This window comes from Helobdella robusta (assembly GCF_000326865.2).
Source record: "Helobdella robusta unplaced genomic scaffold HELROscaffold_19, whole genome shotgun sequence".
NCBI classification, from domain to species: Eukaryota; Metazoa; Annelida; class Clitellata; order Rhynchobdellida; family Glossiphoniidae; genus Helobdella; species Helobdella robusta.
In genome coordinates, this window is record NW_008704034.1 from 1,239,242 (window position 1) to 1,311,330 (window position 72,089).

Below are 72,089 nucleotides of genomic sequence, written 5' to 3' on the forward strand. Positions count from 1 at the left end.
GATAAACTTGTAACGAAAACACCTAAAACTTTTATATTTTTACGATTTCGTGGCATCTTTTTAATTCCGTGTAACGCTTCGATTTGATTTTAACATTTCGTCGACAACAACAAAAAACGCAAACAGCTTCTAGGGACTAAATTTATTAACGTCATGTCAAATAAACTTTATAAATTTTCACCCACAATACACATGCACAATAATATTTATTTATATAACAAAATAAAATAACATATAACATTGTTCCAGTGCAAACAAACCACAGGAAGACAAGATGAAATTAACGACTAGCGAACCAAAGACGTTATACAGTAACACCTCAACATAATAACATCATTAACACACACACACACACACACAAACACACACACACACACACACACACACACACACATACACACACACATATATATATATATATATATATATATATATATATATATATATAATAGAACACGAGTTCATGGATATAGATCAATGCTTTAGGACATTAACTCAATATATATATATATATATATATATATATCTATATATATATATATATATATATATAACATATATAACTCTACAATATGTATATATATAATTTATAAATATATATATGTATATACATGTATGTGTGTATGAGTTTTTGTGTGTTAAAAATATTAGTAAATGTGATGAATTGTTATACATTTGTGGAGAGTAGAAAGAAATCATTGTATGTATATGTTGCTGTTGATGATAATGATGATTATAATAATACATAATAATGTCGGAATAAAAAAATTGACTCATTTAGTGAGTAGTTGAGAATAAAACCAGCAGGCAAACAGACGCATTTCATCAAGGGCTGAAGCAGTAAGATATGATTGAAAGTGAAATTGAATTGAAATTGTTAATAAATACTTTGTGGATAAAATTTTTTTTCGTCCTTCATAAAATCAATTTGAAATATTGAAATTTTAAAGGAGGATATAGAAATAATATTTAAAATTGTAAAATAAATTACTCGCCATAACATAAAGGAATGTGTGGACATTATTATAGATAGAACGAAATGGGAGAAAAAAAAGATTTAAATTAAACATTAATTTAAATTAAATTAATAGGATGAAATTGAAGGTTAACTATAAGTTAAATTGAACTATTTCTGAACTTGAGTTCAAAGTTGAAGGTTTAGAATTAATAAATTTTTATTTTACTAATAAAATTAATTTAAATTTATTTGAAAATAAATTCGGAGATTTGTTAACAAGTAGCAGTTTCGTTTCTGGCGCGAGGCACGTTATTGTTACTATTGTTGTTAGCATTGTTATTATTAATGTTATTGTTGTTGTTATTAATATTATTATTATTATTAGCAGAAACACCTTTATTACTACCATTATTATTATTATTATTATTATTATTATTGTTGTTGTTGTTGTTATTGTTGATGATAGGATTGATGTTATTGTTGTTACTGTTACCCCCGTTGATGTTATTCGTCAGAATGCTAGCAGGCTGCTGTTGAATTTTATGCTTAGATTTGGAGCTAGATGAAGACGTGGCTATGGCAAATTTGTTGCTGGTGTTGAAATTGTTGTTAATGATGTTGTTACTACTGTTGTTGTTGTTGATGTTGTTGTTATTGTGGTTGATTCGCGATAGCATGATCTTGTCTTCGTAGTCAATCTCACACAAGATTTGACTGTCCCACAGATAGTACCTGTCTCCAATACAGAACCTGGTTTTACATAATTAATTAATTAATTAATCAATTAATAGAGTAATTAATTAATTAACTAATAAATTAAATGACTGATTGAATGATATGTGCTAACTACGGGATAGATGTATTGTATAGTGACTAAATATAATTCAACGATAATAATTAATTGATCACAATTTACGTAAAATAATACTATATATATAATTTGTAAATAAATGTTTAAAATTTTATAGAATTTTTTTTCATTTTCGTGCAGCAAATGAACGTTAATTGACTATAAACATGATGAAATAAAAAATGTCAACACACACACATACAGGTACATACAGTTACACAAACCCACACGGAGAGAGAGAGAGAGGAAGGGAGAGAGAGAGAGAGGAAGGGAGAGAGAGAATGAGAAAGAGAGAGAGACAGGCAAACAAACACACACATTGAAACAGGCAGACAAATGCATACATACCTATGGTTACATTGTTGACAGGCAAAGCATTCGAGATGGTATACATGATCGCGAGCCTTCATAACCATTTCAAAGGCTGGAATGACTTTCATGCAGACGCTGCAGTTCCCTGTGGCCCCAAACAACCTGCGATCAAGAAACATTTTTCAATATTAATTATGCTAATTACTGCAATGAATATTAATTATAAAAATGTTAGTAATGAATATTAATTACGTCAATTATTATAATGTTATGTTACGAATAAATAGGGATCAGCCATCAATAATGTAATGTTACATTTGTAAGCGGCGCTAATGAAATATGGTGTACTGAACCAACAATTTGAAGAAGTTAAATATGAAATGTGCTTTCAAAAAGTGACTAACCGCTTAGGCAAAAAAAACATGACATTACATTAATTACACACAATTTTTATTTTCAAATGAATGCCATTATATCAACTACGTACAATTACTATTGCAAATGGATGGGCAAACATTGGCGTCATTAAACGAGCTAAAAAGTATTCCACTCCTACAAAAAAAAACGAAACGAAACGAAACAGGACAAAAACGAAATTGCCATTTAAATTCTTTTTTTCTTACCCTGATTGTTTTTTTCCATTAAGACATTTCTTTTCATCTCAGTGAAGAAGGAATGAAATTAAAAATGACCAATAAAACGTTGTCATCAGTCCTTTCATCATCATCAACATCATCATCATCATTATCATCATACACCATCTACGTCATTATCATCATCATAACTCCAATCATGATCATCATCGTCATCATCTTCTTCTTCATTATCACCATCACCCCAATCATCACCACCATCTACGTCATCATCTTCATAACCCCAATCATCACCATCATCATCATCTTCTTCATCATCATCCTCACTATACATGGCACCTGCACACATCATCAACTCCATTTTAATTAATTCAAATAACCAATTTTAAAATTACTTAATCTCTCAGTCAGACCAGAGAAAGAAAGAGAAAGAGAGAGAGAGAGAGAGAGAGAGAGAGAGAGAGAGAGAGAGAAGTAATTTAATTAAAAAATTAAAAAAAGAGGAAAGAAAAAAGAATAAAAAAAATTAATTAAGAGACAAGGAGGTTACATAGCATGTGAATTACCTGATGCATGCACTCTTACATGCATGTACATGTACAAATACACGCACACAAACATGCACGCACACATACTAACCTCTAAACATACATATACACGCAAACAAATTAAAACACACAAACTAAAACGTACACAAACTTACACACACACATACATACGCGCGCACTTACACATCTGTGTGGGCACTACCAGATGATGAGTGCTAGAAGGAAAAGGTTTTAGCAGAGCATATGAATGAGATGATGATCATGAGAGAATCAATAAAAAAATTTTTCGTGATAAAATGAAAATGAATAAAAGAAAACGAAAGAGGAAAATGAAGTGAGCAGAGATGCCTGATGGGAAAAAGTTACTTACTAGTATTGATCGGGCAACTAAAACTCCAATCAAAGAGAAAAAATAACTGATGCATGGTGCCTATCAAATTTACACATCAATCAAACCGTTGTTGATATTATTCTTTTATTATTATTACTATTATTAAAATCATCATTAAATTAACAGCAATTATTATTATTATTATTGCTATTATTATTATCTACACCGGAGTGTCAAAGTCAGTAAGAGTCGGAGACTTTAGCCAGAGTCCCAAAATTTTTGAGATGCCAGAGTGGAATATTTTTTTATTTAGACACCACCCATAATTTCGAGATAAATTATCACCTACATTAACTTTACGAGTTTTTCATATTACATCACTTAACTAGGGCAGATGATTATACTACATCACATAACCACATGATGACATCGCATCACATCACCGCCGAAATATGCATGACAAAACATTGTATCAACACAAATACCAACCGTAGAACCACATACCATCATCTACAGAAAATGTTCATTTCATTCAAATGGGACAATATTTTAATCCACCAATGCAAATATAATCAAATGCATTTTTCCATCTGAAAAATTTATCCAAACGGAATTAATTACTTATGCCTGCATTCAAAATATGTACATCTGAACAAAAATCTATATATTTCACACATTCATACACATACTTTCTCACACACTCTCCCACACAAATTCTCACACAGGCACCCACACACAAACAAATTCCCAAACACACGCACACATACACACACACACCACACACACACGAATATAAACGCAAGCCTGATAACATTTCACACATTAACACATACAACGTAAACAAAGCAGAAAATAAAATCCAATCAGACAGACAGACAGACAGATCGTAAATATATTCACACACACACACTCACAAACACACAGCACAGCACACACACACCACACAAACACACGTATAATGCATGTATACAAAATGCAATTCCATTTAGAGATGAAGGAAATAGAATCAATAGAGACTACAACATTTGTCCATGTTTGATGGGGTTATTACAAAAAATTCTTCCATTTCATCTTGCGAGAAGAAATGATGATGCAATCATGAAATTGCACACACACACACACACAACACACACACGCACTCACAAGTATATGTATACATATATAAAAATAATATACGTATTAATAAATGCACATACAAAAATTAATATCTTAATAAGGTATTGATGACCATTTTGGTGGTAAGAAAGGATAATAATAATAATAATAATAATATAATAATAATTATAAATAATAATTAAGATTGACAACTAAATGATATAATGATTAAAAATAATAATCACACTGAATAAATAAAATGAATAATGCAACAAGAAAATATCAGCCCTCTCTTTTCTCTCTCTCTCTCGATAAATAGAGGATGAAGTAAAAAATGTTCCAATCAATATAATCATTTTCCATATTCCTCCATCAAACTTTCCCAGAAAATGCCATGATCGAAACCTACTTACATCAAAAGAGAAAAAAAGTTTCTTTTCTATTAAATAAAAAAAGCTTTCCTCTAAAAACAGCATCTTAAAATTTATTATCAAAGGCAAATTATTTCCCTAAAATAATTGCAGAGGAACATATAAGAGGGGAAGTAAGAAAGAGAGAACATTGGGAAGTGAGCGGATATAGTGAAAGAGAGAGAGAGAGGGAGACAATCAAACTGTTGATTACAACTGTCATACTTTTGTAAGAATAATGCTTTGCCTTTCAAAATAGGCAATATCTGTATTCATACATAATACACAAACATACACTCATACAGGCATATACAAACGCATACACTCCCAGATACACATAAAATCACATACACATGCAAGCATACGCATACATACAAACAAACATCTTAAGTGTATCCATACATATATACACATGAGATTAGTGTGAACAACAATGGTTTAAGAAACTTTTTTTCAAAGATTTTTATTTACCTGAAAGTTGTTGTAAAATGGTTAAACTGTGAAAATTGTGAAGAAACTTATGAATGATCTTTTCTTCCTTGAAACCCATAGCACCAGAAAATTTTATTGATATGATGAATATTTTTTTTTTTACAAAATTCCTAACTAAAAATATAAAAACTACTGATTCTCTTCCGCTTGTGTGAATGAACATGGTGATCAAAGAAAAATAAATCAGTCGCACAGCGTAAAACTGATGGCATTTGATATGAAAAACCAATCAATAAGTGTTTGAGATCACTTGATGTCATGATAATCAATTCATATAACCAACCTTGCTGACGTTAACAACATCATCCATGACAGGCTAGTAACAGTCACATCAGTTTTAAATATCAATAAAACGTTAATAAACATAATTTCCATAATGTACCAGAAACTCAACAACAGCAAAAGAAATAAAAACAAAAACAAAACGGCCATAGCAACTACATCAACATAAACGATAACATTAATAGTAGCAGTTACAACAATGGCAACAACAGCAGCAGCAACAACAGCAGCCGCAACAACGACAGCGAAATGGAACAGAAGGATGAAAAATTGCTCTTAATTGTTCAACTCATTTTCTCAAAGCAGTCATATATCACAATTTGAGATAGCCAGGAAATGCAAATGCCAACTTGGAAAAGTCCTGGAATAAAAGTAAAGAATTAATTGCGTTTACAAGTGACAAATGGATTTTAAATTTATAGCAAACCTTTTTTTGTTTTTTGTTCCTGTTCTCTACTATTGAAAAAAAAAAACCTCAATCTAAAATTTTATTAAAAGCAATTAATCATGTATTTTTTTTTGTAATTTCACCACCCAAAAAAGCAGGAACAAAAATGAAAGACAAATATTATTATGGAAAAAAGTTTCATCTCAACTCAATAACCATCCACACTACAAGTATAATAAGCTTGTAAAGATTCATTACAATTCTTTATGAAGTCGTAACATTAATTGAAAGATCAAAAAGGAAGGGAGGAAGGAATAAAAGAGTTGAAGAATGAAGCAAAAAAAGCTGAAGAACGAAAGAAATATAATCAATCAGAGTGCTGACAACTTGTACATGTGGATGAACAAAGCACACACACCCTAATATTAGAGATGGGATGAAAATAATTAAAATTATGAAAATTATCTATATATAATAATATAAATAATTAAGACTTTAATGGAGCAATATGAAAAAACTTAGTTTTTAAGTGCTTAAAAGTTAATTTAAGAACAAATTTTGGTGACTTTTGCCATTCACATGATTAAATCTGAAAGATGGACACTGAAGTGTTTTTAGTGTGTGTGTGTGCGCGCGTGTGAGTGAGTGACTGTGGGTGTGTGTTGTAATGTCTGGAGATGATGCCAAAGATAAAAAAATGTTGTAATTGCATTAAATGGCTTAAGTATTTTTTCATGTCCTATCCATTATACACAATCACACAGGCACACACACACCACAAACACAATTCACAAGCGTGCAGACATTTTCTCTGAAGGACACTAAAAAAGGGAGAAATACAAAAAAATGAAAAAGAAATAGGAGAGATGAAACAGAATGAGGGAGAGAGAGAAAGAGAGAAAGAGAGAGAAGAATGTGAAAGAAATAGAGAGGGGAATATAATTTTCATAGACAAAAAAAATCTAATTTTTTAAAAATAAAAATAAACCCACGTGTTGTCCTCAAATAAAATAGAACAAAAATAATACTAAAACAATGAAAACCCACACAATGATAAACAAAGCAGAAAATTGTTACCAAAAATGAAACAGATTGAACAAATTCACCAAAGAAAAAAATTTATCAAAATATGTATGCTTCATCTATTTTAAATGCAAATGCAATCATCCCAAGACAGCTGAATAAACCTAGAACAAATTGGAACTATGGAAAATGGATGCAAAACAACAACAACAATAACAACTAAATAGAAAACCAGAACAAAAAAAAACAAACTGCAGAAAAACAAAAACCGAAATGAAATGCAAAAATTAATTGGTCTGTCAATGTAAAAGGAATAAATGCCTATAAAAATGGCATAGTAACAAAGCATTCATCAAATCAAAATAATTCCCAAAAGCAATTAAGTCCTCTATTTTTTTCGTAGCTAGAGACATCACCAAATAATTCCATTACACACGACTGCAGAAGTGATGGCATATTGCGCATATAATACTTTCCTTTATATACCCTCAACTTTCAAATCATCCTGAAATTATCACCTAACTATCTATCTCGCCATTAATTATAAATTGTTTCACAAATAATAATTTATCCAAACAATATTTTTTAAAATTAATAAAACCCAGATAGTCACCTCAAATAATCCCTCCTACAAAGCAAGAGATTGGCTTTTGTGTAGAGTGTGGATCCGACTTCGCCGAGCCGGCACTCACAGCAGGAACATTTGAGGCAGTCCTCGTGCCAAAACTGTTCCATCGTCTGCAGCATGTACCGGTCCGTTATCGGCTTCTGGCACCCGGCACATTCCTGGGGTGCTACAGAAGCACTCGATGTATATTCTGACTCAATGTTGCTGCTGCTGTTGTTGTTGTTGACGATGTTAGGAGAATTGTTGTAGTTGTTGTTGTTGTGAGACGTTGGATTGATGACTCTGTTAGGAGATGATAGGTTGTTGTTGCTGTTGTTTGCAATCAGACGAGTGGATCCACACTGGTTCAGTAGTGATATGTTGCTGTTGCAGTTGCTGAAGATGTTGCTGGATGAAAATGTGTTGCTAGTCAAACTGTTGCTGATGAATTGCATGAAACCTGTGCTGACGTGTAAAAAGAAAAATCATCATGAAAAATATATAAAAATCAAGTTTTTATAAATATAACAGCATTTCATAAGAACAAACATTTGCGCAAATATTTTAAAGGAGCTCTCTAAATGTATGATGCGTTTACATCAAATAATACACACATAAGCACACACACACAGATATATATATATATATATATATATATATATATATATATATATAACATAGGAAAGAACATGCGACAGAGAGAATGTATATATCTTAATGCAAACATGCAATCTACTCAATCAGATTAATTTAGATATAGGCAAATTTCGATGTTTGATCATGTAACAATTTTTTTTTAAATGAAAAAGAAATTATGATGGAGAGTATTTACGATGAAAAAATTAGTCTGAGCACATGAGGAAGTAGGACGGAAATGTCAAAACCATTGCTTCAAAACTAGGTCCAAATCTATTTATCTTTATTTAAAGGCAGTCTTACAATTTTTAACAGTTCATGCTGAAAATTGAAATTTTTTGTTTACAATATAAAAAAATGTTATAAAATCTTGTTTGAAATGAGTTATGTTAAATATATGGAATAGAGCAAATAAAATTAAAGAAATTGGAACTATGACAAATGAATAACATGTTCATTGTTGCATTTTACGTGTATTAAAGTAAAGTTACTGGAAAAAAAGGCACATACGAACAAGATAAATAACTGTACATTTCAAAATGAAATCAGCTGGAAAAAATTATTGCTGAAATAAAACAAACATAAAATAACTGCAACAAAAAAATTAAACGACATTGACATACTCGACACAATTTGAATGATAAATGCAGCAGTCTGCATAAATAACATCAGTCAGATATTTTGGTCACAAAACAACAATCAGCAGAAAACAGAAAAAAAGAACACAAAGTATTAAATGGAAAAACAAAAAATAGAAAAAAGTCAGAAAAAACGAAACAAAATGATAAGAAAACGGAATAATGCAGGCCAAAAACAACCTGATTGATTCTCTGAAAAGGGAAACCACAAAAGAATAATTTCAATTTCCTTCATTCAACACAATTCTCCATAACATATACGTATGTATGTATGTACGTACGCATGTATGTATGCATGTTTGTTTGTTTGTATGTATGTATGTATGTTTGAATGTATGTATGTTTGTTTGTATGTATGGGTGTGTATGCTTGCATGTTCACGTACATATACTCATACTTACGTATGAATATGTGTACTGTACAAGCGTGTATGCACTTACCGTACACATGTGTGTATGTCTGCCTGCCTGCCTGAAATGAGTTTTGTTTGCATATTGTATGCATCGGAGGAGGGAGCGAGGAGAGATGCATGAAGATATATGCTAGATTGAAGTATGTGTTTAATGGGAAGGCGACAGAATGAGTAGAAAGAGAGAATATGCACACAAGCCTGCTTCGTTAAATTTATATACATTTCCTTCGCCATTATTTTAATTGCTTTTCTCTCCTCTGCTGTGCCCAGCGCCTTCTTATTTCTACATTATTCATGCAACTTACATTAATTTGTCAACTTTCTAAATGAAGAAGAAGAAATGAATGTACGTATAGTATAATAGATACGTACGTTTTAGATTTGTTACCGTCACCAGTGGGCATCACCGCATATTTAAATCTTTAATTTACTTTTAAATTGAGATGACTTCAGTGTTTACGAGAGAAATCTTTCAAAGTGTGAACACAATTCAGAGAATGTGATAGATAGGGCAGATGAAAACACAATTGCCTAAAAATATACATTACCGACATGAAGTGTGATGCATACACCCTTATTCATTGTATATAAATATATAAATATATAAATATATATATATATATATATATATATATATATATATATATATGTAAAACTATGCTTGTAAATTGAAATAAGTAATGCAAATCAGTCAATGACTGGCTTGAATTTCCAATGTTGCAAAAGTCATGGAACGAGTGAGCTCAAGTGGGAGAAGAAGATGAACAAGAAAGTGAAAAGATTGAATTGAGAAATTAATCAATTAATCAGACAACGCAAAATGTAAAAAAAAAGAAATTTGGATATGTGCAAAGGAAGTTTTTTTGGTGTGATGTAGTTGACCATATGAATTGTTTTGTTTTAACAAACATAAAGACATCACACTCATCAACCTGTTAAGATAATTAAGATCTGGAAGCAGTGATTGGTGGTGGTGATTCAGGTGAAAAATTACGAATTAAATTACGAAATGAGTTAGTCTGAGAATAGTAGCCATGTAAATATGTAAACAACCACGTCACCTGGGAGAGATATTGATGAAATAAGAGTGTGTGCCGACAGACATGTACACAATTTTTTTTGTCATTATGTAAAAGTCTAACATGCCAATCAATAGAACAAATAAATTTCAATTTTAAACACAAAATAAAAAAAAGTCTAATGCAAGTAAATATAACCAGATGAATGAAAACATGAAAATGTATGCGCAAACAAATGCACGTGTATGCATGAACACACAGAGTCACATTTAGTAGCAGACTCACAAACACACGTGCACACACACACACACGCACATAGCACCACAAATTAATTAACTAATCTTAAATAGGCTACTGACGAGTCTCGTGAGAGACGAAACGTACGTCTGGCCTATGGCGGGTAATGGTTTACCAATAATACCTCTTGCGACTGAATGGGTTCTTAAACCTTGTAACAACGAGATGTTGTTCTTACCTATTGGTCGCGACACTTCAATTTGAGTTTCTTGGTTACAATAATTGAGTTGTGTTATCTTAAGCCTTATTCGACAGGCTACTGACGAGTCTCGTGAGAGACGAAACGTACGTCTGGCCAATGGCGGGTAATGGTTTACCAATAATATATATATATATATATATATATATATATATATATATATATATATATATATACATATAGAGAGAGAGAGAGAGAAAAGAGAACAAATGTCAGATTTACTTATTAAGACGTTCTAATTATAAACCTATATTTTTTTGGATAAGAGTGAAATAAACAAAAAATGCACACACGTTAACTTTATAAACACACCCACATCACTCACACACACACTGACACACACATAGAGAGAGAAAGAGAGAGAGAGAGAGAGAGAGAGAGAGAGAGAGAGAGAGAAAGAGAGAAAGAAAGAAATATGCACACTTTAATGCTAGATATATATTTAGACATCTTAGTTGGCTGGCACAAACACTTTTATGATATCAATGCACCAGTAGACTAAATGGCACAAGTAACAACATTCTATGGAATTAATTCTACAAGAATACAATTGTTGGATGACAAGAAGATACATGGATATCACGGATTATATCTAATCTCGCCACCCACAAAGATACACAGATGCGCGTGAAAACGAATGAAATGTGAAAAAAAAAAACAAAATGGACAATCATTAATGATAGGGAATGTTATAAATCTGGCTGAAGAAATGTGCAATTACGCCAGCAAACCCCATGGGTATGCATTGAATGTAAACTTCAATATTATCCGCATACACGTATATTAGCCTAGCCACTGCAGATATATATATATATATATATATATATATATATATATATATAGAGAGAGAGAGAGAGAGAGAGAGAGAGAGAGAGAGAGAAAGAGAGAGAGAGAGATAACTTTATACAGTAAAGCGTATTGTAAAACTATGCTTGTAAATTGAAATAAGTAATGCAAATCAGTCAATGACTGGCTTGAATTTCCAATGTTGCAAAAGTCATGGAACGAGTGAGCTCAAGTGGGAGAAGAAGATGAACAAGAAAGTGAAAAGATTGAATTGAGAAATTAATCAATTAATCAGACAACGCAAAATGTAAAAAAAAAGAAATTTGGATATGTGCAATGGAAGTTTTTTTGGTGTGATGTAGTTGACCATATGAATTGTTTTGTTTTAACAAACATAAAGACATCACACTCATCAACCTGTTAAGATAATTAAGATCTGGAAGCAGTGATTGGTGGTGGTGATTCAGGTGAAAAATTACGAATTAAATTACGAAATGAGTTAGTCTGAGAATAGTAGCCATGTAAATATGTAAACAACCACGTCACCTGGGAGAGATATTGATGAAATAAGAGTGTGTGCCGACAGACATGTACACAATTTTTTTTGTCATTATGTAAAAGTCTAACATGCCAATCAATAGAACAAATAAATTTCAAATTTAAACACAAAATAAAAAAAAGTCTAATGCAAGTAAATATAACCAGATGAATGAAAACATGAAAATGTGTGCACAAACAAATGCACGTGTATGCATGAACACACAGAGTCACATTTAGTAGCAGACTCACAAACACACGTGCACACACACACACACGCACATAGCACCACAAATTAATTAACTAATCTTAAACAAAACCCTTACTCATTGTGCATTTTCTTTTTGGCAAATTGAATTCACGGGAAATGAAAGTTTTTAATTTGAAAAAGCAATTTCATTTGTATGTATTAGACGCTGCCTTTGCAACCAGCCAGCCAACGAACGAACAAACGAACGAATGGATGGATAAATGAATGAATGAATGAATGAATGAATGAATGGGATGAATGGAGCAAGCGAAGGAACGAGGAAGAAGGCTCCTTTCAACAATAAAGAATGATTAAATGGCCAGGCAAATAAAAATCACTTTCATTCAAACGTTTATTTGCGCGTTTATGTAATGCTGCCATTGGATAGAAATAAGAAAAATTATGCTCAATAAAATATAATAAAATCTGATAAGGTAAGAAAAACAAATTAAAATGGAAAACATTTATGAGGCAATCTTTGAAAAACAATATAGAAAAAAGATGCAATAGAAAGGGAAATAACGACAACAGCGTTATCGCAACAACAAAAAATCAGCGACAACATCAACAACAACAAAGCTAGTTGAAGAAATAAATGGAAAATGGCAAAATACGAAAGGAAAAAAATTATTGTAATTAAAAATTATAAACGAATAATAAATAAATAAACGACATTCTCAGAGTTATATAAATATGATGGGGGCGCATTCAATTAAAAATAATTGCGCAATAATGAATACTGCATGGTTTGATTGGCAGATGAACGAATGGAAAAATAAAAATAATAAAAAAATCTCAGAGGGCAAACAAGAATAACAATGATGATGACGATGATGATGAAAACGATGATGATGGTGATGATGAGGACGACGATGATGATGAGGAGGACGATGATGAAGGTTGTGATGAAAAAGGTTGTGATGGCAATAACGAAGGTGATAATAAAAATAATGATGGTGACGATGGCGAAGATGATGACAAAGATTATAAAGGAAGTGATGATGACGAAGAAGTAATCAATGATAATGAAAAAAGGTGACAATCATGAAGGCGATGGTGATGAAGAGGATGACACACGTTTGCATATTTGCATTAGAAGGAACAAAGCGTAATGCAACGAACTAATTGTATGGCGCTATTTCAAAATGTGACCAGAAAAATTGTTCAGGTTAGTTCGTTTCACTAAAAACACCAATACTCATATTTGACATTTGAAAAACTCCAAAAATTCTATTTGAGGTATCATAAATTTAAAAATTGAAACGAAGATAAAACCTATCGAAAATGATCATCATTATTCTTTATGCGATGACATAAAAACCAGCACTGAACTCACTTCATTTGAAAGACATCAAATATTAAAATCAGCGCAACGTTACACAACCTAACGATTAATAGAATATTATAAATACGATTAATAGATAATAATTAATAACACTTGATGACCATTTAATAAGAGTAGTAAGTAAGCGAACGTAATGTAATGAAATAACGCAGCACTTCGCACAGGCCAGACACTATCATCTATCTATCTATCTATCTATCTATCTATCTATCTATCTATCTATCTATCTATCTATCTATCTATCTATCTATCTATCTATCTATCTATCTATCTATCTATCTATCTATCTATCTATCTATCTATCTATCTATCACGACTGAACAAAGCAGCAACAACAGTTCAGGACTAATGACATTTAGAAAGCGCTCAAACATTGATTAAAAGCCAGCAACAGTTGAATACAGAGAAGCCATGAAAACGACATAATTATAATGAAAAAAAAATAACAAAAAGAAATAACAAAAAGCAAACAAAAAGCAAGAATAATAATAAAAAGAAGAACGCTAACAACGACGTTAATGGCATCAGCGAAGAGGACGACAACTACGAAGTTGGCATGCCTCCGTAGATGAAAATAAAAATAAAGAGGACGATGATGTCGACGATGATAGTAATGATGATGTCTCCATAAATGCAATGACTGGCAAGATAATTAGAATTGCAATTGCCTGATAATCTTCAAAGCATTTCTCAAGCATTAATGCAATTGCTCTGTGTGTGCGTGTGTGTATGTATGTGTGTGCGTGTGCATGTGTGTGCGTGAGTTCGTGTATCAATGTATGGCTTCAAGTGTGTTTACGTTACTTTGATGCAATTATCACTGCATCGCCCTGTCTTTTATTCATATTTTCAAGTTCAATCAAAAATTTTCAATTAATTCCAAATAAATTTAATGTCGTTAGCTTTGAATGACCATAAGTCAGGAATAAAATAATATTTTTATTGTTATTATATGCATGTATATGCATAAGTTTAATAATTTAATTACAGTCCTTAATAATTGAATTACATTCTTAAACATAAATATGTTTTGTAATGATGTTAAAAGTGATTTATTCCTTTTATATGGCGGCTTGACTTGCATGAAAATTATTAGAGAGAATCCTTCCATTAAAAATTCTATTTACAGCAGCATGCAAAAGAAATATGTAATCCTGCATTTCAGTGCATTTGAATCAACGTATAGGTATGTATGTATGTGTGCGTGAGTGCGTGTGTATGTATGTCTATATGTGTACATTACCTACGTATACCTATATGTTTACATGTATGTATGTATGTTTGCATGTATGTATGTAATGATGAGGACGACGATGTATGTAATGAAAAAATGTATGTATATATGTATGTATGTATGCAGCAAAAACAATACAACATACAACGTAATACACTGTATGCACGTAAGTAACGTAATATAATACAGTGAACTGAACACGCAAGATCCGTTTCAATATCTATTGCATCACTTGTGACAATTCAATAAAAACGTACCTACATGGCTACATACAAACATACATACACGCATACAAACATACATGCATGCATACATACATGCATGACTGTGACAGACTGTTGATAAGAAACGGATGGTGTGACATCAATATGAGAGAATCTAATTATAAGTGCTAGTGCATATCAAACATAACAACAATAAACATAAAAAAAACAAGTCAATACAACACATACAAACAAATACAAACAAGCATCCACAAGCAGACATATAAAAACATACAACAACATACACCAACAAAACAAAAAATGCACAAACCAACAATGAAAGACTCATTCAAACGAACCAAAAAAAAGTATAAAATAAACTGAAACAATCTATTACTCCGAAAAAACAAAACACAAACACACAGAGAGACAAACGAGCAAACACGCAGATTCAAGGAAACACAATGCATCCATCAGCTAGCAGACATAATGATGCATGCAAAACATTTATAAAGCATTCCCATTAAGTTAGTTAGTTAGTTGGAGTGATGTTGACGATCATTTTGAAACATATCATAAATAGCAGAGGAAGATCCGTTTTTTCCTCAGTCTGCACGTTCCACTAAATATTATATTCTCCAACCAAAACCATTTGTAGTAGTTAGCAGCAAATTAGCATGAACTAACTACATTATTGCCGTGAATAAACATTTGCCAGTGCATAAACAAATAAAAAATAAAATAAAAAATAAAAAAAAACTGTCAACCCGCTCATGCAGATAAAGAAATAAATAAATATAAATAACTGAATATAAATAACTGAATATAAACAAATAAATGAATGAATAAGATGATTAACAAATAAATAAATGCAACATACGTATGGTATGCTGCGTATGGTATGCGGTGGTATACCCAAATGAAGGAACGTTAGATGATTCCCTGGCTTACATAAAATGAAAATAATTGCTTTTTAATTTGACAACTGACTGATACAAATGTACAAATATGGTAACATACAAACATATAAATAACACAACAACACAACGGCAACAATAACATCAACGAGGACAACAACAACAAAAGCACTAACAACAACAACAAAAACTACAACACCAAGCCAGGCTTGCCTCCAACAAATGCAATTGTGCAGTAATTGAGCAAATATAATATTGTGATTCATGGCAATGTTTATTTATATGGTGATGCACATCCCATATAAGTGCCATGTGCTGGGCACATATATAAGGATTTATTACATTTCCATGACACTATTATTCCCTAATTTTGCACAATACTTTCACTTCCCAGGTTTAAATTAAACATATATTATTATAGAAAAAATTTATTTGGCAGAATTAAATTTTTCAAATATATAACCTTAAATATCCAATGTGTTTAATTGGCAATATTACATACTTTACCCAAGTTTACTCATAAAACCAGAGCCAGGTAGTGATAATACAAGTGAAGCATCACAAAAACCAATGCACAGTTATATACATATACACACACACACACAGACAAACACACACACCTACAAACACACTAAACAGGCCCGGGCACAATTGCATTCATGCACACATTTGAAAAATTTAATAGCATAGTAATGAAATATTTATTAAACAATTATTTATTTATTTACCTAATAAATATTGTTTGCCTCAAGAGGAAAGCAAAAACAATGACAGAAAATTAAAAGAAAAACAAATTGCCTAGAAAAGAAATAAGCAAGGAATAACAACAACTGACACATGAATATTTTGTGGGTAAAAAATAAATTGACACCCATTAATCAAAATATAAAATGAAATACACACACGCGCGCGCACACATACACACGCGCGCACACACACAAATCATGTTGATGATAATGGAAATATATTATGATAAAAAGAAAAGAAAATTTGGTTGTAGAGTGCATTATCTGCTGACAATGGGAAGCAGTAGGACAGGATAAGTGAATTTGTGAAAATTATTTATTTACACAAAATAATAACAACAACAACAACAACAACAACCATAATTACAACAATTTCTACAGCAGTTGAATAGCAGCAGCAATAATAAAAAATAATAATAAAGAAACCAATAAAATTGCATTAAGTAACAAACCCAGACTCCAGACATGTTATAATATAACAATGGGATATAATAAAATAAGACAATTTCAATGATCGAATTATTATTATATATAGAATTCAATTTCTATTTTTTAGTTTTCATATATTTTCTTATTTTACATCAAATAAAATTAATAGAATGAGAATTTATTTTACGACTAATTAACACATCTAAATACATTCTTCTTGTGTTTTTTAATACTAGACACCACGTAGCAGTTACTTAATAATATTAGCCTTTATTTATTTATTGATAATTCATTTCTCACTTTCTCTCTCCCTTTCTCCCCGTTTTCTAAAAAAGATAAAGTTCTCTTTAAAATAAACAAACAGAAATGAATAAGATGAATTAGTGTTAATAAGAAAATTAAATAAATAAATATATCCTAGATTCTTGACTAGATCCAACTCACCAACACATTTTTTTCTAAATTATAAAAGAAATTGCAAATCGATAATTTAATGAATCATTATAAAATGTAAAATAAAAATCATATTATTTTATATTTTATTGTAATAACTTTGCCTACTATCTATCTCACAATCCTATTACAAAAAATTATATCATATTAATCATTAATGATTAATCCAATGCTATTACAAAAAATTGAAATTTTGATCTTTTATCTATTTTAAAAATTAATAAATTTAAAAAATAATTAATGAATTAATTAATATTAAATCAAGCCAAAGTATAAATTATGAAAGAGTTTTTAAAAAATTTTATTTTAATTCAACATTTGTTTTAAGTAGTAAGATACTTTCATTGATTTTTTATCTTTATTTATAAAAGTTGATTAATAGAGAAAAAATTTTTTTCATCGCAGTGCCAAAAAAAATCAAATGATGGAAATCAGGTAATGATGGGCAGAAGAATGAAGATTGAACATTTTGAAATATTGTCATAAAATAGCTTACAAAAAAAATATATGTAATTAATATTAACCTTTTTGAGAATTTCTCAAAACTGAAAGAAAATTGAACTAGGAGATGGTGATGAGGAAGAAACGCCGGAAAACCTTCGCTCGCAACTAGCGAATCTCGCAATGGAATGCAGTAAAAATAAACAATTTTGAAACCAGAACCTTATTCAGTGATGTTACAAAATTTCTTTGTCTAAAGATGTCGGTTCAGTGATGTTACGTTATCTTATCTCTTTTAGAGATTACCGATCCTGGCGGTCTGACGAGAAGTACATATATATATATATATATATATATATATATATATATATATATATATATATATATATATATATATATATATAGAATTTCATATTAGTATTGCTATACTGCATTTTCTTCATTATAAAATTTAGTGAAAGCAAGAATAGCAATAACGTCGCCCTTCCAGTATAATTGAGGTAATGAGATCCAAGATAATCGATTCAAGTGATTTACAAGACATAAAATATAGAATATAATAACACAGACACTTCCATGTCAACACTGAATAAATAATAAAATAATTAGAATGACGTATAAGTCTAATCTAAGTATATGAATGTATACAAATAATATTAACAACATTTGTAGAACTTCACATACACGTTTAACGCAAGGCTTATGTACAAGTACACGTTTTAGAGGTGATTCTTTAAAATTTTTATGTTTAGTATAGTATTCAGAACTGCCTTAGCTTGAACGATAAATAATAAAATAAATATGACTTGTAAATTGGATTCAGCAATTGCAATATTTAAAAAATTTGTTGATAGCTCGTGTGACATCTTGGTGCGATCATGGAATTCGATGGATTTTGAAATCGTTGATCAACAATTTTTGAACATTTTCTTTATTAAAACCAGTGTTTTTTGCAAGTATTTTATGCTAAATGGTACCGATGAATTATTTATTCTGCTAAGGTCTTTTTATACAGAGACCATGTCCCACTTAGCTACTTATAGTTGAATCTGATCCTAATCACTGTGAACTTATTGAAAACAGGAATTTAATTTTTGATGATTTTTTTTTATAAATTTGTTATACAGGTCTGTTAATAACACTTAAATAGCTTAGCAATTGCTACTTACCTATATGGAATAGTAACTTCTAAAAATGTTCTTTTACCTTTTCGTACAATGGCAGACACGCAAAGGACATACAATTTATGTTGGGTCGGTCTATTTGACTTTTTTGGATATTTGGCTCATTACATATTACTGAACAATTAATTAAATAGCCAATTAACCAATCAATCAACCAATCAAATCAACCAAACACACAACCAATAAATTCGAATGTTCAACCAACCACACAACCGACCAAATATTTATTAAACAATCAATCATTAAAGCAACCAACCAACCAACAAGCTAATAATTAGTAAATGTAGTAAATGTTGTTACATGAATATGTAGCAATATCTTGAACTCTTTAAAAAGGAAAATGGTGATAATAATTCATATAAGACAGCGCCGATGACTATTATTAGCAAACGTTTCGAGTAAAAAAAACATATAAACAACACAAACTTAATATAAGGTGTTTTAATTTTTAATGACTAAAAAAATATCATTTTTAATGTAGAAAAGTTTATATAAAATTGTAAATTACAAAAATGTTTTAAGAGGCATTTCAAAAATAAAAATTTTATACTATTTTGTTAAACGCACAAGTTTCTTTATTTAATATTGATAGATAGCAAGCGTTAAAAAATTTGGTTGAAAATGTCTGCAGTTCGGCCTGGTAGACGGAAAGCAAAATTAATTGACTTGGATGATTCAGATGATAATGATAAGAAAGAAAATAAAGCCGATGTCATAAAGAAATTAAATGCGAAGAAAGAACTGAAAAGAGATGAATATGTGTTTGATAAAGAAGACTACCTTCTTAAAAGATCTGTTAAGAAGGTTTTGATTGGAAAACATGCATACACGTTGAATAAACTGTCCGATGACGAGGATGAAAAAGAGGAAGAAAAAGAGTTTGTCGGCCATAAAAAATTGAAGCATCTTCAAAAATCGAAGCCTCTTCAAAAATCATCATCTTTATTATTGCAAGAAAAAAAAGAGGAAGAAAAAGAGTTAATCGGCCATAAAAAATTGAAGCATCTTCAAAAATCAAAGCCTCTTCAAAGATCGAAGCCTCTTCAAAGATCATCATCCTTATTATTGCAAGAAAAAAAAGAGGAAGAAAAAGAGTTTGTCGGCCATAAAAAATTGAAGCATCTTCAAAAATCGAAGCCTCTTCAAAGATCAAAGTCTCTTCAAAGATCATCATCCTTATTATTGCAAGAAAAATATGAGGAACACAACACCGAACAATTTAAAAGGTTGTTTTTTGATTATAAAAGGCAAAAGAAAAAACCACGCCGTCGTATCAAAAAAAAGAAAAAGAAACAAGCAAACTTGGAAGATGAGCTTAATACTGACAGAATTTTACAGCAAAAAATTTTGCAAGAAAATTTAGTGCGGGATTCTGACAGCGCATCTGAGCCTACGCCAGTTCCTATAGATCTATTAGCAATGAAACATTCGAGACCATTGAAAGACATCAGAAAAGAAATAAAAAAACTTACAGACGAACCCGAAGAAGTAGTAAAAGAAGAAATTCCAAAACCCGTTAAGAAAGAAAAAGTAAAAAAACCACCAAAAGAAAAAAAAACTGAAAAGAAACCATTCCTAAAATTTTTTCAACCTAAGCCTAAAACAGACAAAGAGCTGCCGGCACCGGATCTCGACGAAGATAATAACATAAGGATTACACAAGCTTTCTTCGAGTTAATAAACAAGCTGTACGATAGCGATGTACATGTGGGGAGTTTCGAAACAATGTCAATACATTCAGAAAGTTTACGCAACATAGGCAAAAGAGCAGGTAGATCAAAATGGAGTTTGACAGGAAAGAGAAATATGAAACTGATGGAAGAAGTTGTTCTGCATGCTGACGATCTCATCCATCCTATAGGAGAGTCAACTGATTTGTTTTTACCGAAATTGAAAAAGGAGTCATCTGATTTGTTTTCACCAAAATTGAAAAAGGAGTCATCTGATTTGTTTTCACCAAAATCGAAATTGAAAAAGGGATCATCTGAATTATTTTCACCAAAATCAAGCCTGAAAAAGGAACCTTCTGATTTATTTTTTCTTCCCCTCAAATTACTTAAAAAGGAATCTTCTGATTTATTTATTCCCGCAAAAAAACATAAAAAATCAAAAAGACATTCACGTCGCTCAAAGTCTTCAGTGACTCAGGCCACGTTGAAGCCTGGTTCATCTACATCAATAGTTAGGACAAAAAAATCAAAAGAAGAAATAAAAACTGAAAAGATGTTTCCTTTCATCGAGAGGAAGTTAGGTTCAGTTAAGTCCGCCAAGTTTATGAAATATTTGATCCATAGAATACCTAAACCTCACCCGTCGGGATTTTCTTTCTCTGGTTTTTGTGTGCACTGCAATGTAAGGATTTTTCTCAACTCGTTTCAATTTTGCACAAAAACGAATAGATATAAAAACTTATCAAAAAAACTTATGTAAAAACTTTTGCATCCCAAAAAAATTGTAAAATGTAAACTGTGCGTTATTTTTAATCTCATTGTTGATATTTTCATTTTTTCGTAGAATTTACACCCTCCTTTAAAATTGCCATGTCTTGAAATGAGAAGATCGCTGCCCAGTTTTCGAAAAAGATCCAAAAAGTATGTCTACACAACAGTGTCTATTCTCTTACTAACAATCGTCATTAATTTTTTACAATTGAAATAAAATAATTTTATAAGCGCTTTAGTTTATAAAAAAAGTTTGGTAAAAATTTACATTTGGTTTGAAGAATTTATTTATTTCAATATACAACATAACATTTACAGAGCCTGCTGCAAGAGGAAGTGTTTCGGTTACTTGAAAATTCCTCATCCCTCTGGAATGACCTTCGCAGATTTCCAATTTAAATATTAATTTGTTAAAAAATTAGTAGATTTATTTCTATTTAATTCAGTCGTTTATTTTAATTTCAATGTTTATAACCACTCATTATGAGTAGATGCGTGTTTCTTAGTTATTTTTTTATGTAGATTCAGTTAAATTATCATAATTAGTTGTTAAAGTAGTTGAAAATCTCACGTTATAAAGTTCGATGCTGTTTGCGTATTACAAGCATCTTATCTCAATGATTCAAATACTTTAATTTTATTTATAACATAGTTTATATTGTTTAGCTTTTAGAAAATTACAAATTTCGAATTTGATAATTAACTGATAAAATAATTATGAATATTTTATAATGTTATAATATTTTTTTTTAATTTTTTTCCATATTGGCCATTTTATCATCAATAAAATTTAAAATATTTAATGAGTAGTGAAAGAGCTATCAACAAATTATTCTTATTATTTCTTAACCAGAGGAAATCACCAAATTTATCCAATCTTAAGGAGAAAATTCAAAATTTCTCCATTTTATTCCATAAATTCGATTTTGATTATAAATTACGTGAGGCTTTGAAGTGAATCTTTTGTAGAATTAAAAATCACAGCACATTATAAAAGTTTATTTCAACATAACCCAACACATAGTAAAAAGTTGTTTAGATCGAAAATTAAAAACATCTCAACCAGTGATAAACAAAGTAATTTCTCAATTTATAACATACCTTGTTTGTTACAAAGTTATTTAAAAAGCACTATCAACCTGTTTGGTTGGCTTATTTTCAGTGGGCTCACGATAGTGTAATGGTTAAGATACCTGGTACTAATTTTGCAGTGGCTGGTTTCAAAACGCAGAAAGATAACATAATCATTGTTTGTGTGTATGTTTGTGTGTGTGTGTGTGTGTATGTGTGTATGTGTGTGCGTGTGTGTGTAATACGTTGATTCACGCATGTTTACAAACGGTGCGTGTTTGTTGTCGCTACTTCTAAAAAACAGAGTAATAAAAAATATTTTTTAATAAAAAAACATTTTCTTTGTTAAAAATCATCTCAAGATAATAACACTGTAGAAAAGTAATGACGCTCTAATTGAAAAAGATTTAGAAACAAAAATATAAACAATAACTCTGCTTTCCACCTGAAAAATAAACTAAATTATTTCTATGTGCAAAATCAACGTTAAAAACATTGTTGAGATGCATTCTTCAAAAATAATGAAAGATAATGAAATGTCTAGGAGAATGTGCGGGTTAGTATTTTGAACATGTTGCAGTAATTAATGAACGATATATGTATCTGCACTTCCAAATTCAAAACACATTAAAAAAAACTTTATAAATTTACTTTTAGGTTTTAATGCGTCTTATAGAAAATTGGTTAGTTTTTTTAACTTAACTAATGAATATATTTAAAATACTCAAAGTTGACAATTTTTTATTTATTTCATACAATAAAATTCATGAAATCATGAATCAAACTGAAATAACAAACTTGCAATAACACTTTCAATTTATCAGGCAACTTGTCGTAACTTAAACTTTGGAGTTAGAAGAAACCTAAGCCTTAATCCAAGGTTTATAATATTACGACGTAAAATCAAAAAAGTTTTGTTATTTATTACTAAATTATTTGAAGTTGCAGGAAGGTCTACGATTATTCAGGCAAAACTGCGTGCCGTAGAAGAGCCGGGTTAGTGAGGGGAAACAATTTGTTGGATAAGCTGAAAGATTTATATGATGCTGCTTACAGTGATGAATCAAGCGAAGACGGCTCAGATGTTTCGTGCGCCAGTTTGCTCAGCCTGGAAACAAAGTTTGATAAAACTATCATGCAGATTTTATCTTCTATGCATTCCTGTTTCCATTTCCATTGGAAGAATGGACCAAAATTTCATGGTTACAAACCAAATTTGTGTTGTTCAGTCAACTACTTAACTTCCAGAAAAACTTTAGCGGCTAAAACTGACAGAGATGAAAACCAGGAAGAGAATAGCTTTAGTTTCAACGATAGATTTTATCCAGAGTTTGAAAATAATTTTGAAAATTATAAAAATTTTGCCAACCACTGTCACAAAATTACCAAACGTGATCAAAATTTTAATGTGACTCAAAATAATAAATTTTTTATTGAGGATTCGAAACCCTACCTTGATAACCATTGCAGCTATTACGATATAGTGAAGCCAAATTATTCTGAAAAAAAAAAATATTTTCAAAAATACGGCTTGAAAAATCCCGCTCAGTGGATGAACACGAAGCAGCAGGGCCAGAAATGTCTACGTTTCAATCAATCATCCAAGCAACGACACCTAGGAACTCAGCAATCAAAACCAATTTTAAAAAAACAGTTCCCAGTGCACGGACGCTGTCAGGCAGAACTCAGTGGTGAAGAGTGTTCAGGAAATGGAACTAGTGAGTATGGGAATAACTTAAATAACATCAAAAGTCATTTGAAACAGCTGTTATTAAGTGAAATTTACAAAATGAGACGGACTGATGACAATAATGATTCAAATTTAGAAAAGTTAAAAAAAATTGTTTCTAATAAAAGCGTTCAATTTGATATTTCCCAAACAAATACGGATAACTTACAATCGAAAATGTACGGAAATGTTAGAATGCCAGCGGATTTGAAAAATGATCCATCTTCAAATCAACCAGAAAACAGGATGTGTGATGTAAGAATGAACAAATCATTGGAACCTCAGTTCCGTAATGAGAACATGATTTCAAGAAGTAATTGTTCGTGCAGTCAATCGAACGCTAGCATGCCTTCAACTTTTAATTCAGATAATGAAGATACCACACAACAAAAACGAGAACTATCAAAATCTAGTGACATATATAAAAACTCGTCAAACAGTCAAAAAGATTGTGAACAAAAAGAAAACTTAAGGTCTCAAGGATCGACGCCTAGATTTGTCGTTAAAAATCAGAGCTACAACAAATGTAAAAATTATGCTACGGATTACCCAGAAGCATGTAACGAGCAACAAAACCCGCAAAATGATCAAAGATTCAGATATCGTGATAATCCTGATTTCACCGAATCGTTGAAAATTAGAAAACTTCTACCTGGCCTTAACGACAAAAGTTACATCGAAAGTTTGAAGGCATGCAGCATTAAATTCCAAAAATTAAATAAGAACCAAGTCCAAAAGATACCCGCAAATAATGAGGCAAACGATTATAAACCCCACGAAACAAATTTGTCATCCAAAAATGAAAAAAATTACAAAAATGAATACGAAAAATCATTTTATCAAAAAACAAGAATTAAAAAATTAAACAAATGTGCTACAAAAACAATTCGGAAAGACTGTATAAGTCGTCCTGATGTGATCATAAATGAAGAGCAAGCGTCGCCCATCGCATCGCAACCAAAAAGCATGTTTACCAAAACAAAGAATGACGCCGATTGTAGTAACTCCCTCATTGAAGCTGAAATTTTGTCCTCGTCAAAAATAATTGATAAGAAAAGAAATGATACTAATGAAATTAATTTAGTACGAGACTGTACTCAACGTCATGAAGGGAATGAACCAATTTTTAAGGATACAAAAAAGTTGAGACAATCCCAAAACCAGAAGAGACACGGAATTAAGCAAGATCAAGATGGGACAAAATATTTAGGTTGTGCATTTGTAAAAGAGCATTTGGAAATAACCGATGTAAATGAAAAAAAACATTATCCAACGCTTTCATCTTTCAATTATTGCCAAAAAATGGCAATTCGGAATGATGGAAAAAAGGATGATATTTCTACTGAAAAACTTGAAAAACATAAAAAATTATGTAGATCTAAAACTGTGAATTTTTACAAAAGCTCTAATGTCAACAGCAAAAATAGAAATCAAACGGAAAACGTGGTTAAACACCCCGATCGTGAAAGACATTCATATTTGAATGAAGAACAAGCAAATGGTATGAAACTAAAAAATATAATTTTAAATAGAAACAGAAATGACTTATACTTTAAAAATAATATGCAAGACAACAGGTCAAATTCTGAAATTAAAAAGCAATTATCAGAAACTTCTGAGAACGATAGCGCATCAACTGGTAACAGTCAATATTCAGAACTCAATGAGAGTTATGACGAGGGGTCATCGGTTTTTAGCGATCAAAATGAAGAAGGTTCTGACAAGATAGCCCCAACACCGTCGAATAAAATTGAAACTGACATGAATGTTGATATTTTGACTTCTAATGAGTCCCTGCTAATTGAACAAGAACCATTTTTAGCAAACAAAAAAAATGTTGAACCTGGAAGTTATCATACAGATCTAAGTACATCAAACGATGAAACGTATAAGTCGGGTAGCATTGAAAATGTTAAAAACAACGGCTTCAAGAAAGGTGGCCCTCTAAAAAATCTTAATGAAACTGTTGTTGATAAAAAATTTGGGCAGAACGGTGATCTGAATGAAAAAGAAAACAAATTGGATGGGAAAAAAATGCCCGGACAAATTTATGAGCCAGCCAAAGATGACAAAATGATTCAAGTGTATTCAGCCAAAAATGAAACAAAAAAGAGTAAAAATGTTAAGCAAAAAAAAAGTTCTGGTGAAGTCGAATTGCTGGAAAATTCAATGCTGGTTTCAAACGTTAGTCAGATCAAAAGTCATCAAGAAGATAGAAAAAAATTATCAAGTGCTGAAATGACAAAATCTGCAACAAATAATAGTGGCGAAATGACTCAAGGACCTTTAGACAAAAAAGAAAATGAAGTTGATAGGTATGTTAAGCGCAAAAATAGTTCAGACGAAGTTATGACAATATCGCAAAAAATTACACAAAAATATTCTCAAACATCAAATAGAACAAGAAGCATCATAAGTGATGACGGTCAAAGTCTTGAAATCTATGGCTATCCCACAAAGAAATTTGTCGACAGTGAGAAACCTGAAAGCAAAAAGTTACTTGCTGATAAAAATAATTTGCCAAAAAATCCTAACAAAATCGGCAGCGTTAAAAACAATAATCAAATCGATAATACAAATAAAATGAAAAACAATCCAAAAGCTGAAAATAGTTCATTGCAAAGTGCTACATCAGACAATGGAGACAAGTTGAGTCAACTGTCATCAAATAAAACAGAAAATAGAATGAATAAAAAAATCTTGGCTGGTAAAAAAATAAATAACAAAGGAAACATAAATGCAAATAAAACAAAATGTTTAAAAAATGATAGTCGGAATAAAACAAAAAACCAAACCGGGTCAGAAAATTACATGGACCGGGAAGAATCGTTATCAGATAGAAACAAAAAAACTTGGGCACCTAAAAACGAGAATAATTTAGGTAACGATGTTGAATGTAGGAGAAGTTCAGCTGGCAGCGAGTCAATTGTTTGCAGGAACAAATTGCACAAAATATGCAATTTGATTAAAACAAAAAGTTACGATGAAAAAACTTTGACAAGTTGTCTTAAAAAGATTAGCGTTGATTATGAAGAAGATTCAAATGGAAGAAACAAAAAGAGAGACAGTTGTGATAAATTTTCTGTCAGAAGTAAGGCAAGTTCAAAAAAATATAAGAAGGATAAAGTTCATGAAGTTAATGACCCAATTCAGTGTCCATTATCAATTTGCCAAAGAGAGCACAAAGCTCCTGATAATAGCCTTATTGAGAAAAAAAATCAATTTGAAAAATACGATTATTCAATTAGATGCACAAAAATCAATTTTCCGAGTTCAAATAGAAATGATTCCGATCAAACGAGTTTAGCAAGTTTCTCCGAAAGTACAAACTCTAAAACTTGTAGTTACAGAAGTAGAAAAAAATTGGCTACCGAGAAAGCAGAAAAATATAAATCGAGGGATAGGTGTGAAGGTACCGATGGCAATTCGGGTGCCAAAAGGAACAACGACGACGGAATTTGCGTAATTCAGTTGAGTCGTTATGACCCTCCCAACTGTATCAAAAACTCGCCAGCCATCGGTGGTAACAACGGAGGTTGTCCTTGTTATTGCTGTACAAATAAAACATTGAATGACAGTCATAAAAATAATAAAGAATGTTCATCAGGCGTTAAAAATGACAATTTGATTCGCCAATTCGATAAGAGAAGCATGCCAAGCTGCAGTAATAATTTGCATGGTAAAAATTTAGTGATAAATGAGAAAAAAAGAGAAAACAAAGCTGCAGATTCAGTTGCAAGATGTGATGAAGCTCATTCAATTGATTCATGTATTGGTCAGTGTCATATAAAATCGAAACGCACGTGCCAGAGTAGCAACTCGAAAGAGTATTCACATAAAAATAACTTGAATCAATGTCAAACTGTTGCAGTTATTAACGAAAAAAGAACACAAAGTGATGCAAAATCAAATGTTAAAAAATGTAAATTTAACGACATAACTATAGACGGGAACACTGAAAATCCCAAAAACTTTAGAAATTCAAAAAAAAATAATTTGCACGAAACAAAAATTTGTAAAGATGAAGAAGACAACGACAACGATGGTGAGTGTGATGCCAAAAAAGTTAAGAGAAGTAGCAATGATGTCAACAAGTTTAAAAACTACAAAGACAATAAGGATTGTGACGATGACGACGATGATGATACTAAAGATGATAACGATGATGTTAGAGAAGATAAGAAGCCTGATGATGGCTGTGACGATTCAGATGAAAATGATGATGACGACTCGTATCGCAAAAATGAGCGTGACAACGACTGTGAAGTTTGCGACAAAAATGTTCAAAAAACATCGAATGAAAGGTTGAAAATTGATAATATCTGCAAAAATAATGAAAAAAGCGAAAAGGTTAAAAGCGAGCAATTGAAGGACAGTGGGTTAAAAATTAGAACAGATGTCAAAAAGAGAGACGATGATCAACGCAACCAAAAAGATGAAGACAACGTAAATGAAGCATCTGCTAAAAAGATGTGTTGCAATAAAACTAAAACTAAGAAATACAGTGCACACGCTTCAACAACTAAAACATTGAATAATATTTGCAGTGAACACGAAAAAATATGCTTCCAAATGACAAAATCTTTAAATAAGGAAAGACAAAGAGAGTCAAATTGCCAGAAGCAGTTAGAAAAAACCGATAGCTGTCAACAACATGATAGAAAAAAGAGTTGTTCTAGTGAGAGTGATAATGAGAGTGTTTCTAGAAATAGTAAAAACACGTCAAAAATTACCCGCAAATTAAAATTATGCAAAAAATGTGATTGCATTATATGTGCAATTGAAAAATGTCTCGATGAATGGCACTCGAAAGTTAAGATGATTGATAATATTATTGATTCTAGAGTAAAAAGTTCATGCCTAATCTCATGCGAAAATAATGATGAAAACAGCAAAGAGATGCGCGACGAAACTACGCGTCGTGACAATGAAAAAATGACTTTGACTGATTCCCATATGGAGGAATGGCGTAATTGTAAAAAAATAGTATCCAGTCGAAACTCACTTTTAGCAAAACAGTCTCAATCAGTTTGTTCGGACTGTTTTTTCAGAGATACCCTCTGCAAAAAAACATCAGCTGAAAAGAGTAATTTTTCCTGTTTAAATATAGAACATCTAGAAAATCTTGAAAATTCACTGAAGAGCCTCGTTTGTAAGCAGGTACTTTCAACGCAATGTTTGTCTTCATGTGACATCGCATTGATCAAGTCTGTAGCCAAGAAACTGCATTCATCTCTTTTTGACCATCATAAACTGCGTCAAAAAATGCCAAACAAAAATTGCACAAGCACACTTGGTAAACAAAGGCCCGATGAGAATGTACAAAAGGAAAACAGTCAGTTACCACAATATTGCCAGGAAAATTTTAAAGATTTGAAAGAAAAAAATCGTGACCTCATAAATTTAACAAAATCTCAAAGACACTGTTTCAAAAGTTTGATAAACTCTGACGATAAAAAATCTCAAATTCGAAAACGTTATTTTGATCGGACCTCGAAAAAAGAATGTAAATATAGCTGTAGAAATAAAACGTTTGATACTGATTGTTCAATAAAAGACTGCTGCCCAAAGCTAAGTAATTCGCGTCAAAAATCTAAAAATGATCGGTGTTCAACTTCAAAAAGTATTTTCAAAGCAATAAATGTGGAAGATTATTCAGGGCATAACTTATTACCTAAGTTTAGAGAAAAACCATTTTGTCTTAAAAAGCAATATTCACATGACCAGAAAAGTATAAATAATAAAAACAGTTTTGAGCGTTGTAATAATCATTCCGAAAATAAATTTCATCTTTTGAAAAATCTTGAAAAAATTACCAATAGTGATTCAACGATAAGCCATGATCACGAAAATTATTCACATTCAGACTCTAGTTGTGACATGAAAAAAGGATTTATTAGTCGCAAACGATCATCAGCAAATAGTGGAGTTTTTATGGATAACAATGAATTCACAGTTTTTAATTTTTTGAAAAAATTCAAAAACCGTAAAAAGTTGAAATGCTACATAAACACATCTGATTTCAAATTAAAAGAAACTCCTGTTAAACCAGCGACGTCAACGTTCAAGTGTGAAAATTATGTCTCTGAATGTAATTGTCCTCCATATGATGCTGCACCTCAAACAGATCAATTGACGAATTCTAGGTGCAAGTCAATGGTAAATTGCAGATCAGAACAACTGAAATCCTTATGTCAATCACCAGAAGAACAAAATAAATTTCGCCTACAATGCTCAAAAGATGTGTTCGTTGAATGTCCCAGACTTTATACAAACAACACTGATACTTGTAGTTTTAACAATCTATCTTTCAATTCAATGTGTCCCGGATGTCATAACGAGTGTTGTCCATTTTTGAGTAATATGAGAGAGTTTCAACCTCAGATTTATTTCACTCCACGTATCATTTACGACAATTTCTGCGCAAACAACCAGAATATTCAAAATAAATATTGGCCAAATCATTTAGCGGAAGAAAATGTAGTTGGGCTCGATGGAGGAGATGAAAATGTACAAAGTACATCACATAATGAGGATTCAGCTAGAAGTCATCCGGTTGTTCACGGTAGAAACTGCGAGTGTTGCATCTGCGATGACGACAAAACCATGACCGTCTGTCCAAGAGCAACACATCAACACACCTTCTAACTACAATCAACTGAAACTGATGAACTGTTTTTTAATTTATTTTGTCCAATCACAAATAATATTTGACAGCTGATATTTAACAGATAGACAAATTCATAAATTTGAAACAGAAATTAATTTTTCAATCTACGTCATCAAGAGCAAATAAAAATTGTAATATGTTTCTCTTCACCTCTCGAAACGAATACAAACATCCCACTAAAAAGGAATTGTAAAAATTGAATATAATTTGTCGTATTATATTAAAAAATTTATCTCAGTCTAACAAACATCGTGATAGTTAAGTGTTGTGTTTTTTAAAAATACCAAAAATGTAAAATATTTAGATCTGTAGACATATTTTCAACATCCGCATTATATAAAATAAAGGTTATAATCGATTATTTCAATTTTTAATACATGATATGAAGCAAACGACACTTTTTTGATGAATTTTACAAGGTAGATACTGGAATTTTATTTGGTGATTTCCTTTTCAATATAATTCAGTTGGGAAATGGAAAAGGTGAGTTTGAAAACTAAACGTGACTCCGAAGACAATCAGCAGAAGAAAAGATCCAGCCAAAAAAATGAGCAAGTAGATGACTCAGAAAAAGATCCCATTGTTATACTGAGGCGTTTAAGACAGAAGATAGACGCAATCCGCGTTCTCGATCCTTACTATCAAACTAAACTAACTCAAAATGAACTCGATCGTTTCATGCAAAGTCGTGATGCCTTGCAGAAGGAGATCACGGAGAGGGAGAAATACAGAAACACCGGAGACAAGTCGCAGCACGACAAATTGATGACTCGTGAAAAACAGAGAAGAAAAAAAGAATGTTCGAGGAAGTTTGCTAAAAACAATGGCGATGATGATGATTACGAACATCCATCCGGTATGTCGTTTGCTCAGTTTAGGACGCTGCTAACCAACTGCTCCACAAATCCCATGGAAGCCATAACACAATGAACAGCCCGAAGATAATGACAACTGATTTTTAACATTTTATTACGAATGAAATGATTTTTTGACAAAATTTGTGAAATTATCTCTTTGTCTGATTTGTTTTTGATCATTGTGTTGTGACGTAAAATGAAATAAAAAGAAAAACAGAAAAGTTTTATGAAAATAAACAAAAAAAATGGTTAAAAATTATAGGAAAAAACTAAATAAAATGAGAACATTTAATAGAAATAAATAATTAAATAAAATCAACAAAAATGGCGAAAAAAACTTCGACGTTGCCGAAAAGAACTTCGAGGTTGTCGAAAAGAACTTCGAGGTTGTCGAAAAGAACTTCGACGATGCCCAAGTATGATAAAGTATCCTTGAATACGATTAGTGCCGAAGATCTAACGCACAATACTAACAACAGTCAAAAAAAAGATGCGAAAGGTGGCGGAAAAGATGCTAAAGGGGGTGGAAAAGATGCTAAAGGCGCTAAAGGAGGTGAAAAAGATGCTGCAAAAGGAGGAAAAGCTGCTCCTTCAAAGGGCGCTGGTAAAGATGCGAAAGATGCAAAAGACGCAAAAGGAGGTAAATCTGCCCCGGCAAAAAGTGGAGGTAAAGATGCAAAAGATGCGAAAGGTGGAAAAGGTGCCGCTCCTGGTAAGGAATCAAAAACCAGCGGAGGGAAAAATGCGAAAGAAGGGACACAAGATTCTCCCGGCAAAGAATCGAAAGCAGGAGGTTCTCCTGAAAAAAGACCTAGAGAGGACAGAGATAAAAAATCACCTAGCGATAAAGAAAGAAAAAAAGAGAAAAAAGGAGGCGAAAAAAAAGTTAAAGGTGATTATTGTTATAAGCCTGAAGATTCGGATGTGGAAGGAGAATACGACGACAACGCTCCAACCTTGTCCGCTTATCAAAAAATTGTCGAAAGAGCATTCAACAAAAAGCCTTTAGCGGTACTAAAAAGACTTCGGTGCTCTTGTGATTTGGGATTTGAACCAATGTTGATGCCACAAATTCCAAATGAAAACAAAGATGACGATGAGGAGGATCCAAGTGCTGAATTTGAAAAAAGAATTGGCGGCGGCGGCGGTGGCGGTGGCGGTGGCGGTGGCGGCGGCGGTGGCGGCGGTGAGAAAAGGAGGCGAGAGAAATAAGCAAACGTAGCAGCATCATGAATGATCCGGCATTCAAAGTAGTCCATTTTTTTACAAATAAAAGTTTTGAAGCTAAAAGGATTAAAATTATTTTTATTAAATTTAAAAAGACAAACGCTGCGTATAGTTTGAATTTAGTGCCTACATTGTAACAGTCTCTCAAGAACATGAATAATGAACACATTAATTCTAACAATATAAATCAATTCAAATTGAATATGACATTAAAAATATTTTTTCAAATTTATTTTTAAAAGTGAAGTTTTTTAAAATGATTATTTTGTGGCTATAAAGTTATGTTGTATATAAATATTAACTCAACTCATAAATAAATAAGCAGTTTGATTTTAATTTTGTGATTGCAATAATGAAATAAACGCCCAAAGACATATCTCCCATAAATTTGTTTTAATTTGATTTCATAAAAAAACTAAACATCAACCACCTTTCTGGTTAGCTTACAACAGATCTAATATCTAATTTAATCGTTTCTCCTTAATTTTTAGATGCGGTAAAAAATTTCATCTGTAAAAAAAGTTTTGGACTCATTTTTGCGAGACGATTTCTCTTAATGAAAATTTATTTAAGAAACACTTTTAAACAAACCAAACGTCACAAGATTCAATATATAAATAACAAAAACATTCAATGGGTTGATAGAAAAATTATTAACAATGTTAAATTATCAGTAAACCTCATTCGCAATAGAAAACAATTGCACATTTCGTTAGGAAAATTGAAGTAATTGGAAACATTTTTGATGGCCGATAAACAAAAAAAGGCAAAAAGTGGACCACCAGACGCGAAAGCCAAAAAAGAGCAACCACCAGCAGCAGAAAAGAAGGAAAGAAAACCTCCAGAAGAAGAAAAAAAAGTAAAACCAGGAAAAGAAAGCAAAAAAAAAGATAAGGAAAGTGGTGGTGAAGATAAAGAAAAAACTACCAAAAAAGGCCACCCATCCGGTCTGTCATTCTGGCAGTTTAGAACATTTTTTTCATGTTTTCCTAGCGATGTGCCAAATAATTCGACAGAAGATCCAAACAACGACTTAGATGATTTGAGTGAATCGTCTGACTCAGATGGCCCGGGTGAGGCAGGGGATTGTGAATATTTTGGAAGAGATCGAAAACATCACCATAGAAACATGCATCCTGATTCAGATAGCATGGATGACTGCAAGAACAGACACAAAAAACATCGCCGAAATCATGTTGCAGCTAATAATTGCACAATATGCAACACATACGACGAAAGAGGTCCGATACATGGCAAGTTTTTGGCGTTAGGTTGTGGTAACCCGGCCAACCATGGACATCGTAAACACAAAAGAATAAAACCAAATTATTATGAGGACGGTTATGGACATAGTAGTTCTTCAAGCTCAGAATACTCAGATAATAATGACATGAGTGATAGCGACTCTTACGGTGAAAATTTAAGCTACGGCCTCGGTTGCCGTCCCAAAGCAAGCAAAAATCCACATTGCAAAGTTTGTATTCCTAAACATAACTATAAACAGTGCAACGTTCCTTCTGGCAGAGGTTCCAGATATAGTTCTCCATCTAGCTCTAGAGAACATTCTGGACATGGTTCAAGACGCAAATTGGGACATGGTTCAGGTTATCATTCTGGAAACAGCGACGGTTATACACCTTATAAACACAAGACTAGAAAAAAATGTGACGTCAAGTGCTGTCCAAAAGTCAAAATACAAGCAAAGCCCGGTGGCAGTTGTTTAGATAAATTTTCATCTGGCTGTAGGCAATACGTGAAATTTGTAAAAAACCGTTGCGATATTGGAGCTGAAAAAAAACCAAAAGATGACTGTTGTACAAAAAAACAGCATATTTCTCGAACGCTAAAAAAATATGAACTTCGCCACGGATGTAAGAAAAAAAATCGTTTCAAGAAACATTCCCACAAACACAGAAGGAATGGCTATGATTATGACGCCGATGATTACCACGTAGGCGATAGATACATGCCGCATTATTACGAAGACAACATATACAACTACCCCGGTTATCATCATTTAGGAGCACAAAGTGGGGGTTTTCATAAAAGAGGAGGTTCATACATGGGCCAATACGATAGCCCTCAAGGTCCTATGTACGGTCGCAATCCTCACATGGGTCGACTAGATGAAAATTATTATGATTTTCCCTACGATGGCTACAGACACCACCACAAGTTCGACTCTCCTAATATCTACTATTAACTTATCCTGTTAATTAGTCTCCAGTTTCTTAATGTTAAAAGAATAGTAATATCAATAATTTTTGTCCATAGAATCAGAAATTGCATTTTATAGAACTGACGTAATGCTGTAAATGTTTGCTATTTAAAAAAACAAAAACAAAAATTCTTATTTTACAAATTCTCTGAAATTTATCACCAATAAAAACTACAATGGATAAACACGTTTTGAGAAATATTTTTGAAAATATAATGAAAGAGCGATGTAGTCACAACGAATGGAAAAATAATTGCTTGAAAACAAAAGAATTGTTTACAGGACTTTCGAGTAACAATACAAATTTTTTTGGAGAATTTATTGAAAATTATATGAATAATAAAAATAAGGATGCCGAAAATATCAGCAAACAAAATTTCAATCTATATAAACCAACCGGCTTCGTTTGGAAAAAAAATGACCCGAATAATAGCTTTAGTGCATTCAATTTATTCAAACAAAGAGAAGATTATTGGCATGGCAAACAAAGAGTTGTTGAAAAAAGGTTGAAAAAACTTGAAAAAATTATAAAATCTAGTCCAAGCATAAGTCTAAAACAGTCTGACAAAAATTCAAAACGCCATAAAATTAAAAAAGCTGAAAGTGATAGCCCAAATTTAGAACTCAAAAACCTGTACGCAAAAAAATCCGGAAAGAAAAAACGTAAAAGAAGGACAAGTTCACGACAGAAGGTTGACCTCAACAAATCAAGGAACGAAAGATCCCAAAGTAGGGAAAACAAATCGGACAGATTCGAATCAAGTACTCAAACATCTCCTAAAGGTATGTCAAAAAAATGGCACAGCACGTTGAAAGTGCGCGAGTGGTGTGTCTCATCAAAATTCGATGCCAGCAAGTTATCCGCTTCATCCTACATGAAGGCTGTTGATCAGATATTTAACGACAAAAATGAACAGAGAAAGATGTTCGTCCCCTACCAGCATCCGCCAAGACCGCCCGTCGAAAAGTTTGATGACAGTGTCAATTTCGCGAGAAGGTTGAACGCTGGAAAAGGATAAGTTTTTTAAGTTAACTAGGAAAATGTACTATGTACCGTCTTTACTAATTTTTAATGAATCCAAGGTTTCCATTAAATATTGACCAGATATGTAACAAATATATTTATACTTAGTACTTTAAATATCATGAAAATGGGAATTTATTTGCTATCACACATTTTTGAATGGAATACACATCATCATTTACTTGCTTCGTTCGGTTGCTTACACGTATTTCTTTGAATGTTAAACAAACTAAATTAAAACTTTGTATTGTCTTCTATGGGTTTGATAAATATTAAGACCTTTCGATAAAAAATAAAAAAGTTTCTTGCATTTTCACTCACGACACACACACTTAAACATACAAACACACGCACACACAAACTTGTTGAACACACAAAAAAAACAAAATGCGAATAGAGAACTTATTTAAAATAACAAAATAAATAATGGAATTTCTAATTTTTCTATGTTACTTTTGCATTATAAATTCATTAATGGATTAACATTAAACCTACAATAAAAATACGCTAAAGTTATATTTTATGCAATCTCCATCGCTTACGTCAGAAAAATTTAAAAAAAAAACAACAAAAAAACAAAACAAATAGTGGTAAATTGAAAAACCACAAACATGGCTAAGTTAACAAGGGCTACATCCCTGATAACATTTACAACGACCCATTACAAAAAATTGTCAATAGAAAATTTGACTGAAGAAAGTTCAGGTTAAAAATAACTTCCCTAAATAGTGATCATGATTACCTATTTGTTGTTCTTACCGCCTTATATTTATATTGAAAACCTTTCTTTCAGAAAAGACATGGAAGATAAAAAAGGTAAAATGATTAGCTTGGTAAATTAATTATAAAATAGATATGATATAATTATTATCATAATTATTTTGGTAATACTAATAAACTAATAAAATAACAAAACTTTGGTAAAATAAAAAAAATAGATATGATATAATTATTATCATAATTATTTTGGTAAACATTTAAACTATATTATTGTATGATAACAATTATACAATAAATAAATGTGTGTATAACAAATTTTGTTTTGTTCTAAATCACATCCTTTCTTAGGTACGCAATAAAAAACCGACAAAGAACGTGAAAAATAGGTAGTGAGTTGTTAGATTTTTAAAATGAAGAATAAAAAATCAGAATGAATTTTAAATTCAATCTGCTGGCGTATGTTGAGGGCAGAACTGTTCATTACGCAAAAAATCTAACATAAAAACATTTGAAATCTCTTATATCTACTCTACATTTACAGTACATAATAGTAAAATTAAATACACATCACATGCATCTAATATTTTTCATAAAATTACTCACTTCAGTTTTGGCATTATTGACGATCTGCAAACAATACTATACAACCTGAACAAACACAACAACTCGGATAAAAAGTGCGGAGAAGATTGTCCCATTATCATTTTTCCGAGTTTTTCAAGCGTCCCCAAGGGTACCTGTGACTTGTGTGGCGGATGCTGTGGCTGCCCGGATATTTATACACCTTTGCAAAAGTTGATTGATTATTTGTTCAAATGCATACAGCTTTGAAGGATCGAACAACAGCCTTATTATTTAACTACTAATGAGTAATTTCGAAGAAGTATTTGTGTGGAAATTTTCTTTTTAAAAATGTAACACTTTTTTTTATATTTTTGAATAACTTTTGATTTCCTAAGAGCGTTGGGTGTCATTTGGTTTGATGTAAAAACAGCCTAAAAAATAAGTTGGTCGTCATTTTGTTGAGAATGTTTTCAATATAGGTCCAAAAAATAACTGACATATCGATCGTAAATATAACATCTATCCAGTGTGTGATAAATGCTTAAAAAATGTCGAGTCCACACTATTGCAATAGAATTTAAATTTTTCATTTCTCCATAAACAAAAAAAAAGACACGTCATAAGTAACACATGTGAATAAACAACAAAATAATCAAACCTAAATACCAAACTTAACCTAATAAAAAACAATGCTAACAAAAAGTACATCGTTGATAACATTTCAAAAACACCATTACAAGAAACTCTCGTTGGATTCATCGGATGATGAAAATATGACAGGTACTGATCGCCTCACTCATTACGTTGAAATTGTAATGTTTAGTATTGCATTGAACTGTATTTTATTGTATTTTATTGTAGTGTATAGTATCGCCTTGTATTGTATTGTAAAGTAATATATTGCAGTGCATATTTTTTGAATTGTATGATAAATGATGATGCTTATCATTAGATTTTACTTATTTTTCAATCAGGCCATGAGTTGAAGGTTGTTTTAAAATTTTAATTACGATTAAGCTGAAATCATCATCACCATCATTGTCGTCATTATCATCTTAATGGTTACCTCATTGATTGATTGATTGACTGACTGACTGACTGACTGACTGGCTGACTGGCTGACTGACTGACTGACTGACTGACTGACTGACTGACTGACTGACTGACTGACTGACTGACTGACTGACTGACTGACTGACTGACTGACTGACTGACTGACTGACTGACTGACTGACTGACATCATCGATCGATCGATTGATTGATTGATTGATGGATTGATTGATCGTTGTTGTTATTACTATTCTGCCATCATCTCGTCATTTCATTACAATTGTATATATGTATGAGTTAAGTTATCACCGCCATGTGATTTTCATCGTCCTAGTCACCAACGTCATTTCAAAGTGGTTGTGTTTATAAGTAGTCATTATTATTGAAAGTCAAAAAGTCATTATTATTAATACCCTTGCCGTAATTGCTGTTTCACTTTAATTGAGTTCATGAATGAGTAATAAATTTATTATTTAGGAAAGTTATAATAAGAATGAAAGAAAAAAATTTAAAACGAGGTTACTTTACTATTTATCAATTGATTATTCGATCAGATCAATCAATCATTCGATAAATCAATCAATCAATCAATCGATAAATCAACCAACCAATCAATCATTCAATCAATCAATCAACCAACCAATTTATCCATCCATTCATTCATCCATCAACAAACCAACCAACCAATTTATCCATCCATCCATCTATCCAACCATCCATCCATCCATCCATCAATCAATCAATCAATCGATCGATCGATCAACCAATCAACCACTATAGTCTATGATTTGGTACTTGCGCGTGCGTATATATCACGAAATTTTTTAAACCATCTTTGTGTGGTACGTTCAGATGCACCGACGTCGCCCCATGCTTCCACAATATTACGAGTTGCCTATACCGCATTATGCCCGAGTTTAAACTCATGAAGCAAAATAATCCGAAAATTACGCTTAGACAACATTCTCAAATATCGCTCAAAATCAAAGACACTGAATAGTTGGACCAATTAATTAATAAAGGCTAGATAGAAGAATAAATAACCTTCAAAATGATATATAATGAACAATATATTCAATAAATTGTATTTAAAAATTTAGTGATGAAAAATTTATTAACATAAAACCGACATTATATTTGCACCAACCTAATAATACACAGAGATGACAAATGACATTTTGCTAAACATTTAGAGCAATTGACGCTAAGAACATATAAATAACACTGACTATGTCTGTAAATAATAATTTAAAAAAAAAAACAAATAATTTTAATGTTCATCACCATTACATTTCAGACATGAGCTGTCCTCCTATCAAAAAAACAACAACAGAAAAAAGAAAAAAGGGAGAAAGAAAAAGGACAAAAATGTTGAGGGAAAAAATGATGCAAATAAAAGCAAGTGTCCAATAATTATATTTCCCTGCATCACTTGTGGCTGTGATGGTTGCGATAGAAGTGGCCCTGGTGGTTCTGATGGTTGTTGTGGCTTTGATAGTTGTGGTAGAGGTTGTGGTTGTGTCTGCTGTAATATTGGTAGCCGTTGTGGTTTTAAAAGTTGTGCTCCTCGTGTTTGTGATAGAGGTGGCTTGGGTTGTTGTGGCAACGGTAGTTTCATTAGCAGAGGCAATAAAAGTGGTTTTGATTGTTGTAGAAAGAGAGGGGCAGGAAGTGGTTGTAGAAGGTGCATTTGCTGTGACTGTTAGACGGGAAGGATGATCACAGCAAATAAAAATTTTAAAATTTTTATCAGTTCTCGATGGCGTTTATTATTAATGCGTTGCGTTCATTCACTCTTCCTTCAAGTCTTCATCTTTAATTTCTGTTTCAACTGACATGACGCTATGAAAGAAAATTAAACAATAAATGTTAACATGCTTCTAATAAACTCAACCAAAAGGAACTCAAATTTTAAAGCAAAGAGTTTAGTAATAACAAAACGTCAATGCAAATATGAAATGATTTTAGAAAAATAAAAAAGCAAATTTTTTTTTCAAATTAATAAAAAAACTCAAATGTTATTCCTATTGCAAGTTCAATATTTGAATATAAACATTTCATATGTGCTTTTTAATTTTAATTATAAAAAATTATTACAAATTTGTTTATTTTTCCTAAAAAATAGTGCAATGAAGAGTAAATTAAAATGTTAAAGCCATGAATTCTAAACCAAACCTCTGTAAACAAAAACAAATTTTATAAATAAAACAAAATAAAATACTCATCAACACATAAGTGTAAATAGCAGACGTTAAGCCACTTTGAGATTTCATGTTTGTTCTTAATGAATAATAAAGAAAAAAAGTAGTAATTTGAAAAAACGAATTTGTAGCATCTTTTTAGTGCAGCAAATGATGTTACCAAAAAGCAGATCTCTAATAATTTTCACAAAAAATCATTACAAAGCGTTGTCTATCGATCATTCTTCTGACGATGAGCTTAGAGGTTTGGCGTGTGCTGTTTCATGTAGGGTCGTATTGATGGTGGGGCAGAAAGGGCCACTGCATCTGGGCCCCCCAACAAAAAATAAACCACTAATATTAGGATAATCCACTATTATCAGAATAGTAAAACTTAAACTGCCTAAACTTTTTAAAGCACTGGCTCTATTAATGATATTGTTTCATCCTCAAACGTAATGTGCAACAAAATTAAGTTAAAATATTTATAGGTCTGCTGTGAGTATCTAAAGGGCTCCTCTTGTTTGTTTCCCCCAGGGTCCGCACCCACTAATCTTATCCAGGATCTATATTTTATATTTTGATGTTTCTATTTCAGTTTAATTTACTTATTTTATTTAAACAATTTATGCAATTAATGTATAAATACTCATTACTATATAATCTGTTTATTATACAAACAATTTTAACCGTAAAAATGTTCGTTAAAAGACAGATCAAGTAAACACAACTTGAACAATAACAAGAAAAAAAAGAAAAAAGCGAAAAAGAATAAAGTAAAGAAAAAAAGCGGAAAAGCAAACGAACAAACTGTAACTGCATTGCTGATGCCGAACCCTTGCTGTGATCCAGCGAGTTGCTGCAAGACGAACTGTCCCATGCAGGAGATCCTCGAGAATGTTATCGAGTTGTTGTATGAAAAGTTGGTCAGTTAACATTAGGCCTGCTTGCCAACTCGGTCCATTTCTATCCTTTATATCTGCAGCTCACATTTTTTGTTAACCGAACAATCTATGTAAAAATGTTTTTAAAAAAAATTTGATTTTTTAATAAATTAACGTCAATAGCATTCATTATTAATTAATAAATACATTTGTAACTGTACTAACTTTCTTGAATTACAGATAGGAACCCAATTTTATTATTTAATATTCCAGTAGCACGTGTTGAATACGCTGTTTTATTATGTTTATGTTCGGCCCTAAATTATCATAACGTCATGAAACCAAAGTAAACTCATCAGGTAAACAGTAAATAAAATGAACAAAAAAATTGTAAAATTTTGTTAAAAATCGCAAAACAAACCTACCAAAAAAACATTTTGAAACGGTAGATGAATGACATCATCAACATGGCGGAAAGGGGAGCGAATAAACAGGTTCCCTTTGAAGAATGGCAAATTTCCGGTAGCAACTCGAAGGATGATGTCGTTCCCAAAGAAAACGAGAAACAAAAAAAACATACTAAATCAAATAAGATTAAGGCGCACAGTCATAAAAGTTTACAAAAGCATTCCAAAAATTTGGAAAAAACACCAAACAAAAAGTTGAACACATTTAATGTAAAATGTCAGGCTGATAATCAAACTAGTTATTGGCAAGAGGAGCTGAATCAACTGAACGATTTGGAATCTTCTGTCAATGAAAAAAATCTAACGGAACTTCGATCTAAGACGCGTAAGAATGAAAAATCTCGAACAAGAATTGATGAGATAGAAGCAAGTGATTGTCAAGTAACAAGAGAAGGAAGCAAAAAACGAAAATTGAATAACGCCGGCAAGCGCCCAAAAGTGGAATTCAATCTACCAGCGAGTGAAATAGAAAATATACCAAGTGACGATAAATTTGGTAGACAAAGTTTAACTAACGATATTATAATGATAAGCGATCCCCTCTTTGGCGATAAAAAGCATGTAGAAAAAGAAAAGCAAAAGCTTTATAAAGCTTTCAAGAGACTAAATTTTGAAAAGTTGAAAAAAAAATTGCGGAAAGATAATCAGATGATCAAAAACAAACTAGAAACAATAAGAAGTAAGTCAGTTTTGTGCGAAACTGTTGGCTTCAATGAAAATAATGGACAGGCTATTGAAAATGAAAAGAACACTTTCAACAAAAATGAAACAAAGATCAAGTCCGATCTGGCTGATTTGCAAAAAACAAACAACGCTAATTTGATCCCTGATTCCTTATCTGTCGTAAGTTGTTAAGTAAAAAATTATAATTTCAACGATTTAATAAATGTACTGGGTAAATAAATAAGCAAATTAACACTACAGAATCGTCAAACTGCGCATAGATATGAACGTGGATGTGCGAATTAACTTTTTTAAATCAATCACATTACAGTGATTTTATGACTGACTAAATAACTATGTTAACACAAGTGTTATAATCATCCTACACATTTTTGTTATTTGCTAGATCATCAACAATATAAGAATGTAAAATTTAAAATTAAATTTAAAGTTTGCCAGCAACCTGATTGCGAACATCCAAACATTTCAAACATTCAATTGAAATTTATTGAATTTAATATTAAAACAACATTTTCAGAGAAACGCTGCCGCCTTTTTTGACTGTTTCCCGTGCTTTTCAGGCTTAAGAGAAGTTTGTACTCCGTCGAAAAAATGTGACTGCAGAGACGCTGGTTTCCAAGTTCCTTACGGATGTTGTGGCGGGAAAAGTGGTTGTGGCAATAACATCATATTTGGTAGTGATAGATTTGGTAACGAATCAGGTGGGGGTAATTCCTTTTATGTACCTGGTCGTGGAAACGGAAACAGTGCAAAGTCCAAATGGGAACCCAGCAGTAATGGCTACGGATTTGGTGGCTGTGGTTACGGCTATGGTTACGGCTATGGCTTGGATAGCGGCAGACCTAGCAATGGATTTGGTTACGTTGCAAACAGGCCTGGTCTCATTAGTAATCGTGATATTTACTGTTCACCTGCTCGTAGTTCACCGTTCTTTTCCTTTTCTGACTCATCTTCCCCGTTTTTGAAATCTAACTTACCACACCCTCGTTTGTTTCGTTCGTCTCGATCTCCAGCTAGTTCACGTGGAGGTTGTTCGTCTCGAGGCTTCCGAGAAGAATGTTTTCCAACAAGATCAATTTCATGCCGTAATACAAAAGATTATTCCTCGCGTGAACAGCCAGGTTCCAGCTTCATAGATCTCTACACACGAACATTAGCAAGGGCGTGGAAAAACTTAGAGGATTTACTTTTTGATCCTGCTTTTCGTTTGATGTGTAACGACAGTTACAACACATACGATCGCAGAACTGCTGACTACCAAAACTGTGATTGTCAAAACCCTGATTGTGAATATGGCCCAAATATAGGTTCTGATGGTGGTGCTGGAAGTTGTCCTTCAGGATGTTCATGCGGATATGGATACAACAACAACCTTCCTTCATCTACCGGTCGCCTTCCAAAGGGCGATGATTTCACCGGGATGTATTCGGACAACGAATATAACGATGACAAAGAATTGGTTTTTTATGACCGACTGTTGAATTATTTGTCGAGTTATCATACAGGCTCTAATGATCAAGCTTCTTCGCCGGCACTCTTCAGATATCTCGTTGATTCATGTAAATTTGTCAATTCTTTAAAAAGGTTGTCCAGCCTCTCTTGATTTCATTTTTTTGCATTTTAGTTTTGATACATATTTATGAAGTGTAAAAATTGAATGGAGAAACTTTCGTGTAGCATATTTTAAAATCTTATTTATTTGCAACGAAAAATTAACACTTCTAATTATCATGTAGCCAAAACTTAATAAATATTCTTTGTGTTAGATAAAAAATAATAAACAAAATTTTTATGCTTTTGTGTTGTTTCTTCTACTTATTTATTTATTTATCTTAATTCTATAGTTCAAGTCAAAAAATTTTTTGTTAATTTAGCAATACTACATATAGGACCAGAATGTCAAAAAAACTTTTTTGGGGAAACTGGTTATCAAAAAAATTCTAGTTAATTTAGAGGTACTTACTACATATAAGACCAGAAAGTCAAAAAAACTTTTAAAAAGGGCTTTTTAAACATTCCCACTGCATTTTTTGAATCAACTTTTATTTATAATGAAATCATATTAAATATTTCAAGGTATATTATAGTAATATAAAATAATTGGTTGCACAAATATTATTTCTTAAAAAGTAGTGTTATTTCGTCATAATATATCGTCAGTTATGAAACATTAGGCAGTTCAATAGCATCAAGTTTATAAGGACCAGACATTAGATCATTTTAACGTGTTAACAATATGTTTGAAATAATAAATTAGATTTGTCGGGTCATTTCTCAACGGCAACAACAACAGCTTCAGCAACACATCTGCTGCATACATCATCTGTCGCATCTAGAGACGCTACACTTATTTGTAGCAATATCAGCTATAATATTTTGCAACAGCATTAGCTACAATCATTTGCAATAGCAACCGTTGCAGCAACAGGTACCGCAATCATTTGCTTTCTCCATCAAGCAGTCGATGAGTTTGTTGAGAACTAAGAACTGAGGAACGCAGCAGTAACCCTTACAGCACCCACCTGGATGAATTATAAGAGGACATTTGTCGGCACTGCCACCTTTCTCGTCTTTTTCTTTATTTTTCTTTGATTTTTTAGCTTTTCCTTTTTTCTTTTTTTTCTTTTTGTTGTTATTTACATTTGGATATCTAAGCAAATATATTTCGTTTTTATGATAAGATAAATAAACCGATATTTGTAATTTACATCAGTTATCTAAACAATTAATGGTTGTAATTTACATTAAAATATCTGAATCTGCATTTGTAGAACATTGGATTTAAAAGATGAAAAATGTATGTTTCTAACTTTTCTTTGGCACTGTTTGTATTGCTGCCCTTGTGAATTTATGACATTTGGATTAACATTAAATTAAAATATCTTTTTTCAATGTTATAAGTAAATTTAAAGTTACGCTAAGTGCCATATATTTTCGTAACCAGTCAGAAATTCACTGATGTTGCAAAGTTGTAAATATCATAATTACATTTTTTTGTTCGTTCCAATCCACATAGAGTTTTCTATAATCACGTCTGCTAAATGCTATTAGCGATGTTGTCCTAGTCAGAGCCATGACATTTTGTAATAAACGCCCTGTCGGTTGTTCAGAAAAAAATATTCAAGTTTATTATTATATGTTTACGCATATATTGTTTACAAAATTTACAATACGTCACACAATCTTATTGAATTAGAAAATTTATCTCATAATAAGTACAGGCGGAAGGCTTGCTGATGAAGTACATTGAGTAAATTTCTGACTTTAAACACATCCTGCTAAAAACTGGGGGGCATCTTTGTGGAAAAGGTTAATTATAACTAAGTAACAAATGCGTTTGACTGAGTTTGATTTACAGAATAAAAAAAGTTCTCAAGCCTAATTCTCTATGGGACACATGAAGTCTTCCTACGTTGAAGTTGGAAAATACTGAAGAAATTAATTTTAACTGTTATATATTTATATATATATATATATATATATATATATATATATATATTTATATATATATATTTTTCAAAAAATCAGGGTCTGACAAGACATATATATATATATATATATATATATATATATATATATATATATATATATATATATATATATATATATATATATATATAATTCTTTAAAAATCAGGATCTGACAGGACAGACGCAGAAACTGTTACAACATGCAAGGCAGTAGTACAAAGTTAAACAAATAAGTAAATATATATATATATATATATATATATATATAATATATATATATATATAAAGCACATTACCACTATACTTTCAAAATGTTTATTTTATGTATTTGAGATAGTCCCGTTTTGACAATTAAACGTTTGTGATGTTTTGGATATTAGTCTAACCTAACATCACACAACAACATGCAACCGTGAAATATTTTGTCGTTTTGTCATCTATCTTCTCATTCTATAATTATGTACTAATTCCACTAACTTCACGTAGGTTGATTCATTAATTTAATTAATTTATTCACATTATTGTGTAATAATCGATGGATCGAATTTAAATTTTAATTCAAATGATAGAAAAATAAAATAAGAGTTTATTTAAAATTTTTTAAAACAAACTAGCAAGTAATAACTGAGTGAGACAAAATACTTAAAAGAACTGAACTTTCTATTTAATAATTTATTTTTATTTTTTCATAAAACTGTAAAAGGAATTAAGAATTCATTTTGTTTGATTTGATCCATACAAAAGCAAACAAGTCTTTCTTATCATTATTATCTTTTTTATCCGTTTATTTATCAGTTTCATAATTTCATATCTTAGGAAAGGAAATAATAAAATGATTTAGAGTAGCATAAGGCTATAAATAAGTCAAGAGCATAACTGATTCTCAAACAACCCATTGTCAATAACCATTGAATGCCAAGCTACCAAGATAAAAGGTTTAACAATGTTTTATTAACATTAAAAATTAAATTACTTAGTTAAATAAAATATTTTTTTAATTAATTTAATAAATCAGTAAGTTTTTTTATTTAAATTTGAGTAAAATTAAATTTTATGTTTCAGGATATAAGAGCCAACAGTTATTTATAGTATGTGTAATTGTAATATAAATGTTTTTTTTTAATTAAGTGTATTTACTTAGGATTAGATTAGGATTAGGCCATTAGCTAAAAGGGGAAATTGGATAAGAAAAAATTTTTTTTCACTTTATTTTCATTTAAATAACTAAGCATTAACCTATACAATTAATAATAATGAAAAAATTTAAATGATTTCATTTTCAATTGACAGAAAATGAATTTTTTTTAGCTGATGATTGATTTTCATTCTCTTCACAACTATCATCATTTTTGGTCCTGACAACATAAGATGCTGCAAGCAAAAGCCCTATATGACAATCATTCAGAGTCATGCGAGGAGTTGTCGTTTCGAAGTGGCGACATCCTCTCCATTGTTGAAAAAAATGTCAATGGCTTGGAAGGTTGGTGGCTCTGTTACCATGGCAACAAGTTGGGTATTGCACCTGGAAATAGATTGAAGGTATTGAAGCGATACCCAGCAACTGAGGATAAAGATAAAGTGAGTAAACAATGAAATTGGTTACATTTTTTCTGAAAACATAATTGACGGCTATAATAAGTTGAAGTAGTAATGTAATGTTGAATGAAAATAATCATCACTTGATAAGAATTTGTACAGTAAACAATATTAACTAGTTTTTTATATAGTGCTATAAAAACTACTTCAACCAGCTTTGTTTCTGATAGAATTGTTAAACTGTGCCAACATGTGCATCTGTTTTTATGTGTACAAAATTATCCTTTCTAGTGCACATGTATTTAATTTGCAATGTCAACAACACTATTGCAAATGAAAAATGGTTTAAACATGTTTTGATGTTATTTATTATGATTGCTAGCAACAACAACATCTTTGATCTAACACTCAGACTCTAACACGTGATGATTCATCTCGCCAGTGCAACAACTACAACTTACCAGCATCTTTGAATGACAACAAACTTAATCAAGGTAATGATTTGTATGATTCACCATCTTCTTCTGAAAAAAGAAACTACCCACACTCAGCAACAAAACTGAGCAACAGCAGCAACGCTACAGGCAGCCACACAGCCAGCAGTTGTGGCTCCAACTCGCCCAACAGATCCAGCTTGTTGTCCATGCTATCCACAGGCAGTTCCAGTTTGAGTGACAGCGCTCGTTCCAGTGCGGATGTCTCATTTTCAACTTATGATATGCTGCCATCATGTAACTCTGCAAATAAGATTCAGAAATGTTTATTTAAAAGAGAAGAGAATACTCATACTAATAAAAGTCGATGTAATGTTAACAAAAGTGCTGCGAGTGTGGTCAGCTCTTCTGATGACCAGAGAGATTCATATCTAGAAGATTACTCCTTTCCAAGAAATGCTAGTTGTGATAATGCCCAGAATGATAACAACAACAGCAGCAACGACAATGAATTTGTAAATGTGGCAGACTCTAGAGCATTTTTTGAAGATTTGTATGATAGTCCAAGAAGATGTTTGAATGCAAATGCATCGGCAGCATCTCTATCTTCCCCAGAGAAACAACCATTGACAATGCTTCCATCCTCATCTTCATTCGACGATTCAACGTTGAAAGGGTACAACAAACAGGTCATTGATCAACTTTACGATGTTCCTCAATCTCTCATCAACCAGCATCAGTCAAATAGTTTGAACAGTACCCTTCTCATTAAGAATGATAGTGATGAGATCGTTTTAAATGATTATAAAATTCAGAAAGATATCGAACTAGACAACCAGAGTCGTGTTGAATCATCTCACGACAACTCACAGCCAGTCATAAAACAGCAATCGCAAGCTGATAAACATCAAATTGGCAAGGTATCAGTACCAGTTAACGTACTGCCAATGATGTCCTTGCATGAAGACATTAAAAAGTACAACCAGAAGTTGAGAGGTTTTGTACTGGAAATGGGAGATCCGAAAGCAGATGATCTTGAACCTGACAAGGCTACTTTGAAGATGTCTCAAATAAAACTATGTTGCTTGTCACTGAAATCTGCTCTCAAAGAACTGGTAGATTTTGCCAGTAATTCAAAATTTCCACAGGTTGATGGCGGGTTAGTTATGGATAACAACTCAAATTTAGAAAGCATAAAGAACAAAATTGAAGTTTTGAAGTGTTCTTTGAAAGAATTTGAAGAAAAGACAAATGAACTACACATCAGCAATACAAAGAGGAATGGCAATAACACCACAAGCAATAAGAAACTCGTCAATATAGATTTTTTGCAACTCTTATTGAATGCTGCCAACAAGTTGCCACTGGCTTCTAATATGCTCATTTCTGACATCTGCTCATATTTCAACGTGAACGACAACAACCATATTGTAACTGCCAGTTGTGTTGATGAACAGTCTCCATCGAAACCCATGTTACCTGCTAGGTCCACCTCTGCCATGCAGGCACACCAACAAACGTCATTAAATGCTGCTGCAGCAGCGAAAAAGTCAATTCAGAGCAGACCGTTGCCGGCACCACCGTTAAACAATTTCCGACTGGCCTCTCCTCACAGACCTCAGGAACAAATTCATTATCGATATCATTTACCTGAGCATAACAATTTTTCAGGTTCGAATGTTATGAATGGTTCAGCCTCACCGAGGTCAACATTACAACATCAGGTTCAACATCAACATTCAACACCCTCCTATGCCCCACAACCTCAGAGTAACCTCCTCCTGCAACGACAGCACACCCTTCCCAATTCGCAGTCTCAATTTTATCAGCAGCAGTCTCAGCAGCAGAGTCAGCAGTGTGACCCGATGGTTGGCAGCGATGAAAGTGATTCCTTGCTCGTTGCTTTCTATGCATCCCAAATCCAAATGCATTTCAATTTGGTTAAAACGTCTGCAACTAAATTTTGTAAAACCATGTTCAGCAGCTCAGCAAAACGTCAACTTCAACCGATTCAACTCTTGCCTACTCCAAAAGAATTTGTTCTAAGAAGCAAGTTTGTCATATTAGCTGCTCATAAGTTAGTTTACGTGGCCGATGCCATCGCTCGTAATTTAGCTGACCCAACTAGGTACATAGACATTGCTGAATCAGCAAACAAGCTGTGCAATGCATTGAAAATTGCTGTCAACTCTACAAAAGAATCGGCTCTGCAGCATGAAGATGTTGAGAAAAGAGACTGCATGGTAAAGAGCATCCTGTCTGTTGAGGCGGCGTCTGATGAGCTCTGCTCTGTCATCAGCAAGTACAAGAGGTGTCTCGACAGCAATGATGAGGAGGAGGAGGTTGAACAAACTAAATGAAAGCTGCTCTATCTATCATAATATTTTTTTTCTCTTTAGTGTTTTTAATAAAATATTAAATGTCATTTTTTTCTTTTATGTTTTATAAATGTGTCGTTGTTGCGTTCTTCTATCATAGTTGCCTTTAGAGTTATTTTTCAGTATTTTTCTTTTTAATTTTACTTTTTTATTGTTTTGTTTTTTGATCATGACGCTAAAATATTTCTGGATAATTATTTATTGTTTGGGATGTACGTCAATCGCAATTTTAAATTCGCATTCTTGTTTCTGTAAGTGTTTCATTCAGAATTTAATATGCAACATATCCGTACTCTTCACATGAGATTATGAGAGCAAAAAAAATATCGTTTGGTTGTGTGTATGTACATGTGTCTGTTTGTTGTACTTTGTGTTTTTTCAACCATATCTTAATGCAACTCGATTGTTTAATTAAATTGCAAAGCACATGCATTATGTTTAAACTTTATGCTGCTTGAGTTAAATATCGCTAATAGAAGAAATTTAAGATACATTTTTTCGTAATTCAGTTGATAATTTTCAAAATATAGAGAGCTAAACGTATCAGCTGTAGCTCATTTAATCAAACATCACCCATTGAAATTAATATTTTGTTTAGTAACATTAAATAGCTTCATCTTCACTCTATAAATTCATACTGTCTAATAGTAACTTTTGAAAATATTTCCTTTTATATTTATAGCATTTTGTTGAACAACTTCGTTTTTATGTCTTTTTGAAACAATACATGACGAATGCAGTTGTTAATTCATGAAAACAGTTTACGCTCGCTAAATTATCGATTTTTAAAAATTTATTTAATAACATTGCCGTTAGGGCGTTATTTGTAAATCGTGTTAACTCAACAAATTATTATCGTCATTTTACGTGTATGTTCATCGTTCGTTTTATGAATAAATGTTTTTATTGACATTGTCCTGGTGAACACTTCGAGTGATTCTATCGTTTCGCAGTTTGTAATTATCTCTTTCGTCGGCTCCTTCATAAAATTAAAATTAAAAAGTTATTTCGATTCAAACTATTATATGTTAAAGGTTAAACTATTAATAAAATATCAGTTATGTTATCAGAATTTGCGGACTAACCATCGCGATCGCCTTCGTATCCCACATCATTTTGACGAGCAGACGATAGGTAAATGGGATATTCCAGGTGCTTTGGTAAAGATTTTTGGTTGTATACTTCAACATCGCTTCCAGGGAAGCGCTCCGTTAGATTGCCGTTCAGTTGGCTTGTTATAATTAATAATAAGCTTATTTAAAAATAATGATTGCTATTATTTCTGCATTTATTAACTATTATTCATACTGTAGCGATGAATTATTCGCATTAGAAACATGTTATAGTCCCAAAGATTGAATTTTTTCATAGAAAAACCTTCAATTCAGACTTTAGGATAGCTTTTTGGGATTTTGGTTAACCAACCATCTTGACTTAATATAACTAGAGTAAAAGAATTCTATGAACGATCCTCGGTTGGGTGAAAAAGCAATGTCTAACAATTTAGACTTTTGAAACATTGCCATACGATTAATTTTACTTGACAAACTCGCTGAACTACGTAATTCAGTGGACAAACCCATTTCAAATTTTCTGGTGTTACACTTTTTAACTTAAGCAATATTAAACTAAAAGTGAAACTAGTCTGAAAAAATATTTGGCTATGTTTTCGCTGTCGCTGATCTATTTTCTAATTTCATGATCTATTTTCCTATTTTTTGATTATTAAATAAATGAAATGACATTTTTAACATTACGATCTGACGCGTTATTTCATAGATTTCAAATTAATTTGGTTAATGTTATCACTTGATGTTAAAATTTAATAAAAAATTTAAAACGGGAAAGAAAGTTTTAATCTGAAATTCTGAACTGAGCTTGAGAGCTTATTTATTTTTATTTATTATATTATATTTATATTATTAATTAACTATCAATAAAATAAGCAGAAAATCGTTGTCACTCACTATTTTAATTAGGCTTGAATTTTGTTGCAAAGAAGAAATAATCAGTAATTATATAATATTATATATATATTATAATAAGTGAAATAATTTAATAAAATTGATAAGAAACAATGTTTAGACCAGTTGTAGAATCAGATGAGGTGTTTGATTTGTTGTTCAAGCTGGTGCTGATTGGGGATGCAGGGGTGGGCAAGACGTGTCTGGTCCAGAGGTTCATGGGTGGGTCCTTCATAGAACGGCACAGCAGCACAATTGGAGTTGACTTTACCATGAAGACCATCACCATCGATGGCAAGAAAGTTAAGGTTAGGTTTTCATTTTCCTATATTATATTTCATTATACCTAGCAATTGACAGTTTAAATAAATTATTTATTATAATATAATATATTATTTAAACAAAATTTTTCATATTCACTTTAAACTGAATCCAACAAGGCTATTTAATTTCAATATTTGATATTTTAATAATAATTGTTTTTCATGTTTTTTCAGACAAAGATAAATGTCAATTTAGTTGATACAAAATTTTGTTTGATTTTATACATTTCTTACTAAAAATTCAGTTCAGTAATTATTTATTTTACTAGCCATAACAAAAAAACTTTCAGCTTCAAATTTGGGACACAGCTGGCCAGGAAAGATTTCGCACAATAACACAAAGTTATTATCGAAGTGCTAATGGGGTTATTCTTGCTTTTGACACAACTCGATATGAGACATTTCTCAACTGTGCCAGGCTTGTTCATGTTTCATATCTTTGTTTATATTTCATATCTTTGTTCATGTTTCATATCTCTGTTTGTGTTTCATATCTTTGTTTGTGTTTCATTTCTTTTTTCATGTTTCATATCTTTGTTTATGTACATGTCATTGTAGTTTGAAATTTTTCAGTTTATGAAAAATTATTTTAGGTTTAAATCTTGTAAATGTTTTGTTTATCCTAATTGACTGACTACACCAGGTGGTTTGAGGATGTGAAGAAGTATGCCACGCCGAATGCTCTGGTCATTTTAGTGGGTCTGTCTCTGTCTGTTCTTCGTAATATTCGTTGAATTTAATGATTGAAAATTGACGATTTGTCGTTAAGTATTGAATTGGCTGAAATATTGCTTTTGTTTATGCTTGCATTACACAAAAAAATTAAATTAAATTGTAAATCTGGGAAAACGTTGGTTATTATGAGCCATATAAACTTGAAAACTAGACGTTTAACTTACTAGTCATTGATGTCTGTACATTGTGTGTGCATTTGCGCTCGTGCGTTTGAATATCTTGTGTTGTGTGTGGTGTATATGTACGTAGAGCATGCAAATGGCATGAAGGGATGTATAATCTGAATGAATAAATTGATGTATCCTTAAAATTGATGAGTGAAATAATGATGATTATGACGATGACGACAATGACGACGAAGATGTGTCCACACAGTATGCATACGAATGAATTGATATCTACTTTTTCAGGTAATAAAAATGACTTAACAGAACTAAGAAATGTCCCAGAGAATGAAGCCCGACAGTTTTGTGAACAAAATCAAATGACTGGTTACGTTGAGACCAGTGCAAAGGACAACACTCACACGCAAGAAGCTTTTATGGAAATTGCAAAAGTTTGTAACGTTTCTTTCTTTCAATTCTTGAATGTTTGTTTCAATTAGTTTTTTCATCCAAATATGATTTATTTTCAATTTGAATGTTTATGCATTTTTTTCTACTTAAGGAATTGAAAAAAATCTATGGTGATGACAAATTATTGGATGACAAGAATGCATCATCATTTAATCTCTCCAGCAGACCAGTCAAAAAACAATGTTGTGATTAATGGTTGCTTGTTTATTTTCATTTTTTTTTCGATTGTTTGTTTGTTTTTCATTTCAAATTTAAAAATACAAGTTCTAACTAGATAGTTTTATTTGTTGTATTGTTCATTTTTCGGTTAATGATGTTTCTGACAAAAAATTAACTTATTCATTAACTCATTACTGATGCCCATTGTAAATATTTGTAACCTGAATATAAATTGACTTCTACTTCTGCTGATGATATGTATGCATGTATATAACAGTTCAATATCGTTGCTTTATGTTTGAAACAATCTATGAATGTTTACGTTCAACGTTATTTAGTATTTTTATGATCAGATGGGTCTTTTGCGAATCTGAAATCCTAATTTAATCATAATATTTTTTTCTTTATATATTTTTTGAGTTTGATAAAAAGTTAATCGTGCCTCGTTTGAAAGAAATTAGTTTGAATTGGTGCTACATAGAATTTCATAATTGTCCAAAATGAATTTAGTCCAATTAGTTTTTTCTATTTTCACTAATAAAATCGTTCATCAATCCTGCATATTATGATTTGTTTGTATTTTTGCAATTTTTGGTTATTAGACTTTATGATTATGTCATTTTAATAGACTTTATGTACGATTTTGTTACTTATTGGAGCGATTTTAACCGGCTTTTGTTTGTTTTCTATTTTAAGTGTTTGAAAATGTTCATTGTGCATAGTTCATGACAACTACGTTTAATTTTTAAAACTTTTAATTTTTAACTAGATTGCTATTGGTTATTTTTAACACGTATGTAACATTTCTTGATGGTACTTTATCATATGACTGAGTTAGCTTTAATCGTTGGAAGCCTTTTTTCCTGTATGTACTTCATAGTAATCTGAGTTGGAACTATATATTTGTGTGTATGTATCATTGTAAACTATCTATCATTAACATAACGTTTGATGTGCCGTTCATAAACTATGTTTCACAAAATCGCTTTCACTAGCCTGTCCGCACCATCTCCTACTTTAATTAACAAGCAAACCATCTTAATGCTAACCTACTACATTTCGACTCAACATATTTCTCGCGCACTTCAACAACACTTCACTAAATTTGTATCTTAGACTTACAAGACCACAGATCTCTCTAATGAATTTTATTTCAGACTACAGGAGTGATCTTATGTTTCCGACTGAGACCGCCTATTGTTGCTCGCATGCAAAGCACAGTACAGCTTCACATGTATGCTTTTTAGGTGTACTAACTCTGATTGGTTTTTTGCCCGATTCGTTTTTCGACTTTTTTTCTTTTTTTTAGTGATGTTTTTCTACATTTTTGAATTTCGTCAAAAAGTAATTAAGTCTGCGATGGATAAATAAATTCAAGGATGAAATTGAAGAGTTGTTTTTTGTGATTCCAATGTGAGTGAGGATAGATTTGTGCACTTTTCATGAGAAGTAGGTCAAAGATACGAGAAATGTACTTCAAATTCTACACGAACACTTTCCGCAGTTTCTTGTTTTGTTGGCGAATAATTAATCGCCAGACCTAATAATCTTTCTTGATTCACCTTTTTTGCTTAGTTTTAATTGTTATTTTGTTTTATCGTTTGATTTTCAAATTAAATGAGAGACTTCAAATTTTCTTTTGTGATAACACGATCTATAGAACAGGAGGTCTAGCAAGTTAAATGAAATCTTACAAACATATCTTTTCTTCAAATGCCATAACGTAGACGTCAAATTTTTCTTCGTTCAAATTTCCACATTCCAATATTTTCACAGCAACACGCTTATTGAAGCCCGACTTCAATCTCTGGCACTCTGGCCAAAAATATTTCAAAAACTCCTAATATACAATTTTCAGTTATTTATATCTTTGTTAACACTTTCGCCTTCCCATGTAAAACTTCTCTCGCACACAAAAGCCTTAACGCCTTCCAATTGTCATTGTATCCAGATTAGTTTCAAAAGTGGCTTAACAATTCCCTGCATGTATATTTATCAGTATATAATGTAAAAACTTAGGCAAACTCGCGTATGTAACGCTGGTATCTAGTATATATAATATTATTAATTTGTTTCATTACTAACTTAGTGTTTCTGTATTTTGAAAACTGGATTCTTCAAGCGTATTTTTAATTATTATGGTGGAGTCAGTTCTTTATGTTTTTCTCATGCAATATGACTTTTCCATATTGAAAACAACAAAACGTCGATTTGAAAAAGAGAAATTTACCATTCAAATTTTTTTCGGTCTTCCAGGTGAAACATATTTTATATTCAACAATATGGTGTAGATAAGGTGAACTGTAACGCTATATAAATAATATAAAACATTGTATGTTAACTTGTGATTGTTATGCAGATGTTATATTATTTTATAACTGTCGTGATGCTTTCTTTAGAAGATAATTTACATTTCGAATGAGTCTCGTCTTATCAATATGAACAGGTAGTTAGTTGATATACGCCGACGTTCTATCAGCTTTTTCTTTTTTCGCCTTTTCCTCTTTCAAAGTTTTTTGTGCTTTTCATATTTTTCTTAAAAATGTACATGGATTCTATCAGGCCTTTCATTTATTTATAATAATTGTAATAATAATAGTTGTATTTAAATTTTCATTTAAGATTTTTTGAATTTAAGTAAAATATATTTATATATATTTTTTCCTTCAAATAAAATCTATCAATAAAACAATTAGAATGCCGTGAGATTAAAAATTCAACTCTAACGTATAATTGAATGAACAATGTTGAGCAGTACTTTACAATCGCGATTATTTCGTTGTGGCGATGAAGATACATTTTTCACATGTATGGTGGATACTGTGCAGTATATAGACTATCTAACCAAAGCATTGTTGCAATCCATGATTCTTTTCACACGATTATCACAATTTATTTGTTGTTTTTTATTTCAATAGTTATATTAATAATGGAAATAATTTTAATATTTTTTATCGCTATCTAATAGTTTTGTTTCCTTTATTTTCCTTCTTTCTGTTTACTTCAATCCAAGAACCTACCTTCTGAATTCGACTGTTATGTATGTATGTATGTTTGTTTGCAGAACATTTTTGTGACATTTTTATGTCATTTAATGTTATTTGTTTATTTTTATTTCAATTTAATCATTACATCTGCTTAATTTAATTAACACTTTTATAGAAAATTTGTGTGTTAATTAATTTTATTGATGAAAAAAATTTATCTTTAGACTTTGGGATCACGTTTTATGTATATCTAACATAATTATTCTCCTTTTCATGTTTTTTTTTGTTATTTAACAAACAAAAAAAATTTATATTTTTTTTTTAAATTCTAACCCAGCAAAAAATCAACAAACACAGAGTGTTGTTTATAAAAGTCATTTCATTTTATCAACGTTAAACGTTATATTACAAGCTACACCGTTAATGTATACATATAAGTACATACAAACATTATATAAATATATATATATATGTAATTATAATTATTATTAATTATAATTATGGCTATGTCGATTTCTCCCAAGTGTACAAGTTTTGCAGGGTGGATCAATGATGTAATAGGTAAGGAACAAATACTTAATCTGTGCAATAGAAGCTTCATGCTTATGAAAGTATATATATATACGTGTGTGTGTTTATGTGTGTTTGTATGTGCGTGTGTATTTATATAGTGCATAACATTTGATGAATCTATATATATATATAGATTCATCAAATATATATAGATATATAGATACTGTAAATCTAACAATATTTGTCAAGAAACAAAGAACAATATTGATAATGACGATAATAAAGTCACGCACGCAAACAAATGTACATAAAATATTATTAATATTATTGTTTTCCAAATGAATTAAAATATATTGAAAAATAACCGATGAAAAATAAAGACTGTTTCCATTTGGCCCCGTTTCGCTATTATAAAAAAAAAACAGCATTTTATTCTATACAAAATCAATACGATTAGATGGGTATAAGTTTTGCATACAGCAATTGTCTATAATGTCTGGCAGTGAGTTATTTGTTAGCTGGTTTTTATACAAACTAGATCAATGATCTGGTTATAATAGATTATGTATGAATAAATTAAATGGAGACTTGTATAAATACAAATTTATGAACAGTTTATTTTTATTCATATGAGTGCATTCATGCATCTAAGTTTGATGAATGAATGAATTCATCATTTTCCGAATGATTTCTACATTAGGCTTCATATTTATGACGTCTCTGAATGTTTGCAGAGTTAAAAATTCCTATAACATCATTCTAATCGACGCACGCACACAAACACATACACAACACACACAAATACACACGTACACACATACACACGCTTAACAATCCTTTTTTCTTCAACATTTTTCCATATAATTCGCACCGCATATGCATTCTCAGTTACGTTTACATTTGTAATTACGTGTGTGTGCGCGCGCGCGCGTGTGTGTGTGTGTTTGTTTGTGTGTGTGTGTGTGTGTGTGTGTGTGTGTGTGTGTGTGTATGTGTGTGTGTATGTGTGTGTGTGTGCATGATTAGACATAATGCTTTCCTCATTATTAATTCCATTGTTTTTGCTCTTCCTATACAAGAACTTCGCCATTGGAAAATACAGGTTTTCAATATTTTTTTACAAAAAACATAAAATATTACAGCAAAATATTAACTTTATACGTGTGTATATATATATTGTATATATATATATATATATACAGCAATATAATATTATATATATATATATACGCTTTTTATTTATTTATATAAAAATCAAAAAAAAAATTTACACAATAAAAAATTCGTTAAAAAATTGTAAAAAAAGTATGAACATCCAAAAATATATTGAATAATTATCTTTTCGCATATATTAAAATTGTTTCAATAGCAAAGTACTGAAAAGAACCGTAAACAATATCTGATACTGACGCATCAGTGTTGTAAAAATACTTTCTCTTTTTCCAAATAAATAAACAAGAAATAAATAAATATATATAAAAAAAAGAATTCATAAATATCTCGTAAAATATTTTTTAAAAGGTGAACAACATTTTGTGGAGGTACGGCAAAACCCATTGAAGAGTGTATTCATTAAAAAGAGTATATTACATTAGAAAAGAATCACATCAACATTACATTACATTACATTCCTTTTTTACAATCACATTACTATGCATCAAACCCTATTACATTTACATTAATGCAATTATTAATGTCATAACTTCAAATTGCATCAGTTTCCATTTTAAAACAACTATAAAAGAGAAAGAGAGAGAGAGAAAAAAAAAAGAAAGAGGGAAATCACATCTTTAAATTGTGTTATTTTATTATTTATCTGCAAATTTAATACAAGTAAAACAAATTAAAAGTGATATACAGATTGAGTTGGCATAAGCTGGTCTTGAAAAAATGATGGAACGAATCACGAACATTTCATTCATTCATTCATTCATTCATTCATTCGTTCGTTCGTTCGTTCGTTCATTCATTCATTCATTCATTCATTCGTTCGTTCGTTCGTTTGTTCATTCATTCATTTATTCATTCATTCATTCATTCATTCATTCGAATGTATACAAATAACTTTTAATCGTGTCGATGATGGGTTTTATTCGTCGTTGTTGAAAAAAATTCTTAACAAATTGGTAATTAACGGTTATAATAATTAAATAGACAAAAAATAATTACCTAATAAATAATTAATTGATTGAATAATTAACAACTAAACAATTAATAAGTTAAGTAGTTCACAAAATTATTGGCATTAAAATTGGAATATATTACAAAGAATACTATCTTCAATGAAGTTAATATGGGTAACAAAAAGATGACTGAGAAGAAAAAGTCGAAGCTAAATTTGGTTAAGCGTTTGTGTTTGCGTGTGTGTACATATGTGTGTGCGTGTGTATGTGTATGTGTGTGTGTGTGTGTGTGTGTGTGATTGTATTATTCATGTGTTCATTTATATAACGGCTTTTTAATTGAGTTTTCGGTCAACTATGCAGTTGACCATTCAATTACGTTGGTGTTTGGTCATCTAAAAAAATTAGTTTTTAAAATATGTCTTTCTATCAAATTTTCAAGTCTAATAGTGCGTTATTATTTGCCAAATACCTTTTTATTACTAACCCTAACATCAACCCACCCCACTTGAATATAGATGGCCCAAAAGCCCTCTTGGACCCTCTTGGACTTATTCGTCCCCTTCCAATGAAATTGAGTATGCTAGCAAAATTGTCAGACGAGAAAATAAAACTGAAGAAAAGGTTAACTTCTTATCAGCTTTTTAGTTTTTTATCATAAAAATTCTTCTCCACAACCTAAAATGGAGCAACCACTCTTCTGTAGATATTAATTTTAACGGTTTCACGTATCGAATAGTGGATTAGTGTTATTAAACTTCGCTATTACAATAGAAAGCTTTTCCAGCTTTGCGTACATCTACCATTCAGGTTCTAACAACAACAACTTGAAGCAACAGAAGCGACGACAACAACTACTACATTTTTGACGCAATCTCGCTCAAATTGTTATAAATTGATTTGCCAGCAGTTTTCATCCTGATTTCCACTGAATGAAAATATTACAACTCTTGAAGTTGGTTGCATTTATTGATATGATTGATGAAAATCTTTTAGGTGAATCTAAAAAAAGTAGTTTCATCTATTGGAGAAAATTTGTATGGTGGAGATTTTTGTTCATTCAAGTTTTGTGTAGAATGAGTGGAACTTAGGCGTGTACGTATGTCAGCAAACTGCTTTTTTTTACAAAAGCAGATACACAATTTCTGGTTGTTAACGTTTTTAATCAGTTGGCCTGAAATTTTTATTTATAATGCCGATATTCATTCGCACATCGTCGATATTTTCGTTGTGAAAAAAAATGTATTCGCCAGCGTCACCTAGAGAATAAGGTTTTAAAAATTACGTCAATAAAACAAGCCAGCAGAAACTTTTCATTTCTTTGCTTTGCATTTTTATCTGTAGTCGCTTTGTTTACATTTTATTTACTGATCAATTGGTACATCGATTATCTATTCATATTTTCATTCATTCTTTTTTCCATTTATCCATCATTCCATCCATCCATTTATGCACCCAAGAACTAAAAATAGATCGACGATCAATAATTGAGGCGAGCTACGCAGCAGCAACTCTCGCAGCCACACAAGCAAGGCATGGCTGAGTGGATGGATGGATGGCCGGATGGATGGATGGATGGATGGATGGATGGATGGCTACCTACCTTTGCTTTCACTTCTCTTTACCTCTGCCACATGCATACACAAACGTACACACACACACACCTTCACACGTACACACGTACACACACACATCTATGCGCGCGCGTATGATGTCGTCACATTTCCTTCATTGTGGGTGTGTTGACAAAAATTTTTCAAGTTTTTTCCTATAGAAGTACTCATATTTATTCAATACGCAAAAATGCTTACATTCGTGATATATTGCGGGCACGCAAACACGGTTAATTCATCATACACATCGTCTTTGCAAACAGAAACACACATGCGCGTTCAAATTAGAGCGTACATTTGTGAAAGCGTTTGTACACGTGCGTGTATGTTTACACAGAGATGAATTAATTTGCATCGTACATCAGGTGTTGTACATGCGTTTGGGATTTTTTTTATCTCTTGAGGTTTTTATGATGTTGGTTTTGTGAGTTTAATGGGAAGATCGTTGAGACTCGTTAACAAGTCTGTTAACGATGATGTTTCGGCGGTCCAATTTTCGAATTTCAAACAAGAGAATTTTAACGTAAGAAGCAACGTCGTAAAGCAAGAAAGCAACAAATAAGCCCGACCACAAACAACAGCTTCACACTATCAGCTGTTTGAAGTGCCTTCCATGCTCTCTAGTAGCAACCTTGAAAAGCATTAAACAACATCAACATATATGCATCTTATGACATCAACATTCAAGCATCTCATGACGTCAGAAAAAGCATTTAGCATCAATCAGTATACATTTGCAACCTCATGTCATCAATATGCTTGTAAACTGAACGAATATGACATCAATTGTTATTATGGTGGACTAGGTTACAAAAAGTATTCGTAATTACATACGGATGCATATCAATTTATATAAAATATCTTGACGTGTTGTCACCATTCAACCACAAATACCCACAAATTTATTATTCCAACACAAACAGATAACAACCAAACAAAGACACAAAACAAAAATTTAACGATTTGAAATAAAATTAAAATAGACGACGTCGTACGAATTCATGGATGAGACGGTCGCATGAGACAGTTGCATGAGATAGTTGCATGTCTCATGAACACTCTGCCACCGATGCGAGAACTGGTAATTAACGTGAGATATATGCCCGCAACAGGATCGCCATTCATTGCCGACCAAACTCAGGCAAGCCAGAGCACAAACTTTTGCTAAGCAGGAATCAGCTCGACCAGCATGATCGTGTGGAATGAAACATCTCTACAGTCATCTAGTTAATGATTAGTACAACAACATCGTGATGAAAATTTGTAAAAAATTTTGAAGACGAGTATTGATTCAGAGTGTTTAGATTAGTACCTCGATGTATAGACAAACTTAGAGTAGTTATATGTATAGACAAAATTCTTAATGAAATATACAATACTAACAACTGAACGGTACATACGTTTATATATCTGCGGATGTCATTACTATGTACGTGTGAGTGAATGTGACATTAACAAATGAATTAGATACATGTATGGGTGAATGTGTTGATAATAAAACAGAGTGAATGAGCGTACTTAAAGATTATCGCGATACTTGAATACGATATGCACAAGCAGAATGGTTTGCTGCTATCTTGAGACCGGCCGGCTGCGAAAAAAATGTTTAATCTAAACTTAAATTAAATATTTCATCAGCGTAAAACACTCTGTATTGCATTAACACGTGGTATTCATAACAGCAAATCACGTCACGTTAAGTCAAATGACATAATGACATCAATGTATTATGTTTGGAAATGACATCAATTATCAGCCTATCCTACAAACAAAAAATAACATCACATATCGTTGCAAACACAACATACAAAACACTACAATCACTTACAATATAAAAATGTATGTATTTACATGAACTGAACAAACAACCAGCCAGCCATCCAATCAACCAACCAACCAATTAACCAACCAACAAACCAACTACTTATTCTCGTCAAACATTGCATCCCTTAGTAACGAACTCGATCAAGTTACTATGTGGGATACAATTTGCCATCTTGGATTATGATGCATTAGACCGTTTGCTTCGTGAACTTCTGTGAGAAACACACATACACATCACACACACGCACACATGCACACCACACACACGTACACATACACATCACACACACGCACGCACACGCACACACACATTCAAAAATGTACGTGTTTTCATACGTGTGCATTTGCAGATGTTTCCATATGCCAGTAAAGATGCTGTTAAAAATATATTCCCGTTATCACAACGTGTCGTCACCTACATGTTAGAACAAAACGAGTGTTGTAAAAAATCCAACAAATTGTCAATATTGTTTGGTCGCTTTTTTAATAGCAGTTATGATAAAAACTTCGCTTGCACATGTTACTTTGTGTATGCGAGTTTGTAGCTTGCATTTATTTATGTACGTATCTATTACAGATGTGTGTGTGTTTGTAAGTGTATGCATGTGTGTATATGTGTTTTTCTGCTTGTGTATTTGTACAGAACATTCGTCAATACATTTTCTAATAGGAAATTAATGTCATAAGTGTGTGTGCGCGTGTGTGCGTGTGACGCGCACATGTGATAAAACTATCAAAATAAGTAAGAAAATTTGCAATAATGAAAATAATAATAACAAATTATTATTACTATTAATAAAAGTAACAATAACAATAATAATAATTATAATAATTATTATTATTGTTATGTTTGCTGCGATTCAGTGAAGTTTTATATATTTGCGTGTACAGTGTGTGTGTGCGGTAGGAACAAAAACTGTAAGAATCTTTACTAGGTCGCATTACGTTTCATTGCATTAACGTGACATTAAGCTTAGTTACGTTACATTACATTAACGTTAAGTATCATAGCATTGCATTAATTTCAAGTTAAGCCGCGTTACAGTGAGTTACATTAAATTACATTAAGTTACATCTTGTTACATTAGTTACATGAGTTAGGTTGCATCTTGTTATAAGTCGCATTGCATTGTGACAACAATATATTTTACTACCATTTAAAACAACATACAATGTTAATGGCCGCAACTACAACCAACAATAAGACGATTAATAAACCATTAATTTTTGTTAAACAAACATTTAAACTAAACATTTTTTCATGTCTAAACAACAAAAAATGTTTCTGCAGTAAGTTAATGAAAAAAACGTTTGCTTAAAATCATGTTGCAATAAAATAACCATAATTGTATAATTTAAAGCGTTAATAGGACATACATGCCCTTGGTTAAAACAGCTTCGTTTATAAATATAAATAAAAAAAATAACAATAATAATAATAAATAATAGTAATAAATAATCCTTGAGAGGCAAGCGACCATCCGTCAAAATGAACGAACACACATACAAACACACATACATACATACATACATACATACACAAACGCACACACACACATACATACATACATACAAATCCACCCAGAGGACATTTCGCGGTGCTGTACAATTTCAAAACGTTTAGCAAACGTCATACGTTACGTCACGTGCGACATAATTGATGTTTAGTGTGTGTGTGTGTTTGTGATGTAATTGATGTCATGTGATGTAATTGATGTTATAAATAATGCGATGCACCGAATTAAATCAACGACGTTTGATAAATTGATGTAACCGATTTTAAGTTATTAAATGTGATACCTACAATTTAATGTAATGCGATCCATGTTATATTAATGTAATCATTGTTATAAATTATGTTATGTATGTAACATGGCTAATGCCACGTAATTTAATTGATGCTATGTAATGTGATTGATGTAATTCATGTAATTTTATGGGACTCAACAGATGTTACGTGCTATAGTTGACGATGCTATATGACTTAGTTGTCGTAACGTAAATATAGTAATTTGATGTAAGCGATACTATAAATAATAAGATATATGTGACGTTATTGATGCGTTGTCATATGATGTTATTGATGTGATTGGATGCAAATGACGTACTGGCGGTGATTAATCGTTTTCGGTAGGGAAGAAAAAAGCACAGATTATTTATAGATGAATTATAATGTCTTTTGATGTTTTGTAATATTACGAAATGCGATTTGATGCCATGAGACCTTCATGACCAATTAATGTAATGTAAACAATATAAATATAGAATGAAATTAAAAGCGATACAATTTTTTTTCACAGATTTATCCCATCCCATTGTGATGAAATTCTTTTTTACCGGACGTATAACTAAGTGACGTCATGTGATGCAACGTTGTGTCATACTACAAAGTTTTTACTTATGTACCACTTTACAATTAAAAGGTAAGTTAATTTAAGGTTACGTAACGTAACCAAATCTATTGTAATTTAATGTAATTTAACTTAATGGAGTGCTATTAAAACGTGGTTTATAAATGTAATAATTAATGCCATGTTACTAATAAGAATGTAACATTTTGCAATTTAATATGTTCATATAAAAACATTCTTTATATACGTATCTACATACAATTGTATGCAAATATAAATATATACAATAAATCAATATCAATTATAAAAACGTTTCAAGCTAATAAAAATTCTTCAATAAATACTGGGCTAATTAAATAATTATATAATAAAAATTAAATGTGTGTGTGTGTGTGTGTGTGAGGTGTGTGTGTATGTATGTATGTATGTATGTATGTATGTATGTATGTATGTATACAAAATTTTATAAATATGTAAACTTTTGTGTATAATACAAACGGTCATCTTACTACAAGTACATGTCATACTGTTAAAAAAACAGTCTTAAATATTATATTAATATAATTACTAACATAAATAAATTAATGAAATAAATAAATTAATTAATATATATATATATATACGTGTGTGTGTATGTGTGTGAGTGTGTTTATATGTGTGTGTTTGTGTGTGTGTGTGTGATACATTGATATAAACAAAGTAGACGTGTATTTCTTGCAATTGCGTATGAAACTTATGCAAGTAAACCTATAGTAAATTTTTATTTGACATCAATCTATAAAGCTTCGCATCGTTCATTTTTCACGTAAGTGACAAATGAATCAAAACTCCGCTAAAAATATCTATATCAATCATTACAAATAAATCAATATAAACGCATACAAACAAATAAACAAACAAACAAATAAACACATACTTACATACATATACGTAATAAAAAATATATATACCCGCACGTAGAATATACAGAGTTGTATAATACACATATGTTGGCATTGCAACATGCGACAAACTACATCACGAACATTTAATGGTAAAAGTGGTTTTTTTTCCAATGTTTGATCCACTCATTATTTACGATGTCAAACACACTTGTATTTACAGCACACACATTTAATTGTTTGTGAAGGAGATATACATGTGTACGTATATATGTGTATTTATGTGTGTGTGTGTGTGTGCGTGTGTATGTGTGTGTGTGTGTGGTGTGTGTATATGTACACATGTACTAAAATTTCTACATAAATATATGCCAATAAATACGTAAAGAACAAAATAAGTTACAATATTTTTACAAGGTTTTCAAACGACTCAATATGTAGCGTAGATAGATAACTCGACGACAAGTTTGTTGAAAGTCGCTTGCATCCAAATTTTTATTTTTAAATCTCTTGCAGCGTTTAATCATAACAAAGAGGGATAAAAAAAATTTTTAAGATGAGTACAATTTGCTGTATAAAATTACCGTCCTCTCTCTGTTTCTGTTTCTCTTTCTTTTTTTCTTTCTCTCTCTCTCTCTATTTCATCACTACTTTCAATGCATCTATTCTTCATGGAAGAAACTGAAGAGATGATTTGGAAACATTTAAAAAAAAACCCTAATGAACGGATTTAACATTCAGTCTGGGATGATGCAATTATATTTTCACGATTTATATTTCAAGTGGTATGTTTAAAATCAATAAGTCATGGCTTCGCACTTTATAACAAAATATTCGTTTACTAAAATCTTTTCATAGATGGAAGATCGATAAGTCTTCGGTGAAAACATTTTTTCACCTTGAATAGTCAAATTAAATTCGGATTTAGAATTATAGTTTAGAATCAGTTTAAAATCAGCTTAGAATTTCGTTTGACAGTTTTTAACGATTGCAAATTATTTTATATAAATCTGTGTTCCTCCACACAGACAGATAGAAAATGTTGTCTGATGTAGAATCCTTCCGCATGAGTTGAGTTATGTGAGTGAATGTACGTGAGGTGCTCATATAAAACAACGTTTATTTTATAATTACACACAAGTATATATATATACATATATATCATATATATATATCATATATATATATCATATATATATATATATATGTGTGTGTGTGTGTGTGTGTGTGTGTGAAACAAGACATGCATTTTATAACAAAATATACATTTATGTACGTGATAGCAACAACAACATTCATTCAATCAACTCAATCAAAGTAGATTTTTTATTCATAACAATCTTTTTGATACAATAAAAATGAACCGTTAAATTTTTTTAAAAATTTTACAACGTGGTAGCCACAACCTTCAGGATAACAATTTTAGCGACAACAATTTAATTTAGTGTAAAACAAATAATTTTACTTTCCGCGAATTCAAAATGCATAAAAAACAAAACCGACATCTAAAATAATAATAATGATAATTGAAACAAATTTAATAGATTGAATTGAAAAATCAACGAAAATAAAACAAAGGAAACCAACTGTTTCAGTTCAGACGACCTCCATCTTGTGCCCGCCCGTACCTGTCCTTCCTGTCTTGCTGATGGTCTTGCGACCTGGTTTCTCGGCGATGGACCTCCTCTCGAGACTGTAGTTGTTCCAGAGACCACAGATCACCTCCCCTGCCACCACCTCGCCCATGTTAATGCCGATGAGTCGAACGATGAACATTCCATCCCGACGGAGATAGTTTTCGGCGAATTTAGCCAGAATTCCTGCTTCTCGTTGCGTGGCGTCGAATGCTCGCAACTGTTTGCGCAAATACTGAACGTGTCCCGGCCAGTAGAGAGATCGAAACAACCACCGTAAAAAGTTAACCGCCGTCATAAACGCAAGAAAAACGTACCAAAACCATATGAAGATGAAGAGTTTTTCGTTGAATAAATTTATCGTCAGAGCGCACTGAACGATGTAACTGTGGATTCGTGACTGGTGACGAATTTCAAACTCGCAGAGAGTAACTCTCGGGAACCTTTCAGAATGACTCCAATCCTCTCCTTTGATTAATCTCTCCAGCACGTGCACGCCGTACAAATGGAAGTTTATCTTGAGGAAGGTCTCAAGAAGAAACAACTGGCCTAGTGCGTTGGCTAGATATAAAACTTTGATGATCATGTAACATGATATGAGATAATTTCCGTACAATTTACCGCCAACAAAACAACAAAACTTGGCGATGACGTGTTTTATTCTGACCATGCAGCCAGTTCTGTACTCTCTCTGGGCGAGCAAGTAGCGATCCATTTGGTTGACAATATACCTGATAGCTTTTTCGCGAATTTCTAAATAATGTGCTTGCGAACAATGTCTGGACGCGTCCATGATGGCAGCCATGTTCACTCCCGACCTCTTATTGACGAATCGCCAGAGAAGGCAGGGAACAAACGCGAGGAGAGCCTGAAAGATGAGTATGAGAGGAACCCACTGGTAGTAACTGATCAGCTGCCGGTTCTTCTGCGTTTCCAGATGATCTTTCTGTATGATGTCATCAATTGGGAGGTAGTACGTGTTGCTCACCCAACAGACTGCATCCGTGTAATCTCGATGACTCGGCTTGAACTCTGCAGGACACCAACAGTTTATTGGCTTGCCGACGAATTGTTTCGTACTGACCAGGAAGCCGAAGCAGATGAGTATAATGACGCTGTACTGTCGACTGAGCCGATCCACGTAATCATCATCCATGCGAAACTTTATTTCGCGGATGCTCAAAACTGACTTGAAAAGGCGATCCATTTTTAACGTTGGCTTGTCGTAATTTTAATGGAGCTAAGGAATTTATAAATTTTGAAAATATGGAGATTCAAAAATTTATTTTCTTTACTTTATTACGACGACAAAGTCATTTTTTGTTAGAAGGTGAACTTTATTGTCCACATTTCTTTTGCGCACGTGGCAACGAAATATTTGCTGGAACGGTTTGTTCGTTTCTTTCCTTCATTTTTCTTCTTTAGTTTAGTCTAAAAAATTGGCATGTTAATAATCTGTTAATGTGATATTTTGAAACAATAATAATGAAAAATTTTCAAAAGTTAAATTTTCATTTTTGCGTTAATTTGCTTTCCACAAGCGCAAAACATCAAAAAATGAAAAATTACTCAACGAGTACATTGTATACAAAGTAATATTTTGTGGCAGTGTCCATAATTTTTGAAGCAAGGAATAGCATGCAGTAGTTAACGTTAAATTAAAGGATGACGGGCGATGGATATATAATATATAAATCCATGGATGAAACAGGCGGCATGCAGTGTCAGACGTGTGTGCTCCAGCTAATGAGGTGCTTCTCGCCATGTAGAGTTGGATGGAATGGATGGAGGCCGCTAACAATGAATGATGGAAGGCATTTATTTGCAGTCGTCTTCCATCATCACATCTGCATTAATGCTTCTCCTTCGACAGTGAGGGAAATTAATTATGTTTTTCTCCTTCCAAATTGTTTATTTATGTCGGTAGGTCGGTTTGGTGATATTTTCAAAAAATAACCATAATAAAAAAAATAACATCAGAGCTAATTATTTTTATTGGATGTTTAATAAGTTTAAAAAAATAGACTAAACAAACTGAAAAAATAATAAAGAGCAGTTGAACGCTAGGTACAATATGAATATAACTTCTCAGAAAACCTACTTAGCACCTATAACCTATACATGCTATAAAAGTACGCGGAATTCTATAAATTTTTTCGAAACTGAGCTGCAGATTAACAACAATTCAAATGTCAACTTGAATGATAACTTCATAAAAATTCAACGATCGCTAATAAATCTGCTTGTACTTTTTTTAATAATTTTGTATTAGGTAGAAACACATATCAATCACCACAAACAAACACCCCCTCCTCCTCCTAACCCAACAACAACCACGACAACAATGACAACAGAACAAGAAAAAATTCCAGCTGTGAGGAGCCAGTCTTTCTTACTCTACTTAGGACACATTTGCATAAATAGATTTGCTTTGCCATAAACCTGTCCCCTCGCGTTTTTTACGCTACTTTTTCTTTCTCTGCCAAAAGGTGTTTGTTAACAACAATGACAAAGAAAACTCTAACAAGAATTTAGAGTTATTTTTGCTAGTCAGAGCAATGTAGGCAGCTACACGGTTGTATGTATTGCAAGATATGACTGCATTCAAATCGTTCACGTTGAATGAATGAATGAATGGAAGTGTTTTAATCAATTAAGGAAAGTTAGAATGAATTTTTTTAAAGCGTTGAAATGAAATTTGAATGCACGCAACAATGTTAAAAAATTCAAAACTCTGGTTAAAATTATACTTGATTGAATGAAAACAAATTTAAATTGTGTTTTTTTTATGGTCACTATTTTGAAATTTTTTACAAAATTTTTAATTGAAAAACATTGTTAACCTTTCACGTCAAATTGGTTTTGAAATATCCAGTTGACAGGACGAAGTTAAAAAATCTAAAAATTCGTGGAAATAAATATTCTACCCTTCAATCAATTGTTCACGAACCATGCAACATTTTTTTATGACTCAATAAACAAATCGGAGAGACAACTTCAAAAACTTCTCCATCAAATTAAAATTAAAGTCCTCGATAGCATTTTTTACGAGCGGATATATCAAGCCAGCATCGTACATGGAAATATGGTAATGAAAGTTAACATTATGTGAGAAGCAATAGGGGCATGTATGTATGAGAGCAGTCCTACAATCGTCAGTACAATAGTGATGATAGTCCAAGACTCC

General features: G+C 31.7%; 13 protein-coding genes across 13 annotated transcripts; 10 read left to right on the top strand and 3 right to left on the bottom strand.

Annotated features, from left to right (window-relative positions):
* Positions 1 to 1,230: 1,230 nt before the first annotated feature.
* On the bottom strand, positions 1,231 to 8,344 carry HELRODRAFT_77232 (hypothetical protein; the record flags this gene model as incomplete). The annotated part of the gene is made up of 3 exons (XM_009016704.1): positions 1,231 to 1,708; positions 2,157 to 2,282; positions 7,896 to 8,344. The coding sequence occupies 3 exons, from the start codon at positions 8,342 to 8,344 to the stop codon at positions 1,231 to 1,233; spliced, it is 1,053 nt and encodes a 350-aa protein (XP_009014952.1).
* An 11,892-nt stretch (positions 8,345 to 20,236) lies between these two features.
* Positions 20,237 to 22,462, top strand: HELRODRAFT_170883 (hypothetical protein; the record flags this gene model as incomplete). The annotated part of the gene is made up of 3 exons (XM_009016705.1): positions 20,237 to 21,967; positions 22,130 to 22,206; positions 22,375 to 22,462. 3 exons carry the CDS (start codon positions 20,237 to 20,239, stop codon positions 22,460 to 22,462), a joined length of 1,896 nt encoding a protein of 631 aa, XP_009014953.1.
* A 1,201-nt stretch (positions 22,463 to 23,663) lies between these two features.
* Positions 23,664 to 31,504, top strand: HELRODRAFT_170884 (hypothetical protein; the record flags this gene model as incomplete). Its single annotated transcript, XM_009016706.1, has 3 exons — positions 23,664 to 23,683; positions 24,070 to 26,104; positions 27,872 to 31,504. The coding sequence occupies 3 exons, from the start codon at positions 23,664 to 23,666 to the stop codon at positions 31,502 to 31,504; spliced, it is 5,688 nt and encodes a 1,895-aa protein (XP_009014954.1).
* A 496-nt stretch (positions 31,505 to 32,000) lies between these two features.
* HELRODRAFT_170885 (hypothetical protein) lies at positions 32,001 to 32,456 on the top strand (the record flags this gene model as incomplete). The annotated part of the gene is made up of 1 exon (XM_009016707.1): positions 32,001 to 32,456. One exon carries the CDS (start codon positions 32,001 to 32,003, stop codon positions 32,454 to 32,456), a length of 456 nt encoding a protein of 151 aa, XP_009014955.1.
* A 251-nt stretch (positions 32,457 to 32,707) lies between these two features.
* HELRODRAFT_170886 (hypothetical protein) lies at positions 32,708 to 33,595 on the top strand (the record flags this gene model as incomplete). Its single annotated transcript, XM_009016708.1, has 1 exon — positions 32,708 to 33,595. One exon carries the CDS (start codon positions 32,708 to 32,710, stop codon positions 33,593 to 33,595), a length of 888 nt encoding a protein of 295 aa, XP_009014956.1.
* A 760-nt stretch (positions 33,596 to 34,355) lies between these two features.
* HELRODRAFT_170887 (hypothetical protein) lies at positions 34,356 to 35,813 on the top strand (the record flags this gene model as incomplete). The annotated part of the gene is made up of 1 exon (XM_009016709.1): positions 34,356 to 35,813. The coding sequence occupies one exon, from the start codon at positions 34,356 to 34,358 to the stop codon at positions 35,811 to 35,813; it is 1,458 nt and encodes a 485-aa protein (XP_009014957.1).
* A 191-nt stretch (positions 35,814 to 36,004) lies between these two features.
* HELRODRAFT_170888 (hypothetical protein) lies at positions 36,005 to 36,847 on the top strand (the record flags this gene model as incomplete). The annotated part of the gene is made up of 1 exon (XM_009016710.1): positions 36,005 to 36,847. One exon carries the CDS (start codon positions 36,005 to 36,007, stop codon positions 36,845 to 36,847), a length of 843 nt encoding a protein of 280 aa, XP_009014958.1.
* A 3,783-nt stretch (positions 36,848 to 40,630) lies between these two features.
* On the top strand, positions 40,631 to 42,302 carry HELRODRAFT_170890 (hypothetical protein; the record flags this gene model as incomplete). The annotated part of the gene is made up of 2 exons (XM_009016711.1): positions 40,631 to 40,871; positions 42,079 to 42,302. 2 exons carry the CDS (start codon positions 40,631 to 40,633, stop codon positions 42,300 to 42,302), a joined length of 465 nt encoding a protein of 154 aa, XP_009014959.1.
* Positions 42,303 to 42,718: 416 nt separating this feature from the next.
* HELRODRAFT_170891 (hypothetical protein) lies at positions 42,719 to 45,005 on the top strand (the record flags this gene model as incomplete). The annotated part of the gene is made up of 2 exons (XM_009016712.1): positions 42,719 to 43,561; positions 43,920 to 45,005. 2 exons carry the CDS (start codon positions 42,719 to 42,721, stop codon positions 45,003 to 45,005), a joined length of 1,929 nt encoding a protein of 642 aa, XP_009014960.1.
* Positions 45,006 to 45,799: 794 nt separating this feature from the next.
* Positions 45,800 to 46,698, bottom strand: HELRODRAFT_170892 (hypothetical protein; the record flags this gene model as incomplete). The annotated part of the gene is made up of 4 exons (XM_009016713.1): positions 45,800 to 46,052; positions 46,213 to 46,241; positions 46,391 to 46,497; positions 46,689 to 46,698. 4 exons carry the CDS (start codon positions 46,696 to 46,698, stop codon positions 45,800 to 45,802), a joined length of 399 nt encoding a protein of 132 aa, XP_009014961.1.
* A 578-nt stretch (positions 46,699 to 47,276) lies between these two features.
* On the top strand, positions 47,277 to 51,202 carry HELRODRAFT_191215 (hypothetical protein; the record flags this gene model as incomplete). The annotated part of the gene is made up of 5 exons (XM_009016714.1): positions 47,277 to 47,354; positions 47,668 to 47,735; positions 47,764 to 47,807; positions 48,163 to 48,450; positions 48,821 to 51,202. Exons 4-5 carry the CDS (start codon positions 48,241 to 48,243, stop codon positions 51,200 to 51,202), a joined length of 2,592 nt encoding a protein of 863 aa, XP_009014962.1. The 5' UTR covers positions 47,277 to 47,354; positions 47,668 to 47,735; positions 47,764 to 47,807; positions 48,163 to 48,240.
* Positions 51,203 to 53,052: 1,850 nt separating this feature from the next.
* HELRODRAFT_191216 (hypothetical protein) lies at positions 53,053 to 55,480 on the top strand (the record flags this gene model as incomplete). The annotated part of the gene is made up of 5 exons (XM_009016715.1): positions 53,053 to 53,492; positions 53,798 to 53,973; positions 54,151 to 54,206; positions 54,653 to 54,798; positions 55,397 to 55,480. Exons 1-5 carry the CDS (start codon positions 53,298 to 53,300, stop codon positions 55,478 to 55,480), a joined length of 657 nt encoding a protein of 218 aa, XP_009014963.1. The 5' UTR covers positions 53,053 to 53,297.
* A 13,384-nt stretch (positions 55,481 to 68,864) lies between these two features.
* HELRODRAFT_170896 (hypothetical protein) lies at positions 68,865 to 70,109 on the bottom strand (the record flags this gene model as incomplete). Its single annotated transcript, XM_009016716.1, has 1 exon — positions 68,865 to 70,109. One exon carries the CDS (start codon positions 70,107 to 70,109, stop codon positions 68,865 to 68,867), a length of 1,245 nt encoding a protein of 414 aa, XP_009014964.1.
* Positions 70,110 to 72,089: the final 1,980 nt, after the last annotated feature.